Source organism: Lagenorhynchus albirostris, chromosome 17 (genome assembly GCF_949774975.1).
Source record: "Lagenorhynchus albirostris chromosome 17, mLagAlb1.1, whole genome shotgun sequence".
In the NCBI taxonomy this organism is placed as follows: Eukaryota; Metazoa; Chordata; class Mammalia; order Artiodactyla; family Delphinidae; genus Lagenorhynchus; species Lagenorhynchus albirostris.
This window is the reverse complement of record NC_083111.1, coordinates 15,113,730-15,185,818: the sequence shown is the minus strand read 5'-3', so window position 1 is coordinate 15,185,818 and position 72,089 is coordinate 15,113,730. Positions and strand designations below refer to the sequence as shown.

The window sequence follows — 72,089 nt, the reverse complement described above, 5'->3', positions numbered from 1 at the left end:
CAGAAAGAAAACAGTTGGCAAGACAATTCTGGCAGAACAACAAACCCATTTCAACTGAAAATTGGAAAGACTTTTAATTCTAAAGACTTTTGGAAGTCCCTATATAGCCCAAATGTACTAATCATGAAAAGGGAGGGGATGAAATATTTAATGAAAGCAGGCATTTGCATATTATAACCAAGCGTGGGAAATTTTCTTGACGTTTGATTTTCAAATCCCAGTGAAAAATGTAGAAAAATCAGACCTGAGTGATTAGCATAAACCTAAGAATTCTGTCTCTTACCAATATTGCCAAATTTGTTAAAACTATCTCTAACTATTTTAAATTTTTCCTTGTTATATAAGTCCTTAACTGACTCAGTTTTGCTTTCTAGGTAGGCAAAGTATCTTTTCCTTTATAGAGAGAATGATACACATGACTTAAGATATTTGAGTATATTCCGTGACGGAAATAGAAATTTTATGTTTCCCTATACAATACAGTCAAAAAGGGCTTCTGCCCTTTTTGTTTACACATCACTATTTAGCAGTGGAAACTCAGAGATCTCTGCCTGTCACAAACTGCTAGACAGACCTCTACATAATTCATCCCTAACCATCACAAGTAACACAGGCCAGAACATCAGGGATTTGCCTCTTGACTAGCCAGGCAGCTCCATGTGAAGTGCCAGTAGGGTAAGGCCACACATGCAGTGCTCTGCTATTACTCTAACTGCACGGCCCAAGCCTGCTGGCTTGGCTATTGCTGATAATATAAACAAGAGGGTGAGCGACAACTTAAAATGCTAACTGTTGAACTACTCTAATCTCAACCCCAAGAAATTATGTCATCAAGACTGACTGACTTAAAAAGGACACTGTCTAAATACAGCTGTTATTTGTGAAAGACAAAAAATGTTACCATTGTATCACAGAAAAGTGTTTAGAAAGACAGAAAGAACTGAAGTGGGAGCTGGGTCTCCTAGAGCATCCTGGATTCAAGTTATCTGAGCAGCTCCATTATGAAGAAGAGTTATGTTTAAATGGGTGCCTGAAGGGCCCTGAATTCCCATAATGGATCAAGGAACTGTCTTATTGGCTTGAGTTTTATGAATCTTCATAATGTCAGGCTAGTGGACAGTTGTCAAGAACAACACACTGCTGTGAATAGTGGCATGTCGGCATGAAGAGCTCCACCGAATCACTCCCTAGTGAAACTGTGAGAATTATTAAAAAGCAAGCAATTAAAGCCTCTGGAAGTGGTCCTAAGTGTAAACAGCAAATGAAGAAACATCTACTCAAGAAAACCTAAGAAAATTTCTAGAAGAAAGGTGAGAATCTGTGGTATTTGAATCAAGACCACTCTCCCCACTCCACACCCGGCACAATGAAGCAGACACTCCACTCAAGACTCCTGCAGCCAGAAACACAGGGCTCCCTCTTAGCGCTTTCTTCCTGAGAGTTAGCAAGACTTCAGTGTTCCTCATCTTGCACCCAGCTGCCTGTTGCTGGGGATAAGTCTCAGGCAAGCGCAGTCAAGAGGTGGGGTCTCCCTACTTTCACCCCACTCCCACTTATGGAACTGAGGCAGTGGGGCTATCACACAGAGAGAAGCTTGCCATTGTCCCTCCCCACTCAGCTCCAGGGCCCTGGCTCAGAGATTTTACCTGGGGGAGAAGCAGTCATCAACAGATAGCTCCTGATCTCTTCCCATAGAAACTGACTTCATTTGCAACAGAGCTTGGAGAAATTAACCTAAGAGCACTCTCAAGAACAGTGGAGGCTGTGATGAAAGGCACCTGGGAGGAGATTTCTGTGTGTAATAGAGAAAAAGCTTAGAGTAGGCTGGCTAATTTGCAGGAGAGAACTGGGCAATAAGACAGCTAGGAGGAGTCTTTCTGGGGTCAGACAAATATCAAACACTGATCTCAGAAACTTTTCTGTCCAAAAAGTCATAATTTGATTGGATTCATTTGTAGAGCAATTTATGCTCCAGGGCAGTTTTGTAAAAAGTAGAGCAACCAGCCAACACTTAGTAGAGTTTTAACAGCTGAGTGTGGTCAGGGACAGCGAGGAAAAGACCCCTACGAGTGCTGCAGTCGTCCCAAAGTGACTGTGGGCAAACCTAAAGCTGTGCCTAGCAGCATCAGAGGCTTAATACTGCGGGTAGAGGGTGGGGGAAGGATGACGTCACTAAAATGATCCAGCCAATCACTAAACAAATAAGCAAGCCAATAACAAGCCTCAGAATGAAGGGACCAGTGCCCAGAGTTGCTACAACATATTATCTAAAATGTCTAGTTACCAATAAAAATTATGAGGCATGCAAAGAAACAAGAAATTATAACCCCCTACTCCAAAAAAGATAAAAGGCAACAGAAACTTCCTATGAGAGCAACCAAATGCCTGATTCAACGTAAAAACTTTTCAAAGTAACTATTATAAATATGTTCACAGAACTAAAGGAAACCATATTTAGAGAAATAAAGAAAAGAATACTGACAGTGTTGTACCAAATGGAGAATGCCAATAAAGAGAGAAATGTTTTTAAAAAGAATCAAATGGAATTCTGGAGTTAAAAGTACAATAACCGAAATAAAAATTTGCTAGAAGGGATCAACGATAGATTTGAACTACCAGAAGAAAAAAATGGTAAACTTGAAGACAGATTGATAGAGATTATGTAAGCTAAAGAACAGAGAGGAAAGAGAAGGAAGAAAAATAAACAGAGCTTCAGAGAAATGTGAGAAACCACTAAGCACACCAACATACAGATACAGGCAATACCAGAAGGAGAGGTGAAAGAAGATCCATGACCAACTAGGATTTATTCCAAGGATTCAAGGTTGGTTTAGCATTTGAAATCAATTAAGGTACTACATCATATCAATAGAACAAAAAACAAAAATCACATAATCATCTCAACCACATAATCATCTCAAAAGAATTTGAAAATAATATGTCACCCCTTCATGATAAAAACATTAAACAAACCAGGCATAGAAGGGAACTTCTTCAACCTGATAAAGAGCATCTATGAAAAACCCACAGCTAATATCATAATTAATGGTGAAAGACTGAACTCTTACCCCCTAAAATGAGGAGCAAGACAAGGATGTCTGCTCTTACCACTTCTATTCAACACTGTATGGGAAGTTCTAGCCAAGGGAATTAAGCATGAAAAAGAAAAGGCAACCAAACTTGAAGGGAAGGAGTAAAACTATCTCTATTTGTAGCTGACATGCTCTTGTATATAGAAAATCCTAAAAAATCCTACCACTAAAAAGCTATTAGAACTAATAAATGAGTTTAAAAAGGTTGCAGGATTCCAGATCAATACACAAAAATCAGTTGTATTTCCATACATTGGCAATGAACAATCTGAAAATGAAATCAAGAAAACAATTCCATTCACAATAGCGTCAAAAAGAATAAAATACTTAGGAGTTAATTTAACAAACGCGTAAAATTTACACTCTGAAAACTATAAAAAAATTGTTCAAAGAAATTAAAGATCTAAATAAGTGGGAAAACATCCTACATTCAAGGACTGGAAGATTTAACATAGTTAATATGGCAATACTTCCTAAACTAATTTATAGATTCAACACAATCCCTATCAGAATGCCAGCTGACTTCTTTGACAAGTTGATTCTAAAATTCATATGGAATTGCAAAGGACCCAGAATAGCCAAAACAACCCTGAAAAAGAAGAAATAACTAGAAAGACTCACACTTCCCAACTTTAAAACTTACTACAAAGCAAAAGTAATCACAACAGTGTGGTACTAGCACAAGGACAGACATACAGACCAATAGAATAGAATTGAGAGTCCAGAAATAATCCGATACCTCTTTGGCCAACTAATTTTCAACAAGGGTGCCAAGACCAGTCAATGGGGAAAGACTAGTCTTCTTAATAAATGGTGCTGAGACAAGTGGATAGCCACATGCAAAAGAATGGCATTGGATTCTTACTTCACACCATATACAAAAAATAACTCAAATAGATTGAAGACATAAAGGTAAGAACAAAAACTATGAAACTCTTAGGAGAAAACATAATGGCAAATATTCACAACCTTGGATTTGGCAAAGGATTCTTAGGTATGACGCCAAAAATATGAGTAGCCAAAGGAAACATTGATGAATTGCACATTATCAAAATTCAAAACTTTTGTGCTTCAAAAGACACCATCAAGGAATTGGAGCAAATATTTTCAAATCATATATTTGATAAGAGACTTGAATCTAGAACATATAAATAAACCTCACACATCAATAATAAAAGGACAAATAACCCAGTTAAAGATTGAGCAAAGATCTGAATAGACATTTCCCCAAAGAAGATATACAAATGGCCAATAATACCTGTATGAAAAGATGCCTGACATTATTCATCATCAGGGAAATACAAATCAAAACCTCAATGAGATACCATTTCTACCCACTAGGATAGCTAAAATCAAAAAGTCAGATAACAATTGTCGGCAAATACGTGGAGGGACTGGAACCCTCATACACTACTGACAGTAAAATGTAAAATGGTGCAGCTGCTTTGAAAAACAGTCTGGCAATTCTTCAAAGAATCAAACATATGACCCAGCAATTCCACTTCTAGGTATATACCCAAGAGAAATGAAAACATACATTTACACAGAAACTTGTACCAAATGTTTATAGAAGCATTATTCATAATAGCCAAATAGTGGAAACAATCTAAACATCTATTAACGGACAACCAGATAAACAAAATGTGGTATATTCATACAATGGAATATTATTATACATAGAAAGGAATGAAGCACTGATACATGCTGCAACATAAATGACCCTGGAAAATGTTACATTAAATGAAAGAAGCCAATCACAAAAGACCACATATGATTCCATTCACATGGAATTCCAGAATAGGAAAATCTATAGAAAGTAGATTAGTGGTTGCCTAGGGCTGGGAGCAGTGGAAGGGAAGATGGGGAGGCCGGGATTGGGGAGGGTGGGTTATTAGTTAGTGTTCTCCAGAGAAATGAAACCAATAGGATGTGTATATATGGAAAAAGATTTAAGGGATTTACTCATGCAATTGTAGAAGCTGATAAGTCCAAAATCTGAAGGGTGGCCAACAGGCTGGAGAAGCAAGATGAGCTCATGCTGTAGTTCAAGTCCAAAGGCCAGAATTCCCTTTTGCTCCAGAAGAGGTCAGTCCTTTGCTCTATTCGGGCCTTCAACTGGTTGGACAAGGCCCACCCATGTTATGGAGAACAATCTGCTTTACTCAAAGTCTACCTATTTAAATGTTAATCTTATCTAAAAACATCTTCATAGGAAACCCAAAATAATGTTTGACCACATATCAGGGTACTCTGGCGCAGCCAAATCTACACACCAATTAACCATCACAGGTGTGATAAAGGTACTGAAGTTCTTTCTGAGGTGCTGAAAATGTTCTAAAATTGACTGTGGTAATGGTTGAACATGTCTGTAAATATACTAAAAAACACTGAACTGTACACTTTAAGTAGGTGAGTTGTAGGTGACATATCTCAATAAAGCTGTTAAAAAAAAAAAAAAAGAACAGACTACCACAGTAATTTTCCCACAATTTTTTAAAAAGTGCTTTTTATCCATAGACCACCAAAACACACAAATCACTCTCTGGAGTGGTGACCAATCAATTAAGAAACGTATTTACTAAGCCTTATCCTACCACCGTGCTGAACACATAGACAGCGCTCAGAAGTACAAACTGCTGGATTGATTAATTGCTCCGAAGAGGAATAAGATGACTTTCCTAGTAGTCTATTGAATGAGATATATTCACTTTTCCAGGGGTTCACAAAAAGTAACAGTACTTTGTTGCTATTGGAAACTCCTGAAAACTATATGCAAAGACCTCCAAGCGGGCACAGAAATACAATCCCCGATCTATACAAGCTTATAGTCTAGTTAGCAAGCATACTGTTAGACACATAACAAAAACTATAAGTAAAACTAATGTTTAATCGTAAAGCAACCATAACTAAGGGGTTCTGTGGTCCAGAAAAATAAGAGAAATAATACTTACCAACAAATATTTAATGAAATCCTACCATTCATTAAGTGCATGCACACATCTACACCCCACACACACATATTCATGTATACTTCCAAAGGCCAGAAAATGATTTGCAATTTAAGCTTCATCCCGATTTCAGTACTAATTAGTTGTATTTAGCAGTCCCTGTAGATTATATTTTCTACATATCAGGAACAATACTTACCACACAAGAAAAAACTAATGAAAAACTAAGATGTTACATGCAAAAAAATTAAACTTCTTTGCCATATAATTCCAAACTTTTTATATGAGTATTACTATTTTATATGTGTGGAAGCAATTTTACAAAGGTATAACAATGGCATCAAAACCAAGTTCAAAATATACTGCATGCTGGTGGAAGTATGTCAAAAATAGAAAATTTCAGAGATAGTTACAATCTATAAAATACTATCATATATAGTATCTCACTGATTTTTCACAGCAGCCCAGAGAGATAGTTGTATTATATAATTCTCGCTCTACATATATAGAGACTGAGACTTAGAGAGATTAAATCATCAAGGTCATCCAGGTAATAATGTCAAGGCACGGAATAACTCAGGTCTTTGGGCTTTCAAAGCAAAAAGGAAAAAGAAAACATAACAACACCGTGCAAACTACATCTTTTGATTTTTCTCTAGTCCTTTTGTACCATCAAACAATATATCTAGGAGAAAATAATTACAAATTCCCTATACTCTGTGAATCTTTATGTTCTGTGAATTGAGGTTAGTGTATACTAGGTTTAACATTTTTTTAAAAGTACTTAGGTCTCATTTTCACACAATAAAAAGTGCATGTCTTAAAACAATAAATACCACTTAAGTATAGAGTTATCTCCATAACAAACTAAACCTATTATCAAAATGTAGTCTCTTTGGGAAACCACAAATTGTTCATGTTAACCCCCAAAACTACTAGGTATATATGCAAATGCCCACTTAGAAAAGTCCAACTTTTAATTTATTGTGATCACAAAACAGGCATCAGCCAGAGTTAGAATTGCATTATACTTCTATGACCCCCGCAATCATAAAGACAAGCTTTGATTTATATTACAGTTGAGAATGAGCCTCAAGATATTGTACAGGAAATTAATGTTTGGCTTCGGTTTTCTTATGGCTTGCGCCAATACTGTAACTGATAGCATAAACCAGGGAACCTATTAAGCTGCACATCCAATTTGTCTGTGGTTCCATTGCCCCCTAGTGGCTATTTTAGAACTAGTTATTAACAGTGATATATAACTGTTGCCTTCAAAAGTCAGCAACAGTTCTCAAAGCCGGATGGGCAGATAAGCAGCATTAGCAACATCCAGGAACTTCTTGGACATAACAAAGTTCAAGCCCCACCTAAGACCTACTGAAAAGAAACTCTGTGGATGGTGTACAGTAACCTGTTTTAATGGCCCCTCCATGTGATTCTGATGCACACTAACATTTGAGAACCACTAGTCTAAGGGAAGCATTCTATTTGTATTTGAAGTAAATGTGGAAGTATATAGGTGCATGTAATGGTTAATGTTATGGGTTAACTTGACTGGGCTAAGGGATGCCCAGATAGATGGTAAAACATTGTTCCTGGGAGTGTCTGTCAGGGTGTTTCTTGAAGAGATCAGCATTTGATTTGGTGAACTGAGTAAAGCATTTGCCCAGTGTGCGTGGGTGTCATCCAATCTGTTGAGGGCCTAAATAGAACAAAAAGTCAGAAGAAGGGCAAATTCGCTCTCTCTACTCAAACTACATCTATCTTCGCTTGTCCTCAGACATTGGTTCTCCAGGTTCTCAAGCTTTTGGAGTCAGATCATTGTTTACATCATTAGCCCCATGATTCTTAGGCTTTCAGACTTGGACAGAATTACACCACAGGCTTTCATGGTTCTCCAGCTTGCAGAGAGCAGATGGTGGGGCTTTTCAGCCTCCATAACCACGTGAGCTACTTCTTATAATAAATCCCCTCTTACAGGCATCCATATATATCCTATTGTTTCTCTGGAGAACCCTGACTAGGGCAGTGCATATGAGTGCTCATTTATGAGACTATTGCTCATAATTATTCATAATTATTCCTAGGCCCTTCATATGTGCAGAATAATCTAGAAAAAGCTGACACTTAGTTGGTGGGGGATTTAAAAGTGCTATAAATCTATAACTGAATGATATAGAAAATAGGATAAAATGAATAAAGGTAAATTAATTCGATATTAAAAGTTCACTTTAAGAGCTTGCTAACTAGCCAAAACATCTGACCAGGATCCAGGATCGATGTTGGTGTGCTTAACCACTACATTGTTTCTTTGATATAAAATCAATGGAAAAATGTTTGTTGAATGGAATGAATATTCAAGCCAGGTTTGGATGGGGCATTTAATATTCAGACTCTTTAGTAGATGTATATTATTTCTACCCATTTTTCCATTACATAAATTGCTACTTCCCATTACATATATTGTTAGTTGAATTATTCAAACTATCAGTGACACAACCTCAGCCCCATGCTGAACTAAGGCCAAAAAATATTGGGGCCAGACTTTTAAAAAACTGTTTTGTGGGCAAATAAGTAATTTAATAATAGTTTTAAAATCATGTTTAATTTAGTACAGCTCTAGGCTGCTGATGGTCAGTTCATCTATTTATCAGATAAAGAACAGAATGAAAGTAAACTAGACTTGACGTCAAAAGTTATGAGATTTGATCTGTGTGAACTTTGGTAAGTTACTTAAATTCTTTGAGGCTTGCTTTTCCCAGCTAAAGGGTAGTGAAAATAATAATAACTATATTGCCCAGTTTTTTGTGAGGGTCAAATAAGTAAGGATATGAGAGGATTAAATGTTAAACAAAAGGAATTTACACATCATTTTAAGCAAATATCACAGAAAGAATACAAACATTACAGAAAGATTGCTGAAAATGTTACTGATTAATAAAAAAGATGGGTATAACTCCCACTGTTTAAACTCTCTCACAAACAACCATTGTAAACTCTGGACAAAATATGAAAAAAACTACCTGAAAACACTTGACAGCAAAAAAGCAGGCAGACATTGGAAAGCGGTCAACATTGGGGAGAAGGAATGGCACTGAGTGAAGATAGACCCCAGTCAGTACACTGTGTACACAAACCCAGATAGAAAAGCTGCAGTCTTAATGGTTTAAAGTCCCAGAGGACAGAGTATGGAGTGACCACAGCAACTGAAAAGTGATGGTGAAAATCCTAGAAAGGAGACAGCCAACACAGAGACAGCCTCATTCCATATATTAACTCTTCCCCAATCTCTGACTGACTTTGAACTATATATACATGAGGAGTAGGCTCCAAGTAGTACACTGAAGGTTAAACAAATAAAGGTTGTTTAGAGTTTAAAGTTCAAGTTAAATGCCTGCTAAAAAAAAAAAAAATACTCCCCTAAAAAACAATCAAGAGGATTTAAAGTGCACCACTCATAGCATCCAGGACACAATTCAAAATTAGTGGACATAAGAGGGAACAGGAAAATGTAACCCATACTCAAGAGAAAAGGTGATTAATGGAGACCAATCCTGAGATGACCCAGATATTGGAATCAACACACAGGGATTTTAAGCATCTATTATAAGTATTATCAAAGATATAAAGGAAAACATGCTCTTAATAAGGAAAAATATAAAATCTTAGCAGAGAAATAGAAGCCATAAAAAAGAACCAAATGAAAATTCTAGAACATAAAAATATCTGAATTTTTTTTTTAAAAATTCATTGGATGAGCTTAACAGATTAAATTAATGAATGAAAAAGTCAGTGAACTTGAAGACAAATCTAATATGAAGGACTGAGAAAATAAATTGGAAAAAAATGAACAGAGCCTTCGGGGTCTATGGGATAATATCAGTAGGTCTACCACATGTTAGTGAAGTCCAAGAAGAGAGATAAAGTGATAGAAAGAATATGTGAAGAATACCAGAAACATTAAATATGGTAAAATGACAGCTTCAAGAATCTCAGAGAACCCCAAGTAGGATAAATACAAGCTATACCCATAAACATAGTAGTGAAACTACTGCAAACCAAAAACTAAGGTAAAATCTCAAAACAGCCAGAGAAAAATAACAAATTACATATCGAGTGACAATGATTTGAATTATTACTAACTTCTCAACAAAAACAATGAACACTAGAAATTAGTTGAATTATCTTTAAAATGCTTAAAGGAAAAGGGGCTTCCCTGGTGGCACAGGGTTAAGGTGGTTAAGAATCCACCTGCCAACGCAGGGGACACACAGGTTTGAGCCCTGGTCCGGGAAGATCCCACACGCTGCGGAGCAACTAATCCCGTGTGCCACAACTACTGAGCCTGTGCTCTAGAGCCCGCAAGCCACAACTACTGAGCCTGCGTGCCACAACTACTGAAGCCTGCCTAGAGCCTGTGCTCCAGAACAAGAGAAGCCACTGCAATGAGAAGTCCGCACACCACAACAAAGTGTAGCCCCCGCTCACTGCAACCAGAGAAAGCCTGTGTGCAGCAACAAAGACCCAACACAGCCAAAAATAAATAAAATAAATAAATGTATTTTTTAAAATGCTTAAAGGAAAAAAGTACTGTCAACCCAGAACCCTATATCCAGCAAAAATAATCCTGTAAGAATGAAGGAGAAATAAAGACATGTTCAGATAAAGGAAAAAGAAAAAAGAATTCATCATCAACAAACCTAAACAGAAAATGCTAAAAGAATTTCTCGTGGCTGAAGGGAAATAACACATGGACATCTAAATCTTTAGGAAGGAATAAAGAGCACTTTCATTTTATGACTCAAAGTCTTTTGGTCTTTTATGACTCAAAGGTTCTGACTCAAGTGCTGCTAAATGAGCCTAACTTTTCCCATCTTCACTGTCTCAAATATACATGTATACATACACACTAAAACATGCAGAGAGAGGGAGAAATACGGTAAGTGCGGTTCACACATACCAAGATCATGTGCCCAAAGTAAACTCTAGATTCTCTAGCTCCTGCAAGAATAAATGGTTCTTCCACATTGCCTAACTTTCTCAAAGAGTAGTGCAGGGGACATCTGATTGAGTTTTATATACTCTATGTAGGTATATAAATATAACCACTTCTGTTATTCAGTATTTATTTGTTTCATTTACTGTAAAATCAAAATTGAAAACAGTAAACATTCAGAAAGTCAGTTTCTATAAATGCTCAGTACGTAACCTTCTCAAGGAACATAACTCTATTCTACATTTGTTTTGTATCCACAACAGTACCTAACAGAATGCTAGGCACAGAGTTAATGCTTAACATACTTATTATTTTCTAATAGCTTTGGTAGTTGAACCCTCCTTCCCAAAAGCTATACAGCAATTTTATATTAAGTTACAAGACTAAATATAGAAATGGACATTTTTTTATCTTGGTGATAGAGAAGGCTATTGTTTGGGGACTCACTCATTAAGAGCTGACCCAAGGAAAAGAAAGGGTAAAGAACTGAAAAAGAAAGGATAATTCGATGGAAAATGTGTCATTATTTCCAGGAGTTCAACCTAACATAACTGGTTTACATATTACTCCTAGGACCAAAATTTAGTTCTTACTAGAAGGAATAACACATAAAACTATTTAAATATGATTTGGTTACTTCAAGTGGTTTCCCCATTTTTTAGTCAAGTTTTTGGGTGTTTTGTTGTTGAGTTGCAGTTATTTCTATATTCTGGATATTAACCCCTTATCAAATATAGACATTTCCCCAAGGAAGATACACAAATGGCTAACAGGTATATGAAAAGTTGCTCAATATCACTAATAATTAGAGAAATGCAATTCAAAACTACAATGAGGTATCACTTCATACCCATTAGGATAGCCACTATCACCACAAAAACAAAAAACAACAACAGAAAATAAGTGATGGTGAGGATGTGGAGAAATTGTCATCTTTGTGCACTGTTAGTGGGATTGTAAAATGGTGCAGACATTATACTAAAACGGTATGGAGATTCCTCAAAGGATTAAAAATAGGAAAACCATATGATCCACCAATCCCACTTCTGGGTATATATCCCAAAGAGTTGAATGCAGGTTGTTGGAGAAACATTTGCAAATCCATGTTCATTATAGCATTATTCACAAAAGCCAAGAGGTGGAAGCAACCCAATGATGGATAAAGAAAGAAAATGTGGCATATATATATACAATGGAATATTATCCATCCTTTAAAAAGAAGGAGGGCTTCCCTGGTGGCGCAGTGGTTGAGAGTCCGCCTGCCGATGCAGGGGACACGGGTTCGTGCCCCAGTCTGGGAGGATCCCACGTGCCGCGGCGCGGCTGAGCCCATGAGCCATGGCCGCTGAGCCTGCGCGTCCGGAGCCTGTGCTCCGCAGCCAAATGGGCCGCGGCGGTGGGAGGCACGCGTACCGCAAAAAAAAAAAGGTTAAGATGGGTTAAAACGGTCAATTTTCTGTTTTTTCTTCCTCTTCCCTCCTTTCCCTTTTCCTCTACTCCATCTGTCCCCGACTCAAAATATATTCACTGAATCAAGAAAATAGAGGAAAGAAGAATGAGTATCCTGCTCTTCTCTTCCTTTTATTTCCCCACTACGAGTACATCAGTTTTAGCTCAGAAACAATGAGGGAAAAGTTGGAGGGAAGTTCAATTCCAGCCTTCTAATTATGGGAATGAGACCATTTCTTTCAGTTCAGGCTCAAGATGGCAACTCTACCAGGCCATAGGCAAATATATCTAAGTACCCAAGATCTTCAAAACCAAGTGAGAAATTAACTTAGATAATAAGAACATTATTATACTCTCTAACATACATAATTAATGTACTAGAACTGCCCTCAAATTAGAGAAGGCAAAAATAAGACATAACACACATATACACAAACTTTTTCTTTACTAACCAATGAAACAAAAAATAAGAAAACATATCTCTTAAGTGAATACCTTATTCCATTAGGAAATACTTCATTCTACAATCTCTTTGAACTGGTTTTCCATCAGCTTCATCCAGTTTTGTTTCTTCACTTCTGTTTGGGTGTAAAGTCCCGTAATAAACAATAAGAAAAATAATTCCAAGGAGAAGAGTAAGAGCTATAGTGATGCTGACAGGTATAAAATAGTCTGAATTAAAAATAGAGAGTGGGTAAGACCAGAACACAATCAATATCCCCAATGTGGCCAATACCCTTACAATATAATAACAAGACATTGGACATTTGGTATTCTGTCCCTTAATATTAAAAAATGTAAAGACAAGAATGAATCCAACGACAATCCTGTATATGAATTCCATACCTATGGAAGCACAAAAATCAGTTTGTTCTTTAAATGCCCACAATATACCTAAAAACCAAAGAAATAACAACAGGAATAAAGCAATCTTAACATTTAAGAACAAAAGAAGCACAACACTCAACATCCAAGATAATAATGTAAACAACTTGTAAAAGAGATATACGAGTTTAGGACAGGGTCCATTAAGGAGGTTTTTATCAGGTAAGGATTTTCTTAAAGCTACTTGATAATCAACAGTCGACCAAGAAATAGCACAGCAAGAGACCATGATGGCTGCATCTACAAAACAAAAATTTTTTTAAGATATAGTTATAGGAATAATAATAGCAATATTAAATTACTATATGCCATACATGCTTCATCTGTATATACACACCCATAAACACATCAGGTACTTTATATACTCATCTCATTTAATCCTTTGAAATAGATATTAATATTCCTATATTACATATGAGGGAATTAATGCTTAGAGAATATATATACATTTCTTGACCCAAGTCACACAGCCACCAAGTTTCAGAGAGATGAGATTTGAACTGAAATTTGCCTGATTCCAAAGTTGGTGTGCTTAACCACTACATTAGACTGCTTTATAACATGGTGAATAAATTCACTGGACAAATTTTATTGAGCAACTGGTACAATGGAAACTGCATACTCTGGAAGTTCTCTAAGAGACTACAGTTATAGTCCTAGCTTTTCCAGTCTTTTTGGCTTTGACCTTGGGCATATACCTAATTCACTAGGAAATGACATCATGAGAGAGAAGAGGGCAGGAAGAAAGGAAGGGAGAGAGGTTAAACAGAAAATTTAATGTAAGTATGAGGTATCAACAGCTCAATTTCCCATATCTTTAAGATGATGGATCAAATGAACAAACATGATCTAAAACTTACAAATTTCTGTAGGCTTGGCACCTTTATCCCATTTTTTCCCCAACAAGTAACAGAAAAGTAAGTTCATTACTACTTTGGAAAGGCATGTCATTAGCCCCACTCTCAAAGCTGGAGACTGAGATTAGCTCAAGATGGTAGAGTAGAAGGATGTGAACTCAAAGCTGGGGACTTATAAAACTGAAAGCAAAGATATTAGAGAATTAGAAGGAAATAATTTGGAGTAAAATAGAGAATGCTCATCATTCCCATTCAGCCTCACTGGAGGGCTATATATTAGGATAGGAAGGCAGACTTAAGATAGATCCTCTAGTGAAGACGATTATAAATGTCTTTGTCAACTCTCCTGGTTTTAGCATATACCACTCTGAACTGCACAATTAGTTGGGCTTCTTTTCTTTCTTCTTTAATTCAAAAATATTTGAATTAAAACATCACTTTCCCCTAAATTTCCCTGTGATATCTTTTTTATAATTGGTTTTAATTTCTACCAAACCAGTACATATACATTGTTTTTAAAAGTTGATAAGTGCTAAAGAACTTATAAGAAAATAGCAGTAGACTGCTCTACCCCTTCTGACCTCTTAGCCATGACCCTCAGAAAAAATTACTATCAACTCTTCTACCTTTACTTCTGCCATGTATTGCCATATTTCTAAATAAAACACATACTGTGCTATTTCTTATCTACTTTAGACTCTGATTATTAATTTCCTACGTGGGAAGGGGAAATTTTTGCACATGCACACATATATACACACCCTCCTTCCATTTTCCTCTCTCTCCTTCTACCCAAAAGAGTAACATCACAATTTTTGGTAAAATCAATATCCAGTGTTTACCTTATTATGACTACATAAGTACAGCCTCTTTGACTGCTCAGCCAAGTACTACATTCTGATCATATTTCCTTTCTTTTAAAACTTTTCATTGTTACTTACTTTGCTTAGTTTTTCATGACTCATCAGTATTTCTCAGCAAATTCTTCAAATTAATTAATTAAACTCCCCTATATACATCTATTAGGGGTTTTTTGTTTGTTTTTTGTTTTGTAATAATATGATCCTTCTGCTTAAAGGTGGCTGCTGTCAAGGTTTGCTTCCTGTCTTCCCAAAACTTCCCTTCACCTCTCTTCAGTGCTGACTTCCTGTTTCCTGTTCCAATATTTCCTTCTTGCTTCGTTCTCATGGTTTGATCAAGCATTCTCCAGACATTCCTGAGAAAAGTTGTACCTAAGCTAAACTTTTGAGACCATGTATGTCTCAAAATGTCTTTATTCTACCCTCATGTTTGATACACAGTTTCAACAGAAATTCAAAGTTTAAAAATGTTTTCCATTGAAACTTTGAAGTCATTGATCTATTAAATTCTAATCTCAAGTGTTATGGTTAAGAATTTCAAAGCCATTCAATTTCCCTATCCTTAAATGATCTTTATTTTCTCTCAAATCTTCTAGAATCTTATCTTCATCTTTGCGTCTCTGAAATGTTATAATGATGGGCTTGGTATGGGCCGTTTTTATCAACCTTTCAATCTAGTAACCCACATCTTTCAGAGATATGCTGTTTTTATTCTTTGATGGCTTCCCTAGAAATCACAACATGCATATTAAACATATCATAGTTTAAAGTTAATCAGTATTTTTACCTCACAGGTAGATTTATCATGAAGGTAGTGAAGCTTAAATTTCAGGGACCTACACTTGCCCAGACTCCTTCCAAGCCTGGCAAAGCCCTGGCAAGGTGTTCACTTTGTCATATATATTTTATAAAAGTTGGAAAAATAAGGTATTTTCATTGCAGTTGCTAAAATTCCCTGTCTCTTACTTTTCCTCTCTCACATTTTCCCTAGGTGCATTGAAGCAAGCTGTGGTCATTTTGGGGATCTGGCTAAAGGGAAATTGAGTTGAGAATAGTTTAGGTTTAGGGGGATATGTTTACAAGATTTGCTTGAATAATTCTGATTAGTAAGTAACAGATCTAGGATTCTCAAGTAGTTTGCCTGATCTTAACACTTCACTATCTTGCTGTCAACAGGCCTTTGATTCCTTAATATTAAGGCATGACGGTCTATCCTCATCCAGTTGGCACTATTAGTTTGACGTTATTTCCCATTTCCCACTTACCTACCTGTTTCCAATATTTTTTCTCCTCATTTTGCTAATCTAATCTGTACATTATACTCTATCCAAAAGGAATTCCTTGTCTTTGCCAAACCACGCCTTTGCTTATGCGTTTCTCCCGATATGAAATGACCTTGCCCAATCACATCTATACAGATTCTTATTAATTTCTTCTGATTTGACATTATTGACACCAGTAAAGAAAACAAGACTCCCACTATTCACTAAAGGAGACATTGACAATAAACAAGTGTTGTCAATTCAAACAGTATTTAAAATTAGTTACTTCATCAAAAAAAATCTTGATATACTCTGATCTTATAGCACATTATTGAAGACATTGGTAGAGTTGTCCCCAAATGTGACAACAATCAAAAAATATACTTATAATATTATCAATACTTTGTGAAGTTGAAACTTCTCTAAATTAAAAATAAACAAAAACCTAATTTCTATTAACTATGCTAGAAAAAAAGATTGAATTTTTCTTTTCTCTCTGTGGAAATTATATAATAAAATCATTATCAAATCAAAACCCGATCAGAGTACACAGCCAAAAAAATTAGATAAAAGAGTATTAAAATAATAAAAATATATTACGTTTCTTTCTCGTGAAATTTGTGGTATTGGTCAACTTTCTTATCCCTGTAATTTACTGTTCTTTATTTTATTTTTTAAAAAATGCTTACTTTCATGTCTTTTATGAATTGAACTGTATTCTTCCAAAATTCATATGTTAAAGCCCTAACCCCCAATGTGACTATACTTTGAGATAGGGCCTTTAGGGAGACAATTAAGGTTAAGCAAGTTCGTAAAGGTGGGGCCCAAATCTAATAGGACCGGTATCCTTGTAAGAATAGAAAGAGATACCAGAGATCTCTCTTTCTCTCCATACACAGAGGAAAGACATGTGAGGACACAGCAAGAAGGTGGCCATCTGCAACCCAAAGAGAGTCCTCACGAGAAACCAACCCTACTGGTACCTTGATTTTGGATTTCTAGTCTCCAGAACTGTAAGAAAATATATTTCTGTTGGTTAAGCTGCCCAGTCTATAGTATTCTGTTACGGCAGCCCAAGCACACTAACATAATTCTGTTTTCCTAGTATTACATTCTTCTTTTCAAAAATCGGGTCTCTCTAATTGTTTTTGTTTTACACGTGGATCCACTTTTGCTTTACCTTTCTCCTGAACTATACAAGGAATTTAAAACAGTTTAACTCCATCCATCTTCCACCTGACTTTCATGCTACTGCTTGTCTTCATTCTATCTTTTTCTTAGCCACATAGTATTATTTCTGTTTATGCAGTCAAGTTTCATTTAGAGGTAGGTAACTTCACTTTTACCCTGAGGAGGGTGACTTTTGGAGTGCCAGTTTTACGGATTAGAATTTTCTACCAGATGTCCCTCCCTTGTGAAGACCCTGAGTTTTGTCTCCAGTCCTCCACACCCTGCGAAGCCATCAAAACTGAATCTGCTTGTTTATAAGGTTCAGTAAAAACCCTCAGGGTATAAAGCCTTCACAGTCCTACTCAACCCTGCTGCATTCCCACTTTCATGCATATTTTTGCCTGTTGTATCAGATTGTTTTAAGCTTTTATGAAGACTTTTGAAAATACTTAACCAATTGTTTTAGATAATTTCAGGGGGAGAGTTGATTCAAATAATCTAGCCTTTTAGTGGTGGTGGAACTGATTTGAATAACCCAAGTTTTCTAACTGCTTTCCATCTCCTAAATATTTGTTGACATTTCTAATCTGCTATTCTACTCTGCATTCTCTTTGTCCTTATGGGTTTATACTGTTTTTACTTGTTACTCTCCTCTTTAGCATGATTTCAGAAGGAACAAAGATAAAAGAATTTGTTCAGTCTTCTGAAGTAGTTCTGTATATAAACTGATTTTTTTTTACATTTTGAATTATTCTTCCTGATTATCAAAACAATACATGGTTACTGTAGAAAATTTGGAAATTCAGAAAAGTATAAGGAAGATGAAATAGATAAAATCATTCACAATCCCCCCACACAGAAAGCAGCCACAGTTAACATCAGTAGATCTACCATAATACAGGTTGTAAACCCTATATGCTGAACTTTAGCTTCAGGGACTAATAAATCCCAACCCACAAATTCTTTGCATCACAAGGAAAAAGAGGTCTCATACACAGTAGGTTCATTTCAGTGGTGCACTAACAATCAAAGTAAAGGTAAAAATATTAGAAGGGACTACAATCTAGAGGTTTGTGGGAAACTGGGACCAAGAAGACTGTTTGGGAAAATGAAGTGTTCTCACAGGTGAGTCTAGCATAGAGGGAACTCCAGGGGAGAGGACAATCTGTTACTCTGAGGTGAATCCAAGTCTGCATGGAATCCTAGTCACTAATGAAAACTGGGACTATTTTTAGCAAATAAATAGTTCTTTTAACATCTCAAATTAAACACCTATTAAAAGATTTTCTTAATGGAAATACCAAATTGTCCTTTAAAAATGTACATTTAACCCTAATGAGGAAATCTGCTATAAAAGAGCAACATATCAACCGATTTGCAAAACTTTCATTAGTTTTGTAGCACTTGCACTTTCACCCAATGATTGTGATTCTGGGAATTCACCCTATGGCTAAACTTCACACATGCAAAAGAATGCATGCATAAGACTATTCACTGCAGCTTTTTTTGCAACAGTAAAATATTAGAAACAACCTAAATTAACATAAAGAGGGAGCCTGTTAAATAATTCATGATACATCCGTAATTTGTAATACTATGCTGATAAGAAAAATAAATGAGGGCGCTTTTTCTGTACTGATATGTTTAGATCTCCAAGATATGTTAAGTGCAAAAAACAAAGATGGCTTTTATGCTACCATTTCTATAAAAAAAAGAGAAAGAGAGAGAGAAGGAAAGAGAAAGATAGGCTTTTACATTTTTTTTTCTGAAAGAATCATCAGAAAGCTGACAATAATAGTTTGTTTTACTACTGAACGTAAAGTAGTTGGCTGGTGGGAAGCAGCAGCATAGCACAGGGAGATCGGCTGGGTGCTTTGCGATGACCTACAGGGGGTGGGATAGGGAGGATGGGAGGGAGGCTCAAGAGGGAGGGGATATGGGGACATGTGTATGCATATGGCTGATTCACTTTGTTGTGCAACAGAAACTAACACAGTATTGTGAAGCAATTATACTCCAATAAAGATCTATTAAAAAATAAAAATAAATAAAATGTTCAAAAAAAATAGTTTGTTTTCTGGGCAGACAAAGGGAAAGGAAGAAGGGGGAGGGAGACAGTATACCTTTATATACCTCAAAGTACCTTTGAACCATGTACTTCTTTTTCAAAAAAAAATACATAATTCTAAAAAGAAAAACAATAAAAATAATTCTAAAACCTGCCAAAGAGTTACACAGTTGACATAAAATATCAGTGGCATCCATCTAACACAGGCTATTAAGAAAGACCTACACTGAGTGAAATTTTCTTGACCATGTTCCAGAAGGATGTAGAGCTGAAGAGCAAGTTGTGGGCAGCCTTCCAGGTAGGTCTCAAATAGCCTGAGCATGCTCAAATCTGTCACCCTATCTATAACTTCTTTATGAGGATCGATTTGTTCTTCCACGAAGTTATCCGTTTTGCTGGTGTACTTGAAAGCCACATGATAACCCTTTTTCAAGGCAAACCAATACCTGTAAAGTAAACATGAATATTTATCTTCAGTAATAGATTCTTTATAACGTGTATTAATTTACATAATAATTTTGGAAAAAAAGCAACATGTGTTTAAGAATAGAATTTTCCCACAAACTTTCTCTACTACAAATTTCTCTCAACTATGTAAATATTTCATTGTAGCTTTATTGAGGTTTAAGACTGCACAATTTTTATTGCATGTCTGATGTGCCAGTGTGTGCTAGCACTATTAAGCATACATGATCTTCTTTCATCTTCACAGTTATTATGAGAGACGAGTAGGTATTATTCCCAAATCACAGACAGGAAAAGTTAGGCTGAGAACAGTAGAGTGATTTGCTGAAAGTTACACAGAGAGTAAGGGGCAGACCTAAAGTCCAAACCTATATCTTATCATTCCTAGTCTTAACCACTATTTTCTGAAAGACAAACTGCAATTTGCACTTCATGCAATTTATCTTAACTAAAAGACAAATACATGCCCTTATGATAATGTCAAGGTTGAAGATGAGATTGAATCTTCTTTCAGTTTAATCTAGCAAATAATTACTGTTGACCCTTGAACATGTGGAGTTAGGGATGCCAACCCTCTGTGCAGTCAAAAAATCCACACATAATTGATAGCTGGCCCTTTGTATCCTCAGTTCCACATCCGTGGATTCAACCAACCTCAGATCGTGTAGTACTGTAGTCTTTACTACTGAAAAAAATCTGCATATAAGTGGACCCACACAGCTCAAACCCATGTTGTTCAAGGGTCAGCTGTACTCCATAATCTACAAGGGGCTAGGCTCTGTGACCATTATCACCCTGGAAAACATAAAATTTCAAAGACTCCTAAAACATCCTTGCTCAGGCTCTTCTTTACAAAGAATTTTTAAATGAACATGACTTATCATCATCCAAGTAAAATTAATAACAAAAATAACTGAAACACTTATTTCAAAAATATCTGAGGCTAGCAATAAGACAACCAGGATTCTAGCCCAAAGCTTATCAAAACTCTTTATCAAAAAAAAAAAAAAAAAAAAAACAACTCTTTATCTACACCTCAGTTTCCCCATATATAAAATGAGGGCAGTGATATATATCAAGTTTCAACTTGCTCCTTCTGTCAATGTTTCCCATTTCAGTAAATGGCACTAACATGCACCATGTTGCTCAGACCAAAAATGTGGGAATAATTCCCAACTTCTTTCTTTTTCTCATACCCTATAAAACTTCCTCAGCAGGTTCTGTTGGTTCTTAGCTCTAACTTCAAATATATCCAGATCTAAACACATCTTATCACTTCCACTGCCTCCATCCTAGTTTCAGCAGCCAACATCTCTGGCCTGGATTACTTTGATAGCCTCATAATTGGTCTCTCTGATTCTACTCCTGCTTCCTATACATCTTATTCTCTACACACATCTAGATTGAACCTGTTAACCATAATTTAGATGTTACCCCTCTACTCGAAATGTTCCAATGATTTCCATCATACTTAGAATAAAACACAAAGTCTTTACCCCATCTTACAAGGCCCTCCATAATCTGCCTTTCCCTCTCATTTCTCCCACAATTTCAGTGTACCTTTCTTACTGCTTTTCCCAAGTTAAAGGCCTTTGTCTTTGCTACTCCCTCTTCCTGGAACTCTCCTAAACCCCAGAGATTTTGCAAGTTTACTCCTTAACTTCATTCAGGTCTCTATTCAAATACCAGTTCCTCACAGAGGTCTTTCCAGATCACACCATCCATCGCATTCTATCTCTTTATCCTACCTCATTTTTCTTTATCATCACTTGACACATTTTTGCTTATCTGTACCTTCTCACAAGAATGAAATCTGCATGAAAGCCGGGACTTTGTTTTGTTCACTGCTATATCCTGAGAAACTAAAATAGTACCAGTACATAGCCGCTCTAAGAAAATATTTACTGAATGAATGAATAAATGAGAGCTCATGACAATCTTTCCATTAAGAGACAGTAGATATGAAAGGACTTTGGAAAGTTGAAATAAAACACAAATATAAGATATTCTCATTTTAAACAAGATGTATACATATATGGATATGCAAAGATTCTTCACCTAGCAAATAAAAGTATATTTTTACCATCACAGTTCTAGAATAACATGGTCCATTATATTCAATGTGGACTAGATGCCAGGGTAGAGTGTCTACAAAAATGATGAAGACATGACCTCCACTTTCAATGACCTTACAACCTAATAGGAAGGTCAAGCCTGTAAACTGCTAGCTGCAATACAAGGCAGAAGAAATAACCACTCAACAGAAATGTAAATACTATGTTGTAAAAGTATAGGAAAACAATGATTAACACTGTCCAGGATTTATAGGTGAGATTTATAAGTGAATTTATGTTTGAGCCTTTTCTGGGTATCTGGCACAATAGGGAGTTCCTGTATGTATATTATGTAAGACTGATATGTAATACAGTATGTTCTTAAAGGTATCTATCCTCTTAAAGCAGACGGATAGATACTGCTAATTGAAAAACTTGAAAAATTCACAAACATTAACAAGTACATACCTAGAACAAAATCAGTACAGACAGCATAGAGTGAGAAAGCCAGCAGAGCACAGTGATTAAGTGTACAGACTCTAAAAAAGCCAGGACGCTTGGATTCAAATCCTTGCTCCATCACTTCCTAGTGATGCCTCAGTTTCCTCATCTGAAAAAGGGGGTAATCATCATATCTACCTCATTGGGTTGATATGAGGCTTAAAGGAGTTAATACATGCAGAATGTTTAGACCAGTAACTGGCACATGTTAAGCGGTGTATCAGTGCCTGTTAAACAACAACAACAACAACAACAACAAAAGATGGAGCTGTTTACAGATGAGCACATTAATATTTCCAGTGACTTTAGAGAGGAATATTTTCCAATTTTGTAGCAATTAATAGCAAACCTATGCAAAGTTCTGCTTATCTGAGGATAATTTCATGAGAAGGGGAGTATGAATATAATTTTTTAATCAATAGGATATTGTTTCAGTTTTATGGAAGAAATGATGAAGAGGCCAAAGAAAAAGAAACAGAAGGAGCTTTCTTAGCATATTTTATCACAATGTATTCTTTTATTTGAGATAAAGAGGAAACAGCTTCCAGTGATGAGAGATTCCCTTGTATCAAGCTCACCTTCCTACTGATGACAATGATAAATTACAGACAAAATATTAAAGAAAACAAGGCACTAAAGAGCAACCAAAAGTAGGAAGAAGGATGAGGGCACTTAACCCTTGAAAGAAGGGAACCATACTGCATGAGATGCATTTATCTGGCTTTTCCTCTACCAGCATCCCACAGTCCAAATGGCAAAAAGTAGATACAGCTCAAGCAGAAAGTCGAATTTTACTGGCTCAAAGAGTGAGAGAACTAAGGTTGAATCTGCCAGAGTGGTTAGAAATTAAGAGGGATCCTAGAAAAGAGGGAGCCACAGAGTAAAAAACCTCCCAAATCTGCATATACCCTCCTTAAATCCTTGGCCAACCCCTTACTATGTATATCTAGGGTGAGGCTCCAAGAACTGAGGAAAAATGGCAAGAATGAGCAGAGATTTTGGCAGCTGTCTACCACAGGGAAGAGTCTGGAGTTTAAGTTCCACCAAACTGGAGGGGCTTGGTAAATACTTCAAGCATCCCATTGAAACGCTAAAAGGGTGATATGTTAGGAGTAAAGACCATACTTCAGGTCTGTAAGACTTCCCCTAGGACTAAGAACAAAAGCAAAATAGACCTTCCCTAGCAAAGCCTAAACCAAGCCTCTGTATCACGTCAAGGTAATTTGCCAATAATTTAACTATCTCCTTTCTCTTCAATGGAAGATAACAGAAACCAGAGTCTCTACAAGGTATCAATCACAATGTCCACTACACAATAAAAAATTAAATGATATGCAAATTTAGAGGAAAATGTAACTTATGCTAAAGAGCATAATCAGTTAATAGAAACATATCAGTTAATAGGAACATACCCACAGATGACCCAGATATTGAAATTAGCAAACAAAACACAGAGAGAAAAAATTCGTGAAAAAAATTAACAGAACCTCAATAACAAAGGTGTAATTGAAGTCCCAAAAGAAACAGAGAGAGAGAATGGGGCAGGAAAAAAAAAAACTTGACAACATACTGGCGAAAAATATTTTCCAAATCTGATGAAAAACAACATAAAGCTCAACGAACCCAAACAGAAAAAATAAAAACAAAACAATATGCAGGCCCAGAAGACAACTATATCAATAATTACAGTAATATATGAAATGTAAATGGATTGAAAGTTTCAATAAAAGATTGTCAAACTGGATAAAAAAATCAAGATTCAACTCTATATGATTTGGAAGAGACTCTATTTAAACATAAAGACACGGATAGTTTGAGGGACTTCCTTGGTGGCGCAGTAGTTAAGAACCTGCCTGACAATGCAAGGGCCACGGGTTCAAGGCCTGGTAGGGGAAGATCCCACATGCCGCGGAGCAACTAAGCCCATGTGCCACAACTACTGAGACTACACTTTAGAGCCTGCGAGCTGCAACTACTGAGCCCACATGCCACAACTACTGAAGCTCACGCACCTAGAGCCCATGCTCCACAACAAAGACAAGCCACAGCAATGAGGAGCCCACGCACTGCAACAAAGAGTAGCCCCCACTTACCACAACTAGAGAAAGCCTGCGCGCAGCAACGAAGATCCAACGCAGCCAAAAATAAATAATAAAATAAAATTAAAAAACAAAAAAGACACAAATAGTTTGAAAGGAAATCACACAAAAATAGTATGGCTATATTACTATCCCAGACAAAATAGATTTCAAATCAAGGAGTATTAACAGAGATAAAGAGTCATGTCATAATGATATAAGAATCAATTTTTTAAGAAGACATCTGAATGTACCTGATAATAGCATTTGAAGATACACAAAGCAAAAATTTTCAAAGTACAAGGAGAAAAAGATAAGTCCACAATATTAGAGTGTTTTAACACTCATCTCTCAGTAATGGAAAGAAAAGGTAGGCCAAAAGAAAAAAATCAGTAAGAATATAGCAGATTTTAATAATATGTTTAATAATATGTTTAATAATAATGTTTTATAATAATATGTTTAATAATATGTTGATACATATTGCCCTAATTTATACATTTATAGAACACTACACTCAACAAGAGCAATTTACAAATTCTTTTCAAATGCACATGGAATATTCACCAAGTTAGACTATATGTTGGGCCATAAAACAAGCCAATAAATGTAAAAAGACTATAATCACACAAATTATGTTGTCTGATCAAAACAATATTTAATGAGAAATCAACAACAATAAGATACCTCGGAAAATCCTCAAATATTTAGAGATTTAAGTAAAGGGCCCAGATCCTCAAGTTTCATAAATATTGCACCCTAGGAAATTTGAACATTACCAGATGACCTCTCTCTAAAGCATTTTAAATAGAAGAATAGGTAAGAAAAAATGTTCAACTATTTAATGCCCATTTAAGAAACTCCATAAAGAAGGGCCCAGGGAACTGCGGAAGGAAGGAGACTCATCTCCATTGTACTTTCTTTCACACGATTTGAACTTTTTTTACCAGTTATTTTAAAAGAGCAACAATAACTTCCATATTTTAAATAATACAAATGCCTTTCATATACCCATCAAAGGAAAAGTCTCCTTTGGCAAGGAGAAAGGTTTTATCACAAATAGTACATAAAATGGAAATACAGAAGTGTCATCTAATTTATATTCTGGAAAATGAAATGTTCTACCCCACAGACACCTGAGCAGTGAGAACATACTTAGTAGCAACAGGCACTTACACCTAATAAATAATTCATGTTGACATTCCTTGTCTTTCATCTACCAACACAAACTCAATTTATCTATTCTGTAGGGAAGTGAATCTGTAGTTCAGTAAATCTCAGGTTTTTCCTTACTTAGTTTAGACAGACCCTTGGATAATTTCCCATTTTTATGAACTTATGTTTTAAATTAATTATGTTTTAATTTTTGCTCATTCCTCACTATTCATCTCAGTATTCTGCCACTTCCTGCACTAAGAAAATACAAAGAAAAAGAAAAACAAAAAGAGGGAAGTGTCTGTTTATCAAGTATCTGTTTATCACTAATAGCAAACCTAATTCAATTTTTCCTTTTCTTCTTTTTTTGTTTGAATAGGCAAAATATTTAAATAATTCAAACATTTTTTAAAAGTTATTCGCTGAAAAAACTCCATGCCACTCCTAGGACCTAACTACCCAGTTTTCACCCTCCCCTATGACCATGAGAATTCACGGTTACTACTTTCATGTGTACCCTTCTAGAGTTTCTTTATGCATATACAAGCAAGCATAAGTATATATGGCTTTTCACCACTTTGTTTTACACAGACTGTAGCATATCATATCTGCTGTATGCACCTTGTCTTTTCACTTAAAAGTACATATTGGAGATCTTTCCATTTCAGTACATAAAGTACTTTATCATTCTTTGTAATAGCTATGTAGTGTGCCATTGCATAGGTATACCATAAACTCTACCAACAGACATTTCAATTGTTTCTAATATTTTGCTGTTACAAAGAATACTACAGTTGAAAAGCTGTGCATATGTCATTTTACATGTCTGCAAGTACGATAAATTCCCAGAAGAGGAACCTCTGGCCTAAAGGTATGTATGTGTATTTGAAATATGGTCAAACTGCCCTCCACAGGGATGGTGGGCAATCCATACTCCCATAACCAATCCATACTCCCATCAACAAAGTATGAGAATACCTGTTTTCCCATGCCTTACCAAGAGAGCGTATTATCATTTGGATTTTTGCAAGTCTGGTAGGTGAAGAATATCTCAGCGAAGTTTTAATTGGCAATTTTAAAATTATGAACAAGGCTTAGCATCCTTCAGACAACTTAAGAGCCATTTGCATTTCCTCTTCTCTGAACTATCCTCACTGTTTTCCCATGTTTCAATTGGGTGGATGACCTTTTTCTTTTTGACTTCAGAAGCTCTTTAAATACTAAAAGACTAGCCCTTTTTCTATTCAAAATTGCAAATATTTTCTCCTGTTAAAGCTGTTTTCCTTTTTGCTTTGCTTTTGTTTGTTTGGGAGATTTTTGCTTTTTTTAATTAGCATGCATTTTTTATTATCAAATCTATAATTTTTATAGCTTAGGGATTTTAAGTTATGGTTAGAAAGGCTTTCCCCATTTCAAGGCTATAAAGGAATTTTCCCATGTTTTCTTATAATATAAGTATTTTTACATTAAATATTTGATTCATTTGAAATTTATCCTGGTGTCTGGTAGTTTACCTAGATGTATAGTCCATAACATGCAATCTGAAATTATCCCAACTCTAAAGTGAATCAAAACCGTTACTGTTCTTATGCTGCATATACTGGCTATTGCTTCCTCTTACTTCCATTCTGGTCAATTTCTACAATCTGTGGTCTGTCCATTTGAATGGCAAACAGGGGGAAAAACTATTTTCTTGTCCTTGTGGTTTGGGATTTAGTGTTGGGGGTTGGGGAGGGGTGGGGTGCCTAGTGCTACTCCAGAAACAAAACTCTGCCAGTTTATCCTTTCAGATTTTCTTCTGGTTAGGAGGAGTTAGAGCACATGTTCTGTCATATCAAAGACTGGGAAGCTGAAGACATAAACTACAACCTTTTAAATCTCTCCCAATATGGTACTCATCTCTATGTTTCTATCAATATACTTCTAAAGATTTCACCTTCATCACAGAACAGACTAAACTCTTTTCAAGATCACGTGCCATGTTAGAGCATGGGCTAACCCTGAACTTTGTGTGAAGGTCCAGTTATAATTCATATATTTTTTTCCAAATGGCTACCTACTTGTCCCCACATCCCTAACTACTAAGCAAAGAAATCAGTAAGAATGAAGAATCTCTGTATGTACAAGGGAACTCCCATAAGACTATCAGCTGACTTTTCCATAGAAATTTTACAGGCCAGAGGGAGTGGCACCATACAGTCAAAGTGATGAAAGGAAAAAACCTACAAGCAAGAATACTCTACCCAGCAAGGATATCATTCAGATTTGAAGGAGAAATATAAAGTTTTACAGACAAGCAAAAGCTAAAAGAGTTCAGAACCACTAAACCAGCTTTACAAGAAACGTTAAAGGAACTTCTCTAAGGAAAAGAGACCACAACTAGAAATATGAAAATTATGAAAGGAAAAATCTCATTGGTAAAGGCAAATATACAGTAAAGGTAGTAGATCAATCACTCATAAAGCTAGTAGGAAGCTTAAAAGACAAAAGTAGTAAAATCATCTATATTCACAATAAGTAGTTAAGGGATACACAAAACAGAAAGATGTAAAATATGATGTCAAAACAGTAAACATGGCTGGTAGGAAGCAAAAATGCATGGTTGTTAGAAAGTGTTTGAATTTAAACCATCATCACCTTAAAATAATCACTTATCAGTATAATGATCAGATTGTTATACATGAACCTCATGGTAATAACTAACCAAATATCTATAATAGACATACACACAAAAGAAGAGAAAGAAACCCAAACGTAACACTAAAGATAGTCATCAAATCACAAGGGAAGAGAGCAAAAGAAGAAGAAAGAAGCCAAAAAGAACTACAAAACAACCCCAAAACAGTTAACAAAATGGCAATAAGACATATCTAACAATAATTACTTTAACTGTAAATGGACTGAATGCTCCAGTCAAAAGACATAGACTGGCTGAAAGGACACAAAAACAAGACCTGTATATATGCTGCCTACACGACACTCACTTCAGATCTAAAGACATACAGACTGAAAGAGAGAGTATAGGAAAAGGTATTCCATGCAAATGTAAATCATAAGAAAGCTGGGGTAGCAATACTTATATCAGACAAGATAGACTTTAAAACAAAGACTGTAACAAGAGGCAAAAAAGGACTTACATAATGATATGGGGATCAATCAAAGAAGAAGATATAACAATATGGGTATACATATGTACCCAACATAGGAGCACCTAAATACATAAAGCAAATATTAACAAACATAAAGAGAGAAATTGACAGTAACACAACAATAGTAGGAGACTTTAACAACCCACTTACATCGGTGGAGAGACATAAGATCCAGACAGAAAATCAGTAAGGAAACACTGGGCTTAAATGACATTAAACCTGATGGACTTAACAGATTATATATAGAACATGCCATCCAAAAGCAGCAAGATATACATTCTTTTCAAGTGCACATGGAACATTCTCCAGGAAAGATCACATGACAAGCCACAAAACAAGTCTCAATAAATTTACGAATATTGAAATTATATCAAGCATCTGTTCTGACCACAATGGCATGAGACTAGAAATCAACTATGAGAAAAGAATGCAAAAAACAAAAACAATATGCTACTAAACAATCAATGGACCACTGACAAAATCAAAGAGGAACAAAAAATACCTGGAGACAAATAAACATGAGAACACAATGATCTGTGGAACACAGCAAAAGCAGTTCTATGAGGTAAGTTTATAGTGATACAAGCTTACCTCAGGAAACAAGAAAAATCTCAAATCAACAATCTAACATGTAACAGTCATGTTAGATACAGCAAGAAGGTCTACCTTAAATTTGTTTGGAGTCCCAGAAGGAAAAGAGACAGAAATATGGTAAAGAAAATGTTACAAAAGATAATGGCTGAGAATTCTGCAGAATTCATGGAAGATAATAATCTATAGTATCAAGAGAACCAGCAAATCCCCAGCAGGAGAAATAAAAGTAAATATATACCTGGATATATCATAAACTTTAGAAACCCAAAGATAAAGAGAAAAATCATAAGAGTAGCCAGAGGGAAAAAAAGAAGACAAAATACTTTTAAAGAGCAACAGTAAGATTGACATTTAACTCTTCAATAGTGACAATGGAAACAAAAAGATGAGAGAATATAATATACAGAGAGAAAATAACTATTCGCCTAGAATTCTACTGCCACTAAAATCTTTCTCAGGAAAGATGGCTATTAAAATGGCCCAACTTCAGGGCTTCCCTGGTGGCACAGTGGTTGAGAGTCCGCCTGCCGATGCAGGGGACACGGGTTTGTGCCCTGGTCTGGGAAGATCCCACATGCCGCAGAGCGGCTGGGCCCATGAGCCATGGCCACTGAGCTGCGCGTCCGGAGCCTGTGCTCCGCAACGGGAGAGGCCACAACAGTGAGAGGCCCGCGTACCTCAAAAAAAAAAAAAAAAAATGGCCCAACTTCAAAACCTAACTGTAGCAAAATAATACGTCATCCTCTTAATATGTCTTTATTTTTTTTTACACCAGTGTTTAAACTTTTATTTCACACCATGCAAGGTCAATTATAACATTAAAAAGTGACAACAGCTATAAGCTGCCATTTTACATTTATACATTGTAAATGTCCATTTTCAAAAGCTGAATTACCATGTTGCCATAACAGCTAGGCTTCAATTCAACTGTTTATACAGATAAAATTTACTATGAAAAACAATGATTTTATATCTGTCTTTAATTCTTCTCTTTACCTTTAATATATATATATCGCTTTGAACAGAATTAAATCTCTTAAGATAATGAAGAAAAGGTCATATGAAATTAGGTATATGGAAAATCACAGAATTCTCAGGGCTTATTTAGATTCTATTTTCTTTAACCAGAAAACAGGCTTTAAACAACATGATTCTTAAGGTTGTTTTTAGTTCTGTGAATGATTCTGTACCAAGCTAACCACATGGTTACTGTGTTATTGCAGTAAAAATTTCACTTCATTAAATCAATGGTACAATTAACTTAAAAAATTAAGTGCTCTATCAGAGTTGCAAGTGAAAGGCTATATTTACATAATCAGTCTTAAAATATAAAATAGATGAGAAAAGATTCACAAGACATAGAAATGAGTCCTTTTCCTTCTCATAAAAAAGTGATAACATATTAGAAAAAGTAACTTAATTAGGTAAATTAAAACATTATGTTAATGAACCTGGAAAATTCTGAGAGTTCAATGACTCACACAAGCACTGCTAGTGAGAAGCAAGTAACCCTTGTGCTACATGCAAATAGAGAACCTTTGTACATCTGACTACCCAGATACAGAAAGGTAGCTTCTGTCTGAAAAAAAGAATAATAGTGTTAATGATCAAAAGTATATGCTCACCTTGTAAAAACTCCTCCTTGCAAGCAATGAAGTAGAAGAAAACAATGCTGACTTTCTTGGCCTGATTCCTTTAAATCGTCCTTGAACCAAGAATAACTAAAACACTGGACCACAAGTGTTCCAAAGAGCATAAAGCTTACTGTTAAAATACCGAAAACATACTGTCCCTCACAGAAAAACCTGACAGACACCCAGATATCCACAATTAAATCAGTTACATAGATTATAATGCCAAGAACCGACATCATAAAATTTAACTTAGTATATTTCATTATGAATCACTATATCTCTTGGTTATCTACCTCCTTCTCTCATACAAAAAGAAAAAAAAAGAACAAATATTAGTGCATCCTTTCGTGTAGCACTGAATTTTAATTTCTACTCCCTAAATCTATTTAAAAGAAAGAATAAATATTATGAAATTGGAACATTAAAACCAAAGTGACTAATTTTAACTTTCTTTTCTAAACCTCTAATCCAGTTGTTACAAGGCTTTATTCAATCTTCTGTCTCACAGTGTTCTTCATTACAGCTGACAACACCTAAAATGAAACATCATAAAAGATGCTAAAAATCTTGAGTATAGTATTAAAAACCCTAGGCCATGACTTTATCAAAGTCCTACTTTTTCTAAAAATAATATATTACCACTAAATATACTTTTTATAATATATAGCTTTGGGAAAGTAAAGTGTCAGAGATATACTTAATAGTTGACAACTTCCTCTCAGACTACTTACCTTTTAAAACACATAACCTGCTCACAAAGACATTTACCACAGCACCATTTATAGTGGCAAAAACCTGGAAATCATCTAAATGTGTCAACAAAAGGAGTTAATAAATAATGGTAGAGTCATAAAATGGAATATTACAAAGCTACTAAAAATATATTTAACAAAAAATATATATATATATATTTAACAAAGGTACAGTAGCTGTGAAAATTCTTAATATGCTTTTTTTAAAGCATTTTTAAAAATTTATTTATTTAGTTAGTTTTGGCTGCATTGGGTCTTCATTGCTGCGCGGGGCTTTCTCTAGTTGCAGCGAGCGGGGGCTACTCTCCGTTGCAGTGCACGGGCTTCTCATTGCGGTGGCTTCTCTTGTTGTGGAGCACGGGCTCTAGGCACATGGGCTTCAGTAGTTGTGGCACGCGGGCTCTAGGGCACAGGCTCAGTAGTTGTGACACACGGGCTTAGTTGCTCCGCGGCATGTGGGATCTTCCTGGACCAGGGCTCAAAGCCATATCCCCTGCATTGGCAGCCGGATTCTTAACCACTGCGCCACCAGGGAAGTCCCGAAAATTCTTAATATGCTTTGATACAGCAATTCCATCTAAGAATCAAGCATAGAGAAATGCTTGCAGATGTGCACAAAGATATATGCTCTTCGCAGAACCTTTTTTAAAATAGCAAAAAATTGAAAACAACCCAAATGACAATTGAGAAGCCTAATTCAATAAATTATGGTATATCCGTACTAAAGAATACACCATGCAACCTTTAAAAAGAATGAAGTAGCTTTGTATAACCTACTTTGGAAGATCTAAAGACACATTAAGTGAAAAAAGCAAGTACCAAAAGGATAAATATAGCATATTGTAATATATGCTTCCTAATTATACACGGAGAGGAGAAAGGAGTTGGGAGTAGGAAGCAAATGCAATTTTAATCCTTTAAATATTCTTTCATATTGTTTGAGTTTTTTACAACAGACATGTACTAAGGTATTATATAATTTCTTAAAATAAAAACAATAGTAAATGATATTTATAAAGAATTTTGATGACTGGAGAAAGTATTTATTCTACTAATAATAGCTAACGTTTACTTACCACTATGTGCCAGGCATTGAGCTAAATGCTGTACATAAAATGTCCTCATTTAATTCTTACATCAAACTTAGGAGGTAGATATTACTATTGTGAACCCTATTTTATAAACGTAAGCTGAAAGCAATCTGCAGATGAGATTTGTGTGACTCAACAGTGGTGTCTTTTTTTTTTTTTTTTTTTTGGCCATGCTGTGTAGCCAGGGATCGAACCCATGCCCCCTGCAGTGGAATTGCAGAGTCCTAACCACTGGACCGCCAGGGAAGTCCCTAATTAATTGCTAACATTTCATACAAAAATCTAGAATTCTCCCTGCTACTGAAAAACTCAAAGATCTGCTACAGTAGACTATCATTCCTTCATCAGCAGTGGGCACCCCCCTAATGGCATAGGCTCTCTCAAGTTCACCACAGTAGCCAGCCACCACACTTCAGTCATTTCAACAGCTGGGTCTCAATGCCAATTCACCTACCTAATAGCTGTGTGGCCTTAAATATGCTCCTTTACCTCCCTTTGTCTTATTTTCTTCCTCTGAAATATGGAGATAATAATGGTATATACCACAGAGGATTACTGTGAAGGTTAAGAAAGATAATATATATAATACATACAAACCTCTAGAAAAGTACCTGGCATAGTCAGGGCTTAATAAATGTTAGTTATCATTATTATCTTGCCTGTCTACCTGACATCTGTAAGCATCTGCATTTGCAATCTTTGACTTCATTTTAAAGAATGTTAAGTGAAAAAATACTATGTTATAATCCCAAAGCTTTGAAAATGCAAAGGAAATATGACTGGAGAAATACAAAACATGTTAGCAGTGATTTTATCTGGGGAATTAATGGTATTATAGATGATTTTTTTCTTCTTCATTCTTTTCTATATTTATGGGCTGAATAGTTTCCCCCCCAAAACTCATATGTTGAAGTGCTAACCCTCAATGTGACTCTATCTAGAGATAGGTCTTTACGGAGGTAAAAAGGTTGAAAGAAGTCACAAGAATGGGTCCCTAATCCAATAGGACTGGTGTCCTTATAAGAAAGGACACAGCAAGAAAGGAGCCATCTGCAACCCAAAGAAAGAGGCCTCACCAGAAACCAGTCTTGCTGGCACCTCGAGGCTGGACTTCCAGTCTCCAGAACTGTGAGAAAAATTAATTTCTGTCATGTAAGCAACCCAGTCTGGTGTATTCTCTTAAGGCAGCCTGAGTAGACTAACACCCTGTGTTCTATAAAGAACATTTATTACTTTAAAAACTAGGAGGAGAAAGTGTTACTTAAAAAAAACACACAACCTAATACTTAACAGTGTTCTTGTCATTTTAGCACTTTTAAGTATTTTGTTTACAAGTCTTCAGAATAATATTAAAAGATATTTCACTCTTCTTACAGAAAAAAACGAAAGCTCATTATCACTACTTTTCCTGTCAAGAATGTCGTGGCCAAACAGGATGGAAAAATAATTTTAAAATCTGAGTATTTCCAATCTAGCAGGCCACGAATTTCCCTGCAATAAGTTTCTAATCTTAAAATGAAAGACATCATGCCCAGTATAAGCATGGAGCTTAGGAGAATGAGATTTAATCAAAAGGTTCTGTTTAATTGAATATTTACTTAAACCTGCCATGTGCTATTTTAAGCTCTTGAGATAGATCATGTGACAAAAGAGACAAAAATCCCTGCCATTATGGAACTTACATCCTAGCAGAGAAAGACAGTCAATCAACGATAAAAATAATAAGTAAATTAGGTATCATATTAGAAGGTGATAAGCACTATAGAAAGAACAGAGCAATGTTAAGGGAAATCAGGAGTTGGAGTAGAGGCAGGTGCACCACAGGTTGCAATTTTAATTAGAATGGTCAGAGCAGGCCTCACTAAGAAGGTGGCATTTGAGTAATGAAATTAGCCATGTGGCTGTCATATGAAAAAGATTGCCAGGTGGAAGGAATAGTGAGTTCGGAAGTCTAATGTACTAGATTTTGAGCATGTGGAACAAAATTCCACAGAATATTGGCAGATGCCTTAACATGGTTATACTGGATGTGTTTAATGTGTACCCAGGTCCTGTTTTAACATCATTTAAAAAAACGTACTTTCCTAAGCTTTACTATCTAGGAAAAAAAATATTGCCATATATAGTGGAAGAATAGATAGTAAGACTAGTAGCTACCACTGCTGAGTATTTACTATGTGTGAAGTGTTTTACAAACTTTATTTTATTTAATTCTCACAAATTTCTATAAGAAGGGTATCATTGGTCCCATTTTACAGATCATGGAACTGAGGCTTAGAGATGTTGGTATTTAGGTGAGTTATCTCTAATGAGTAAACTGATTTCAATATACAGGCACACCTTGGAGATACTGCGGGTTTGATTCCAGACCACCACAATATAGCAAATACCGCGATAAGTGAGCCACACACATTTTTTGGTTGCATATAAAAGTTATGTTTACACTATACTGCAGTCTATTAAGTGTGCAATTCTGTCTAAAAGCCTGTGCATTAAGTGTGCACTGTGTCTAAAAAAATGTGTATACATTAATTTAAAAAGACTTTATTGCTAAAAAATGATAACCATGATCTGAGCCTTCAGCGAGTCAAAATCTTTTTGCAAGAGTAAAAGTTCACTGGGACTTCCCTGGTGGTCCAGTGGGTGAAACCCCGTGCTCCCAATGCAGGGACCTGGGTTCAATCCCTGGTCGGGGAACTGGATCCCACATGCCACAACTAAGAGTTTGCACGCTGCGACTGAAAGATCCCACGCGCCGCAACTAAGACCCAGCGCAGCCAAATAAATAAATAAATATTTTTAAAAAAAAAAGAAGAGTAAAAGATCCCTAATCACAGAACACCATAACAATATATAACAAATATAACAATAATGAAAAAGTTTGAAATATTGCGGGAATTACCAAAATGTGACAGTGACACAAAGGGAGCAAATGCTGTTCGAAAAATGGTGCTGGTCGACTTGCTCAATGCAGGGTTGCCAAAATCTCCAATTTGTAAAAACCACAATATCTGAGAAGCACAATAAAGCAAAGGGCAATAAAACGAGGTAGACCTCCATGTGTGCGTTTCTTAATCACTCTCCCCACAAAGAGAGCTTCCTTTACCTGGCATGCATGAGGAAAACACTAGCCATTTTGAGACAAGATTTACAAGATGGGAAAAAATAATTTCTAAGAAACTTAGAAATTGCATTACTGGCAGAACATCAGACTCAATAAACTAATCTGATCTGGCAACTTCTAAATTCCTAATTTAGTGAAACAGAACATAACGCCAACTAGAAGGAAAACTACACAGCAAAGTACATAATAAACATAGCAGCTCTCATAAAAAAGGGCCTGCAGCTCCCTCAGTAACCACATAGTTGTATAACTTGCATGAAGGATAGCTCATCTTTATCCCTACACTTGATCACTGTTCCAATACCACCTTAGCAGAAATAATGCCACCTACAAAATTTGACTTCAGTTAGAGAATCCAGGACACTTACTGACGTAATAGGACAGTTTCAATACAATTTCATTCAGAGGTCAACCCAGCTATGTGGCTACCTGGCTGCCAGCCAAAATACATAACCTTTGCCCACTGTAGATGATCTCTTCACAATAAAGAAGATACCTGAAAGAAATACAAACGAGCAGACTTTCATTTATCAATCAAACTTAACATGTAAAATACGGGCTTACTTGTTACATATAAGAAGCCTTCTTTAACTCAAAGTCCCTTCTGGAAAATCTTCATCCTGGGAATCTTTCATTTCTTCTTCTCTGAAAATAAGCATAATTAAGGGATGTGTAAACCTTGAACATCGAAACTAAAATGAAACTGAAATCACCTGTTAGTCATATGTGGGATTTTCTAATCCAGTGATAACAGAGTCTGTATCATTGTGACCACAGTACACTCCTTTTTAACCATCACATTGGGGGAAGGAATTACATGGCTCCTTTTACAGGTTGACTAGGTTACAAGCCTTTACTGTATTATCAGTTAAGTTTTAAGAAGACACAATTTGCCTCACAGTATATCTAAGTGGACAATTCATGTTTGAAAGGGAGAGAGAGATTCTTGAATCTGAAATACTCTAATAAAGAATTTATCATTAACAGAGCCTACTTATTTTTTCAAACTGTATATACCTTCTCAAACCCTATGCCCTAAGAATATATGATTGTTGGTTTCTATTTCGAAAATAAACACTACAGTTCTTCTATTTCCAAGCCTTTGCTCAAGTTATTTACTATTTACTTCTACCTCCATCTTCCTGAAGTTCTATCAGTCTTTAAGAATCAGCTCAAAACCCACCCCCTCTAAGTTTTCCGAGATCTTCCCAATCAATTTGATTCTCTCCTTCCTCCTTGCAATCCCATCACTTCAGCTATACTTCTCTAGGATTTACCCACATATGCTTTAAAATAAGATCATATACATCTCCTTCCTGGTAATACACCTCTAGAAAGCTAACTATCTTATTCATTTTAACACACACCCACACGTCCACAACAATACTTTACATGTTATAGGTAGAGGATAAATTATTGTAAATGTAACTGAACAGAATGTAAAAATCATTGGTCTTATTTGTTGGGGAGGAACTTAAACTTCAAGTCTCACTGCTAAACATATTCACAAAGACTCAATTTTCTCTCTGTAGCCTATATCTTTCTTCTGAGCTCAACCCATATATCTGTCTGTAGATTTCTTTATGAGGATATCCCACAACCGCCTCAATTTAAACTAGTCTAAACCAATTTCATTACCTACCCTCTGTTCCTCCTCTTCTGCTAGTGTCTAATGTCTCCTTCTATGACTCTACTCAAGTCACTTAACTTTTAAATTATTTGTTGGGCCCATTTCTTCATCTACCCAGTGAAGAGCTTGACAATGAATTCAATGAAATCTTGATGGAAGGCACAAGGGAAATTTTAATTTAAAAAAAAAAAAGCTAAGGGACAAGAGAATGGAGCTGCCCATGTAATCAGTTCCACCCTCTTTTCAAAGGTTTGCTGACTTTCCAGCAGAGAATTTTTAGAAAGGGAAAATAGCTTCTTGCCTGAAGAGCTATTAACAGATAGCAGACAAATAACTAAATATTGGTAAGCTGAAAATACCTGATGTAGGGAATTTTGATGGTTATTCCAAGCAATTTTTAATTGCTTGCCTTCCCGTTGCAAAGGGGATAATTTACATGATTATTTCAATGAAGGTTTTTGAAACACATGAACAATAGACCTTTGAGACACAGGCAAAGAAATCTGTCACACATAATCCAGGTGTGTTTTCAAGAAATCTGGAGTATTAAACTGATGATTTGTAAAATAAATACTGTATAAATAGCAAGAGTTCTTTCTTCAGGAATTCCTGACCAAAAAGGATGTTAAAAATGCATGTCCATGTTTATTGCTAGTAAATAAAAACAAAATTAATCTTTGTATATTAAAAAAAATGCACGTCCAAATTGTAGAACCACAGGCATCTCATGTGTCAAGTTCTCACTTGTTTTGAAAAAGGGGTCTGGGGTGCCGGTTACATAATTGCCATAACTGGATACAAGTGATCATGGGATCCGTGCATTTCCTTTTAAGTACACTGTAACTCGATTTTTTTTTTTTTAATGGGGAGGGTTAGTTAACACTGGGGTAGTTAACGCTCAACGGATTAGAAAAGGACTCCTTACAAAGATAAGTACTTCACGTCCTGGACCCAAGCCCCCAACACGCAGGCCACCCTGCTTCTCTGGGTAGGCGAGCGGCACGAGGCAGGAGAGGAGCTCCCTGAATCCGCGGGCCCGGGGCAGGTGCTGGCGCAAGGCAGCGAGACGAACAAGGCTTCAGACGCAGGGCTGGGCTCACAGAACGCTCACCTGGGCAAGTCCCCAAGTCTCCGTCTTGAGTTTGTAAAGTGGGCATAAAAATAGTGCCTTCCCTCTTCACGTTGGGAAGCTTAAATGAGAGAGTGGCACTCAGCACAGCAGTAAGCGCTAAATAAACCTTCGTTACTGCTGTTTATTGTAAAAGGACACACACACACAGGACACACAGAACACAGGACACACACAGGACACACCACACACACACAGGACACACACAAGACACACAACACACACACACGACACAGGACACACACACAGGACAGCGCACATAGGACACACACACGACACACAGGACACACACACGACACAGGACACACACAGGACACACACACGATACACATGACACACACGACACAGGACACACACAGGACACACAACACACAGGACACACACAGGACACACGACATACACACACAGGACACACACAAGACACAGGACACACACATGACACACACACACAGGACACACACAGGACACACACCACACAGGACACACAGGACACAGCACACACAGGACACACGACACACAGGACACACACAACAGACACACAGGACACACAAACGACACACACAGCACACACAGGACACACACACGACACAGGACACACACACACACACACACACACACACACACACACACACCCCTCACCCTCGCCTGAGAACCCGACGAGCGATCCTTCCCGGGATTTCGTCCTCAGTAACTAACCCCAAACCCCTCGCTCCATCACAAAACTTCCCCGGTTAAAAGGTCTCTCGTGCACTTGAATGAACTCGCCTGCCTGGACACAAACTACTGCGAAGGCACCGCTTTCTACGACAGGCGGCAGCGCCCACAGGCCGGGAACCCAGCCTAGCCTCGGGGCGCCTCACACCACACGCCCACGAACTCCCTCGCGCTGCGGCCCGCGAAACCTGGACAGCGTCACGTGGCCGCTGGCCCCGCCCCTCGCGCAGCAACGGACTCCCCTCCCTTCCCGCGCCGCTCGCGCGTCGTCACGTGCTCGCGGGCCCCGCCCGCGGCACAGCGGCTGATTTCCCCCTGCCCTTCCCTGCGCCTCACGTGACCTCTGCCCCTGGCCCAGTAGCCGAGCCACACCCCGCTCCGCACGCGCGGCGTCACGTGACAGCTGGCCCTCCACCCACCACCCACCCCCGCCAACGGCCTGGTTGCTTGTTCCGCGCTCCGGCGGCTCTTCTAGTTCAGCGCGGGCGAGCGGCAGAGGGGGAGATGGCAGCCGCCCTGCAGCGCGTGGAACGGCTGTCCAGTCGGGTGATTCGCGTCCTGGGCTGTAACCCGGGCCCCATGACCTTGCAGGGCACCAACACCTACCTGGTGGGGACGGGCCCCAGGTAAACGTTTCCCCCCCAACCTCGCATCCTACACACCGACCCGCGGGACGCACGGAGCTGGGGCTGCGATGGCTGCGATGGCTGCTCGCCGTGGGGGCTGTGCGCCCGCAGCCGGCACCACGGCGTCCCGCCCCAAGCGGGCGGGACCACCCCCAGATCACGACCACCCTGGGTGGTCAACTCTCTAGCTTACAGCTGGCTAATGAAAAAAACCACTTCGTGGTTTTGAGACCTAATTTACTTTGCATGATATTAAATGCCAGGATGAGCGTGTTTAAGCTGTTGAGAAACTAGAAATCGCCTGGAGTTAATCCAGGAAAGCGTTTACTTTCCACACCTGACTTTCACTGGTGTTTGGCCCGGAGTTTAACTTCGCTTCGCAAAAGCGATTCGTTGTGCTGAGGCCTTTTTCTTAACTCGGCAGCAGAGGGCAGGATTTTCTTGCTTCAAATTGCTCGAGTCTGTTGAAGAGCCCCCTAGCTCTTGGGAAAGAGAAGCTAACTTTGTTTTTGTTGCTGTTGTGTGGCCTTATGTAAATTACTCTGCGGAGGGAATAGCCTGTCTGTATTTCTAAGATTTTTCTCTTGTTCAGATGCATTCTATTTTAGTGGAATTATGCAGACATGGGAACATGTGATTTACTGCACAGTAAGTGCACTGAGCAATTTTTGTATGGTACTTAGTCTTTAGTATACTCTAGATAATAGAAAATGAAAATAAGATATAGTTCCGCTTGAGCCCAGAATTTAATTGTTCAGCCCGGACGTGTTACAATTAGTAAAATATAGTTGATTACGAAAAACGGTTTAATAAGTATAGTTTATTGGGCTTTCATTTGAAGTATCCACTGTATTTGCCTTTTTCCAGTAAATCACCATTTTAGAAGCAACAGGATGGAGGGTCTGGAAGTACTGCACATCAAGCAGAAAGCAACAAGTTGAGTCCAGGGTAAACAAGGCAGGGTCAGAGCTTTGAGCTGCTTCCGGAATCGAGGAGAACAGAAAATTAAGCAGCAAAAATACCTGATATCTGGCGTAGAGTCTGGGTTAGCTGAGACTCCCTCACCCTAGGAAGTACATAGATATGCTCTTCACTTTTCAGTGTGTCATCTTAAACGAACTCTAAAAGACAGTACCTAACATGCAAATTGCATGTAGTCAAAATTATCCTAGAAAGTCTCTCAGGAAAACACTATGTTGGAGATCGGTGTACTCTCTGTAAGTTCAACACAGCCTGCTTTTCTTCCAGCGGTGAAACAGGTGGCTGGTTCTGTTTGAAAACCAGATGAAGAAGTTGGCTTAGGTTTAGGGGCCGTGTTGTATGAAAAATCCATACTGTGTCTTTAAACACTAGAATCACACTCTGCGTGGCAAGGTGCTGGTGCTAAAAGACATGAGGAATCTGAAACTGATTGAGGGAAGAGCAGATTCATGGCCTTCCATCTTACACTGCTTAGACTTCTACCCACATAAGCTTAGGGAGTGGAATGGCCAGTGGAATCACTGATAGATGAGAGAGAGGTGATGGTGAACCCATGCAGTTGAACTAGAATACGTTGATGTACAGATGCTGCTGCTCTGCTGTATAAAGTAGATGTTAGGTGGCTAGGAATGAATATTAGTTGGGTCCAAGTAAGTGGTTCTGATAATGGTATCCATCTGTTCCACTAAGATCACAGGTGTCTCCTGTATCACTAAACCCAATGGCATTTTTCCATTCCCATCTTACTTGAACTTCAATATCTTTTAATGCTATTGACCACTCCCTCCTTGATTTGCTTAACACCGCATTCTCCTGGTTTCCTCTCACCTCTCTAGCTACTCTTATACAATTTCCTTTCTAGAATCATCCTCTTCACCAAGTATTTTAAGTGTATGAGCCCTTCACAAGGCAATCCTACTCTTTCTTCTGTTCCCATTGTTATGTTCTTTACCTAGGGGATCTTGTCTACTTCCTTGGCTTCACCTGTTTTATTCATTAGTAACTCCAAATTTATAGCTCCAGTATAGACAAATCCACGCTTCGTCGTCAGACTAGGATAGCCAACTGGTTTCTTAAATCTCTAGTTGGAGCCTCACAGCCACTTGAAACTCATTGTTTCCCACTGGTCTTCTTCTAGTCATCCAAATCTTGGTAAAGAGAACCATCCCCACATTTGATCAAGGCAAATACTTACGTACCCTCCTTGACATTTTTCTTTGCTTCCTGCATGCTCGTATCCAAGCCATTAAGAAGACCTCAGCATTTTCACTGCTGTCACCCAGTCCAAGCCAGTACAACTCTTGCTTACACTTTTAAAATAGGCTTCTCTGCATCTACTTTTGTCCCTGTTCAATCCATTCTCCCCCACGTAGCCAAAGGAGTATTGTGGGGTTCTTGTGTTTTGTGTTCTGGTCTCTTATCCTGCAGCAGGGTAGCCTAGCTTATTCACTGGCTAGTTTCAGGGTTCCAGTGGAGTGAGGGGAAGCGCTGAAAGACCTGGAGGCTGAGGCTTACGAATGGCAAGCCATCACTTTCATGTCACTCTGTTTTCAGTAGGAAAACCCAGTGTAAGTCCATACTCAAAGGATGCGGAAACAGACTGCCATCCTTGATGGGAGGAGCTTCCAAGTGACATTTCAAGGGACATTATTATACATAGGTGAAACGTGAAACTTTTTTCCTTGCCGTATGCTTAAAATGAGGTCTGTTTGTAAAGTAGTAATACAACTTGGTCTTGATTAAGTTGCCCTTTAATAAAACACCTCTGGTATTTTTTTAAAGTTTTGGGAGACATAATATTTCTTACAGACTCTTTTAAATGTTATTTGATAAAAAAGAAAACCTTCATTCATAGTAGAAACATTTCTAAGTGCCTACTGTGTCTCAGGCAATATACTAGGAGTCTCCTATGGACTTGGTAGAAAAAATACACACATAACAGTAGTTTTGCTTTCACTTGGCTTGGCGAATTGTAGATACCATAAATCAAATAGCCCCCAGGGAATTCCCTGGTGGTCCAGTGGTTAGGACTTCGTGCTCTCACTCCTGAGGGTCTGGGTTCAATCCCCGGTTGGGGAACTAAGATCCCACTAGCCTCAGTGTGGCCCAAAAAAAACCCAAAAAAACATATAGCCCCCAAAATGGATATATAATTTACCATTTAACGAGGCTGATGAAGAGTCAGTCTGGAGTTCTGGAACCGTATAATTAAAGATTTTAATCTAGTCACTGTGGAGAGGTTTCGTAAGGGTGTGGCAATTCAGTTGACATCAGAAGTCACAGAAGAGATGTGTCTGGCTGCATTTAAAACTTTGTGATTCACCAACATAACAGAGTTGGATTTTTTGGAAGATGGAAACTAGAAGGCCTTGTGATATTCTGATCTCTGACCTGTCATCACCCTGAGTCAAGCTTCTCTCCCATCCCGGCCACATGGGCTCTATCCACTTCGCCTCAGAGCTTTCATGGCTACTTTCCTCTCTGTCTCCCATTTATCCTTCTCTTCACCCAGCCAACCTCACTCATCCTTTAGAGCTCTGTTAAAATAACATTTCCTCAATAAAGCCTTCCCTGACGCCTTACACTGTGATAGGTTAATGTAGTACACTGCCTTAGCATTCCATTCTTGTCATGGCCCTTATGTCAATAATGAAATGATTTTTTGTGTGTAGGAAGAAGCTTAATGTATTTCCCCAACTCCACTCCCCACTAGCATATAAATTCAATGAAGGCTTATTTATTACTGTATCTCTGGCACCTAGCACAGAGCCTTGTACATAGTACAGTAAATATTTGCTGAATGAATGAGCATTCTCTTTTTCCCTTCATTTGCTCTGTTAGGATTCTATTACTGCTGGATAACTGCAGTTTTAACCAGTCTTCCTTCCTCTTTCTGATCAGCCCATAGATGCCAAATGAATTTCCCTAAAGCACTCAGACTTACTGTGATGCCTAGTACAGAGGTATTCAGTAAACATTTGAATGGACCAATAATAGCTAGGTCTTCCAAAGAGTATTTCCACATTCCTCCTCTGCCTAGAACCTCTAAAAGATGGAGTTTTAATCTTTACTATTAAAATTGTAAATACCTTGAGGGTGAGTATACTATTTCTTCTTAATAGGAAAAGGCAGTCTAGTGGACTAGTTGGGGTTAAGACACTGGGCTCTGATTATCAGGTCCCAGTACCTGGCTCATGGCTGTGGACAAGACAGTTGATTCGCTAAGCGTCAGATTCCTTATCTATACAGTGAGAGTTGTATCGTACCCACCTCAGACGGATGTTATGAGGATTCAGTGAAATTTAAGTGAAAATTCATACCTGAAGTACTTAAATTCTAGAACGAGGAAGGCACGTCTGCTATTACTTTACTCACTTTTTCCTCCCTTATAACATCCAGACAATACTGGGTTTATAGTAGGTGCTCAGAAAGTACTTAATGATTTTGTAAGGGGGACAGCAAATTGACAGAGACCATTTAATAGCTATCTCAGTGTTGATAGAAAATACCTAATTGAGGAAGTTGATGACACTAACTCCCGTTAGTTGAGGAATTTTTTTCTTCGTTCACGTAGCAGATTGTTACTGCATGCCAGGCCCTGTGCTCTGGTGAATAAATTGGTCACAGACCTGTACAGGTTCTTCTGCACTCTTCTCTTGTCCCCTGGATTAGCATAACTCACATTTGCAAAATGACATCCTAAGATAGGGTATTGTCTGGGCTGTGAAGGACACAGCCCACCTAGAGATGACAGTGTCTGATCCTCTGCACTAATTCTTCACAGACATCATTGATAGACTTGCTGTTTGTTAAGAAGGGAACAACCTTTTTTTTTCCAGTTTACAGCTGAGGTTGTACTTACGCCACATGAAGAATGATTCTAGGTGCTTCCCATGTAGTCCACTTCCTCCAGAGACCCACAGTGTGTCTTGAATGGACAAGTGACTGTGAAACCGAGTCCCCCTAAAGCCACGTTTCCTTACTGAGTTTATGACTAATCTCTCTATCCGAAACTTTAGTCCCTTTCTTGTCCCCTCTGCCCTCAGTCCTGTGCTACCTAAATATTCATCCACCAGAGTCAGATGACTAAAATTGCTGTAGTCAACGACATCGTTCATGTACTAAAATTGCTGTTACAGATGTCATCATTAACATACAAAGGTTGTTTCTCCAGGGCAAGATGGGTTTTTGTCTTGCAAGAAAGGCATGGCACATAGCAGATCATTCATAAACAGTTATTGATGAATTAATACACAAATAGAATGACTGAAACTTTGCATCAAGATGAATCATCTCTCCCCCAGCCTGAATTCGGGAGGGATTCCTGTGAAACAGCGTGAATTTAAGAAGTCAGTGAATTGGTTCTGGAGGAGGAAAATGTCACCCTGATTTCTTCCAGAAAACTTCAGAGAAAGACCATCATCCCATAAAATAGTGAGAAAGGGCAAACAAAGTAGAAGGTGGGTTCAGAACCACAAGCAGAAAAAGATAACTAATGAAGTGGTCTGAGTAGAGAAAGGAAGCAGCTCAGACACTCCCCGAAACTTCCCTGCTGCCTGCACTTTCACGTAAGGCAGCCCGTGTAAAACTTCGGGGATCGGTTTTGTGTATAGTGCAGAAGACTGGGTTTCCTTAGGGATACCATTGAATCAGATTCTTTCATATCTCCGAGATATTTGAGGATGTTGTAAAAGATCTCAAAGGCAGCGTGGATAAAAGCGCCTCTTCTGGCGCCAGAATACCTGGGTGCAAATGCTGCTTCTGCCCTATCTTTGCAGAGTAACCTTGGGCAAGTTACTTAATTTCTGGATATAATAATGAAATGCCTACTTCAAAACGGTGTTACGAGAAATACAATTGTTAAAATATGTCAGGTCCTTGGAACAGTGCCTTATTTCTTTTAAGTGCTATGTAAGTGTTGAATACCATTGCTATTATTCCTTGTTCAGACTCACATTTATAAGTTTTTTTCAGAGAACTTTCTGAAGGTGAGATGATTATAGTTAAGCTGAAATAACATGCAGCTGCTTTTCGAGCATGTTGGAAGCAAGGCAATTTGTGCAGTTTCTTAAATGTAATGTAAATTATCTGTGTGAGAAACATGCTGATACAAACTCTGTGTTCCGACTGTATGATTGTTTTCCGTTTAATTTTCAGGAGAATCCTCATTGACACTGGAGAACCAGCAATCCCAGAATATATCATCTGTTTAAAGCAGGCTCTGACAGAATTTAACACAGCCATCCAGGAAATCATAGTGACCCATTGGCACCGTGATCATACCGGAGGCATAGGAGATATTTGTAAAAACATCAATAATGGTAAACAGAAAACATTCATTAAGCTCATTGAAGAAAACTGTGTCTTCGGAATAATTTACTTCGGTTAACAGAGCTAAGTAAGCTAGTAAACCATTTACTAGCTTACTTACATATTTTACAGAAATTACTGTAACTTGAACACTATCCCTGGTTTTAACAGAGGAGGCAAGGAAAGGTCCTATTTTCTATTTCAGATCTCTTTGCCCTCTTATTTTTCCCCTTTGCCCAGTGATGAAGATCACTTTTAATTTAGTTTGCATGACAATTACTATTTCAGATTTAATAACTAACTACTGTTGAGCACTTACTGTGTGCCAGGCACTGTGCTGAACGTTTGGCCTGAGTACTGTGAGGTGGTATGTTCTTGTCCACATTCTAAATGTGACCTCACGTCTTCCATAACATAAGGCAATTACCACAGTAAACTGAAATACTGGGGAAAGATCATTGTACTGATAATTCTCTGTCTCTGAAACCTATTCAGTACTGACACCTTATCATCTCCCTTATTCCCTCATCCCACCGTCACACACATAGATTCATCCATACATACATACATTCATCCATTCGTTCATCCATCCATCCATCCATCCATCCATTCTTTCCTTTAGTGAATACTGGAGGCACTGCTAAATCCAGGTGCCGTTCTTGGCACACGGGACCTAGCAGTGAGCAAAACAAAGACCGCCTTCATGGAGCTTCGTTCTAGTTGGGAAGGTAAATGGTAAATGAATCTTAGGTCAGATGGTGACAGGTGCTATGAAGAAAAGTGAAGCTACATGAAGGCAAGGAGGGAGAGAGTAGAGCGGAGGAGGGTGGTAGCAGTGGTGTCTGGGGTGGAGGGAGAGGGGGTGAGCTGTACAGTGTCTGAGAGGAGGGCACACCCAGCAGAGGGCGTTGCCGGGGCAGAGACACTGGAGTGGGACTTTGTGTGTGTCCAAGGCACAGGAAAGACAAGGAGGTCAAGAACGTTCATTCACAAAAGGGATGCATGTAGACATTCGACTAGTATTTTTTAATGTTTGTAATTATCTTTTTTGGCCTTGAGACTATAATTGGGACACCAAGATATTCTCAGGCGCAGCTCCCAATATCACCAGGCGGCCCATTGTAAAGACCTGTCTCCCCTCAGTCTCTTACCCTCTAACCTCCTTTCTTCCAATCCGAAGGGACTGCCCTCCGTAGGAAGTCACTCTGTCTTAGTCTGACCTGTCCTCACCTTTCTTTCTCTTGTCCATCATTAAATTTTGTGCATTAAAAAACTATGCTGAGGATCCTTAATTAGCTTTGGGCAGCTCTTTTAGCATGCAGGTCAGCTTGAAAAATTGAAATGTTTATGACCCCCTTTCTCTCCTTCATAAATCAGCTTTATTGAGCTTGAATTTACATACATAAAATGTACCCATAAAATGTATAGTTTGGCAAACACCTATGTGACCACTCCAATCAAGATAAAGAACGCTCCCACTACCCCAAAGAGAGGTCCCCTCATGCCGCTCTGCCGTGATTCCCCCTCCAGCTCCAGCAACCACTCATCTGCTTTATAGCACCATAGATTAGTTTTGCCTGTGTTCTAAAGTTTTCTAGAATGGAAGGATACGACATCACTCTTTGGCTTCTTGCACATTAGCATCTTGTTTTTGAGATTCATCCATTTCATGCATCAGTAGTTTGTTCCTTTCTTATTGCCAAGTAGTAATCCATGGTAGGAATATACCACCATTTGTGTATCCATTCACCTGTTACTGGACATCTGACCCACTTTCTTTAAATTAAAAATTAAAATAGTTTGGGGTTCCCTACAAATAATGAATATTTATGTGATAGATTACCTATTATGTTGATTTAAAGAAAATCAAAAAGAAATTTGGCACTGCTTTATAGCCATGAAAACTTTAATACTTGTTTGAGAAGTGGCTTGTTGTGTTTCGTTCTGAACTTTATTGAAGCTAGACCAGCTACATGCAGACCTTGAGTTCCTCAGCACTGAAATTGTTCGGGTGTACCTTTCAGGATCTCTCCCCAAAAGTTCCATGTATTTCTTCATTCTCTAAATCTTTAATCACTAGCATTCTTGTTCCATTTTGCTTTATAATTTCTTTTTATTCCATATTTTAATAGTTTAAATTTTTTATAATTTTGTTTAACTATTAGTGTGGCAGAATTTTTCAAGTACTTCACAATGCTAACTTCCTGTGTTTTGTTTTGTTTTGTTTTTTGCGGTACACGGGCCTCTCACTGTTGTGGCCTCTCCCATTGCGGAGCACAGGCTCCGGACGCGCAGGCTCAGCGGCCATGGCTCACGGGCCCAGCCGCTCCGCGGCATGTGGGATCTTCCCGGACCGGGGCTTGAACCTGCGTCCCCTGCATCGGCAGGTGGACCCTCGACCACTGCGCCACGAGGGAAGCCCACTTTCTATGTTTTTACAGGCCACACCAAAATTATGAATGCCATTTATAAGATTTCTATGAATGCCATTTCTATGTAACTTCTATGGGAAGTTACAGTAACAAGTAATCTGCCTGCAAAAATTTAAAATGTGATCAGTGTGTGATTTGGGAACTCCTAGTGGCTTACAGGGAGCCAGAATTTTACCAGACATGAGAACTGTATAGCCCCAGGGTGCTCAAGTTTTTTGTTTTGCTTGGTTTGGGGTAAATCTTGTAAAATATATTTTGTTATCTAATTATTATTATTTTGCAGCTGAAGTTGGGCCTTTGCCATGTATTTAACATCCGAGTCCTAGGAGTCAAATGTTTGCTTCTTGCTATTCAATTAGAATGTTAGAAAGTATTATACATGAGCAATATCACATGTTTGTATCAGCTTAAATAATTAGCATTGGCAATGATATTATAATCCATAAACTTTAACAAATGACTGAGGGTTTCCTCCTGTTAAAATAATTACATGATAGAGACAGAAAGTAGATAAGTGGTTGCCAAGGGCTGGGTGAAGGAGAGAATAGGGAGTGAGTACCATTGGGTAAAGGGTTTCGGAATGTTCTAAAATTTTATAGTGGTTATGGTTGTACAATTCTTTGAATACGCTAAAAAAAAAACCAACAACAACAGGGAATTGTACATTTCAAAAGGGTGAATTTTATAGTACGCGAATTACATCTCAATAAGCTTTTATTTGAAATAATAATTACTATCATATGATTGATTTCAGCATGCCCTTCTCCATCTTGCCTGTGTAGATTGCTATTGTGAATAAGGTGTGTTTTCAATTGGCACATGATTTTAAAAACTGGCACGGAGTTATTTTATAGTGTGACATTTGTTTTGTAATTTTGAGGTAGTTGTGAGTTTTTTGGAAGGATCATCTGCCTCACAACTAGAGATGTAGTATCTCCACTTCTTTACTGAAAAACAAAAGTATGCAGATCACAAATAAAAACAAACAAAAACACCTTGCTGTCTCGCTCTAAATGGAAGACAGCCTTACTGTGTAACGTCAGCTCCCAGAATAGCATATTACTTTTTGCTTCAGCCTCTCAAGATACAAAGCAATGGAATTTGGCGCTGGAGAGGGAAGGTCTAGTTGCTGTTGTTTTATTTTTATTATTTTTGCGATATTTCTATCCTTTATCCTTCCTACTAGCCAGATTTCTATGCCTTGTCAGTTTCCCTTTGCATGTGTTTTTCTCCCTCCGCATTTCCACTGACACCACTGTAGCCCTAATGCTCATTACCTTCCAGCACGGTTATTGCAGTCACCCCGTCCTGGTCTTTCTGATCTCTCCCTCTCCAGTCTCCCCACCTACAGCTGCCATACTAATCCACCTATTAACACTATTTCAGTTTCTTACTAAAGAGTGTATGGTAGCCACATACTGTAAAGTTTAAATCCCCCTGTTCTCTGAAAGGCACTTTAAGGCCCTCCATGATCTGAGCTCGCCTTACTGTCCCACTCTTTCCAGCCAGGGTTTTGCTTTAGGCAAGTTGGTAGCATTGTTTGGCACACATGCCACGCTCATCCTCCTTTCTGTGCCTTTACTAACGCTGTTTCCCTTACCTACAGGTCTTTCTCTGAACCCTTTGCCATCTTTCTAATTGTTTCTCCTTTCTCTAAACACCTGCTGCTTTTATTAGCTGAATTGTCCATTTAGTATCCCTTAAGTGGGACTGAGTATAGTTCTCTAATTATTGCCTGTTTGTGTTTTATTTCCCCCAGCTATGACAGTTTTTAAGCATTTTGGTGTCATGGTCCTTGTATTCACTGTACATAGTATATTGGTTAGATGACTGCCATTCAGCTATTGGTTGGTTAAGTAATTGATTTTCTTTGTGTCAGTGAGGGTACTATGGGTTACATTTATTTTAATGGTTTCCTACCTTAGCCCCGGGTTTGGGACTTCCTTTCAGCTTTCACAGAAAGAACTTTCTACTATTATCCTTTTATTATTAAGTACTGCTGTGATGCCATAATCTCTTTTATTCTGTGTTAGGCACCTAGATAGGGAAAAGTTCCCAGTTTTGGTATTACTGCCTCTTCAACACCCATCTTTTTTTTTTTTTAATCTGTATTTTTTACTGGAGTCTAGTTGATTTACAATGTTGTATTAGTTTCAGGTGTACAGCAAAGTGATTCACTTATAGATATACGTGTATCTGTTCTTTTTCAGATTCTTTTCCTATATAGGTTATTACAGAGTATTGAGTAAAGTTCCCAGTGCTATACAGTATTCAACACCCATCTTGATCTCAAATCTAGCTGAGACTGTGAAGTGCTACTTCCAAATTTTTATATGAAAGAGGAGTGACGGGCTTCCCTGGTGGCGCAGTGGTTGGGAGTCCGCCTGCCTATGCAGGGGACACGGGTTCGTGCCCCGGTCCGGGAGGATCCCACATGCTGCGGAGCGGCTGGGCTCGTGAGCCATGGCTGCTGGGCCTGCGCGTCCGGAGCCTGTTGCTCTGCAATGGGAGAGGCCACGGCAGTGAGAGGCCCGCGTACCGGGGGGAAAAAAAAAAAAAAGAGGAGTGACTACAAAAAAACAAAGGCTTTTATGTAGACCTGGAAGGACATGAGAGAATAAAAAACTCTTTTGTTAAGGTGGAGGAAATAGTTACCATCCCAGAGATATGCTGCTACAATTCATCCCATTTTCTGTTGCCTCTTACCGTTAAGATTTTTTGCAGCCAATCTCAAGTGTTCGCCGTATGGAAGTTGATCTCTTAAAAGGCTAAATTATCATTTAAAGTGTGACTTAATATATTTTACGTGTTTTGTGACTAGACAGTACATACTGCATTAAAAAACTCCCACGGAATCCCGAGAGAAAAGAAACTGTAGGAGATGGAGAGCAGCAGTATGTTTATGTGAAAGATGGAGATGTGATTAAGACTGAAGGCGCCACGCTAAGGTACGTGAACGTCCTTGAGACAGGGAAGGCGGGGCTGGGGGGAGGGGTCTGTGTATATGTGTTGTAAAAAGACAAGACGTATTTGCTTATCTGAGTGAAAATACCTCAGCAGATCCAGAAGATCTGCTAACGTTGGTTTCTCCGGGAAGAGAAATTGGGTTGCTTGAGAAATGGGAAAAGAGAAGTTTTCACTCCATCTGCCTTTTTAAAATTATTTGTTTGAATTAGTTGATTACCTTCTTTTAATAAATAAAATTTAAATTAAAAAAAATAGATTAGCATTTCCTGCTAGGGTGATTTAGGGATTTCTACCCATCAGTTAAATTCAAGGTTCTCTCCTGCTCTCACTCCCAAAAGGTGACCCATCCCTAAAGTAAACACGTTGCCGGCCAGACCCATAATCGGCCAGACCCATAATCCCCCGTGACCTATCTGAGGGATTCAAAAGGGTGTTTCAAACTCGTCAACTTTGAAGCTGAACTAATTCTGGTTCTCTCTCCCCCACAATCTGTACTTGTGTTTTGACTTCAGAACATCTACTCTCTCCGTACTTAAGATTTTTTTTTCCTTCTAAGATAGAAGCTGACTCCTCTTCACCCGCGTACTCCCCTGCATCCCTCCCCGCCGCCCTCCCCATCTAATCAGGTTAGTTCTTAACCTCAGAAATATTTGGCAATGGCGCCTCTCTTTCTGCATGTCCACGACCACTTCTTCTTGCTCAGTCTTCCTGTCTGCAGGCTCCCCCCTTTCCAATCTGACCTTCATTCCCCGTCTCAGTTGAAACCTGGAACAGCCCTCACTGCACACAAGGTAATGTTTGTTCTCCTGACCGTGTCACAGTCTGGCCCCAGACTTCTCTGGTCTTCGCTCCCATCACTCCCCTCACAGGCATAGTTAGCAATGACGCTCTGTGCGGCCGTGCCTTTGCTCGTGCCTTCCCCTGTACTAGGCATTGCCCCTTCCCCGCAACTCGTCTCCCTGACAGACTCTTATCTGTTCATGTTTCAGACCTAATCCACATGTTACTTCAAGAACCCTTTCCAGGCATAATTCACTATTCCCTCCACTAACTTTCCTATAACCTTTATTATTTTGTATTGAATTGTATTGTAAGTTTTTTCGGTATGTAAATACCTGAAAAGGTAATCAACTCCTTAGCTTCACAATATTAGTTAATTCTAGTCGCTATGGTCAACCAACCCAGAAATGCATAATGGCTCAAACATGAAAGAAGTTTACTTCTCAGTCACATAAAGTCCAAAACGGGGTGCTGACTAGTGAGTGACCCTCCTGTAAGTGAGGTTTCAGGCTCCGTGCGTCTTGTGATTCCATTAACCTCACTCCTTGGCTTCCGAGGTCGCCATGCTCACCTCCATCAACCCAGCGGGTGGAGAAAGAGCATGAAAGGGATCTTACCTGGAAGGTTTTCACAGACCCGGCCATCTCTTGCATTGGCTATAAATTCAGTCATGCGCCACTCCTGACTGTGCAGAGACAGGGAAATAGAGCTTAACTTCGTGCCCAGGAAAAAGGGGGAATGGGTTTGATGACAAGCTAGCCACTCTGACACAGGCAGGTCCCAGATTCATCTTTAGATCCTCAGTCCCTGGCACTTAGGAGGTAATGGGTACTTATCCTACACATAGTAAATTTACTAGCTCCCAAGAGGTGAGTAAATGAACAGAAGAATGAGAAAGAGAAAATGAAGTCATGGGTATCCAGGCCACCTTTCAAACCAGCGTTCCCTTTTCTTCAGTATGCAGTGATTGACAGAATTTAATTTATAAACCAACTAATTTCTGGGAATGTTCTTTAAATGCTCTTGTTGAAAATATGATAGTATCTCGTATAATTTGCTCATGGTACCAAAGGAAAACAAACATCATATAGCTGCTACTTCAAAAAGTATTTGGTATTCTCGGACAATACAGAATTTCGCCCATCACACACCAGACCTAGTGAAAATGAAAGGGGTCGAGACAGTAGGTGGTTCCTTGAGTCTTCTGTCTCAAAGGCGTGGGTATCACAGTACTGGTTTATCGGTTATCACAGAATTATGGATATTAGATCTATACCTAATTGCAGATTAAGAATATTCAGTGCTTGGAAGTTACTGCCACCCATCTGCCATGAACAGGCCACATACTTTAAGCTTTTTATTAGAGTATTCAAACAGAAAAGCGTACCTATCATCCGTGTGCAACGGTGAGTTGTTACAAACTGAACAAACCCTATGAGCAGCACGGAGGTCAAGAAACAACAATATGGTGTAGATGCAGAGAACAGAGTAGTGGCTACCAGAGGGGAGGTGGGGGCGTGAAATGGGTAAAGGCGATCAACCGTACCGTGACGATGGAAAATAAATTGGTGGTGGGGAGCATATTGTAGGGTATATTGAAGTACAAATATAACGTTGTACACACGAAACATATGTAATGTTATAAATCAATGTTACCTCAATTAAAGAAAAAAAGATTTTTTTAACCTAAAAAAAATGTAGGAAACAGTATCAGTGCCCCAAAGCCTCCCACATCTTGCTTCCCGTCACCACCCCCCTCTCAGTGGAATACTGTCTCAGATTCATGGAGTGAATTGATGCCAAGGAGCTCCATATTATCTGAATTCTATTAAGTTTTGTTTTACTGCCTTCTGATTAAGATAAAGTATGAGAACCTATCTACTTTAAGATTTGGGAGGAAAACTAATACAGAGAATCAAAAAAGTAAACTCAGTTTTTTAAGAAGACTTTGTAAATATTTTCCCAGAATATGAATTCTTTTTTTTTTTTTTTTTTTTTTTTTTTTTGGCGGTACCCGGGCCTCTCACTGTTGTGGCCTCTCCCGTTGCGGAGCACAGGCTCCGGACGCGCAGGCTTAGCGGCCGTGGCTCACGGGCCCAGCCGCTCCACGGCATGTGGGTTCCCCCCGGACCGGGGCACGAACCCGCGTCCCCTGCATCGGCAGGCGGACTCTCAACCACTGCACCACCAGGGAAGCCCCAAAATATGAATTCTAATTACGCTAAAATCTGAATAAAATATTTAATTTACTGATGACCGTGGCTTCCAATTTCCATTTTTATCAAGTCAGTAAAACCCAATTATTTTAAATATTAACAAGAAGATTCATTGTTAAGCAAAAGTTCTATAAGAAGAAGGTTAAAATTTACTAAGTCTCCAAGTATTTGATGACCAGTTGATCTTTTCTGCTCGCCAGTTTTGAAAAAAAAAAAATACAACAGAGAGATAATATCCACCAAGAACCCTTTAGTAAATAGTAGAAAGTTAGCAAGGTTTTTCAGTAAGGATTTGATTCTGGATGTAACTTTCAGGAATTTTCTAGTGAACTAAGTTTAATTTCTCAGAGAAAAATCAGTCCAACAGCTTTTGTTGACTGCTCTACATTTTCTAAGACAGCCATCGTTACAAAGTCTGTCTGTCACAGAAGTGGCAGAACTAGATCAGTGCTCTACCTGATGCATGGGAAGGCCACCGCTGCAGTTCCTCGGATCTTTCTTAAAGCACCTCTGATGTCATTTCCTTTTCCCCTCCTGCCTATGTGAAGAGAATTTTAACACAGTTTTTATGCAAGTTAAAGCATTAGCCACGCAGGTGACTGAAGAATTGGAATTTCTGATCCCCTGATTTAAGAAATTTTAATTGCCTTCAGCCTGGAAAATATCAAAGAAAGCCATAACTGAGCTCTGGCGTGGAGAGTGGGAGGGGAATAATAAAGGAGGCGTTACAGGCACATTGACGGATAAGGCAATTTGCAGACCCTGAAAAAGAATGGTTCTCCAAATGAGTTTTTGTAGATTATATAAAAAAAAAAAAAAGATTGGGTTCTGCCCATAAATGCGTTCTATGTATGATGGTTCATAGGACTGGCTATAAGATAGGATACACACCCACACCTACATATTTTTTTCCATGATGGTTTGATTTACGTGTAATATGATTCAGCTAATATCTGTCATATCATATAGATACAATAAAAAGAAAGAAGAAGAAAAGAAAAATTTTCTCCTTGTGATGAGAACTCAGGATTTATTCTCTTAACTTTTTTACGTATCATACAGCAGTGTTAATTATAGTCATCATGTTGTACATTAAATGCCTGGTACTTACATTATAATTGGAAATTTGTACCTCCTTTTGAGTACTTTTGAGTACTTTCCTCCAGTTCCTTCTCCCCTCACCAAGAACTTTATTGAACAACGTATTCACCATTTTGTTCCACTACCTTCTGCCACTTTTCAGGCAACTTCATAATTCCATCTTCCCAAAACTTTTTATTTTTTTGAGCAAAGAACTGTACCAGGTGCCGTTTATAGTCTTCCAGGGAATTGAAATTTTTTCCATTAAGAGAATTTTATAAAGACTGAAATAAATGGAAATCTGAAGGTGCAATGTCTGGTGAATACAGCAGATGAATCAGAACTTCCCAGCCAATCTGTAACAGTTTTTGCCTGGTCATCAAAGAAACATGCAGTCTTGCGTCATCCTGATGGAAGATTATGTGTTTTCTCTTGACTAATTCCGGATGCTTTTTATCGAGTGCTGCTTTCAGTTGGTCTAATTGGGAGCAGTACTTGTTGGAATTAATCGTTTGGTTTTCCAGAAGGAGCTCATAACAGAGGACTCCTTTCCAATCCCACCACATACACAACATCACCTTCTTTGGATGAAGACCTGCCTTTGGTGTGATTCGTGGTGGTTAATTTCACTTGCCCCACAGTCTCTTCCATTCCACATTATTGTACAGTATCCGCTTTTCATTGCCCGTCACAATTTGTTTTAAAAACAGAACGTTTTCGTTACATTTCAGTAGAGAATCGTGTGCAGAAATACGGTCAAGAAATTTTTTTCGCTTCATGTATGTGGAACCCAAACATCAAAGTGATGAACATAACCAAGCTGGTGCAAATGATTTTCAGTGATTGATTTGGATATTTTGAGGATGTCGGCTATCTTCCGCGTGGTATAATGTTGATTGTTCTCAATTAATGTCTCTATTTGATCGCTATCAACTTCAACTGGTCTACCCGACTGTGGAGCATCGTCCAGTGAGAAATCTCCAGCACGAAACTTCGCAAGCCACTTTTGACACATTCGATCAGTCACGGCACCTTCTCCATACACTGCACAAATCTTTATTTGCATTTCAGTTGCGTTTTTACCTTTCTTGAAAGGGTAAAGCGTAATATGCCGAAAATGTTGCTTTTTTTCTTCCATCTTCAATAATAAAATGGCTACACAAAAATTCAATTTTGATGTTTTTTCTTCATGCACGCTGATATGACAGCTATCACAATACAATCTAACAAAACTCTTTTGAATGAAGTTAAAGACAACAAGTGCTATCTTATGGAAAAAACTAACGAACTTTTTGCCCAACCCAGTAATTTGCATTTGCCTGGTGGCTAGTAATCTTGAGCATCTTTTCATGTCCCTGTTGGTCTTTCATGTATCTTCGTCGGAAAAATGTTCAGGTCTTTGGTCATTTTTTAAATTGGGGGTTTTTTTTGCTATTGAGTTGTATGAGTTCTTTATATATTTTGGATCTTAACTCCTTATCAGAGACATGGTTTGCAAAATTTTTTCCCATTCTGTAGATTGCCTTCACATATTTTTATAGTTGCTGGAAATATACTTCCTGGAATCATTTTCGTATAACATCAAATACTTTCATTAACAGGTTGCAGCAGGTTAAATCAGACAAGAGATGATTTCTAACATCTCTTTAATATTTGCCCTTGGAGCAACTATAAAATCGTAATTGTTTGCAATATATAAAGCATACACTTAGAAACCACAAAAGCATAATATTTCTTAATGTCAGTTCTTAATGCCTTTCAAAAATAATTGCTCCCATTACACTAGTGTCTCATGTTTTTGTACCTTATATCTGTTACATTTTTAGCAGATTTTTTAAAGACTTTACATGTCAATATTTAATATTAAAGGATTTGATTTTTTTTGGCAAAGGAGAAACTCTTCTAAGTTACAGTCATTTCAATTTTTTTAATAGATTTTTTAAATTTTATTTCTGGCTGTGTTGGGTCTTCATTGCTGCGCACAGGCTTTTCACTAGTTGCGGCGAGCGGGGGCTACTCTTCGTTGTGGTATGTGGGCTCCTCATCGTGGTGGCTTCTCTTGCTGCGGAGCATAGGCTCTAGGCGCTTGGGCTTCAGTACTTGTGGCACGTGGGCTCACTAGTTGTAGCGCACGGGCTTAGTTGATCTGCGGCATGTGGGATCTTCCCGGACCAGGGCTCAAACCCATGTCCCCTGCATTGGCAGGCGGATTCTTAACCACTGCACCACCAGGGAAGCCCTCAGTTTTCTTACATGCTGTTATTTCAAGAGTTGAATTTTGTCATATGTCTTTGCAATGTCTAGGAAGATGATCTTACCAGCTTTCTCCATAGCTTTATTATTATTTTCAGGGATCTTATAATATTGAAACACCCTTGCATTTTTTGAATAAACTTTATTTGGTCATGATGTTATTTTTAAATTTGCTTTTGAATTCTATTTGTTAATATTTTAGTTAATATTTTTATAACAATATTCATTAGTGAGATTGGGTGGTAGTTTTTTTGTGCAGCCTTTATCAGGTTTGGGAGTCATAAATTTTCCTTCTTTTTCTATGCTCTGGGATAGATTGTAGTGAAATTATCTGACTTTTAAATGTTTGTTAGAGTTAGCCTGTGAAAATACTGAGCCTTTAGTTGCTAATGATAATTACACATCTTTTTAGTGACGCTTTATTGTCACTTACTAGTAATATGGTCCTGTGAGTTAAGCTTAATGCATATAATTTAAGCTTCTTTGTGTACTTTTTATGGATTCTCTTTTTAATACAAGAGTAGGCTTTAAAAATTGATGTAATCTAACTTACTTTGTTAAAGGTTTACTTATCATTATGACTTCCAGAATCTAAAAACCAAATTTGAGGGACTTCCCTGGCGGTCCAGTGGTTAACACTCTTCACTGCCAGTGCAGGGGACACAGGTTCAATCCCTGGTCGGGGAACTAGGATCCCACATGCCACATGGCACAGCCAAAAAAAATTTTTTTAATTTTTTTAAATAAAAACCAAACTTGAAAATACATTTGGATCATTAGGTAGGCTTCTCAAGGTCTTGAGGAAGAGAGGCACACAGAATTACCTTTGATGGTATGGCTTTGTTGGGCAGAAAAATACAGTTGCTCGTTGATATCTTCTCTCACCAGTTTTGTTCTGTTTCATTTACTAAAACCCCTATTATTCTGTTAGAACTCTTAGACTCGTCCTTTAACTTTTTTTTCTCCTATTTTCTATCTTTTTGCCTGTTTGCTGTACTTTCTGGGAGGTTTTTATCAGCTTTATCTCTTAATCCTATTTTTTTCATTCCTCTTCTCACATTTTTAACTTTTAGGAGCTCTTTTTGCCCCTAAAGGCTCCTTTCATATCCTTTCTTGTTCCATAGTTGCAACTTCTTATCTCTCTGAGGACATTGCAGTTTTTTGTGGGGCAGTTTTTCTTGGGGCTATGGAGGGGAGGTTTGTGGGAGGGTTTGGAAATTTCCTTCTTCATAATGTGTGGCCAACAAACTAGTTTGTTTTGATTTTCTCTCCTCAGTGTGAAAGGCTTTCTTCAGATGCATAGTGATGTGGTATTTACTGATGTCTTCTAAGGGAGACCTCAGAGCTATTGGGAGCCCTGTAGGTTGTGAGCCTCACTGTAGGGTCATCTGGATGAATTGTTTAGTTGGGGAACCTCCAACATTGGAATCTTAGAGTCTTTCTTCCTGAGCTGGTAAAATTCCCAGAAGAGACTCTTCTAAGCTTCATGTTGGATAAAGGCCTGGCTGCCAGCATTACAGGAGCTGAGTGTGGAAAGAAGGCTTGGGGAAGTGCATATATTCACACAGTCTTCCTGTTTTCAGGATTATGTCACTACCTCTATCTGTGCCTGTGTTTTACCCTCTTCAAAAATTAAATCTCCCGTTTTTTCCCTTAGCGGGGTTGGGGTGCTTGTCAAACTGCTCAAAACAGGAAGAGAATCTGAAGATCTGAATGTTTGTTACATACACTCTCAGCAAATCCTTGTTTGGCCTCCGCTCCCCACTTCACCCTCTGCTTCTGCTTTCCTGGTGCCCCACGTCCTGAGACTGGAGAATTCTGCAGTGTAAATCTGGTTGGGTCTCAGCTTTCACCACTGCCAGTGTAGACTTCAGTATTTTCATGTCTGATAAGTCACTTCTCACTCATCTGTCTTCTTTCTAGCTTCTAAAATTTTATTGATATGGTCCATTCTCCTCACCCCTGTGGATTTATGCCATTTTTCAAATATCCCTTTATGGTAATTTTATTGATGTTTTAGGAGGAAACAAAAGATGCAGGTGTTCAATCCAGTCTTTAACCAGAAACACATTTTCAGTTCCTAAATAGTAAATCCAAACATGCAATTATATTTGCCCTGTCTTCCCCCCAAAAAACCCATCACTGAGAAAATTTATTTAAAGTATTCCAAGCACATAAAAATCCGATACTATTTAGAATAGGCAAAGAGAAGGATAATTAACCTCTCAAGCTAAATAAAATATAATTTAAACCTTATTCCATCAGACATTTATTGCTATCTCCTGTGACTCGATTATCTAGAATGTAAAAAGAATGTGAAATGGAGAGATTAATGCTACCCACCCCATACTAGGAGAAGGATTAAGTGTGTAATGCCTGTAAATCCCTGAAGTCAATGCTTGGCACGTGGAAAGCAATATATTAATATTAGCTACCACTAAGTACTAAGCACTGGGAATATAAAGATGAGAATACGACAGGAGTCCTGCCTTTTAGGAGTTCATAGCCTTATGAGGTAGAATGGTAAACAAACAAGAAAACAATGTGAAAACTGCCATAATAGAAGTAAAATTCAAAGTATAGGAGTAATAACAGAAAAAAATGACCAGTACAGAGGGTTGTCTGTATGTGGCTGAGAAATCAAGAGCTCTGCAGAACAAATTACTTAGACTTAGTTTTGTTTTGTTTGTTTGTTTGTTTGTTTTTTGGCTGTGTTGGGTCCTCGTTGCTGCGCGCCGGCTTTCTCTAGTTGCGGAGAGCAGGGGCTACTCTTCGTTGCGGTGCGTCGACTTGTCATTGCAGTGGCTTCTCTTGTTTCAGAGTACGGGCTCTAGGCACGAGGGCTTCAGTAGTTGTGGCACGCGGGCTCAGTAGTTGTGGCACATGGGCTTAGTTGCTCCGTGGCATGTGGGATCTTCCCAGACCAAGGCTTGAACCCGTGTCCCCTGCATTGGCAGGCAGATTCTTAACCACTGCGCCACCAGGGAAGCCCCCTAGACTTAGTTGTTTATCTGGCTTATTATTGGTATAGTCATAAACCTTCATGTAGGAAATTCCCTGGCGGTCCAGTAGTTAAGACTCTGGGCTTCCACTGCAGCGGCACAGGTTCGATCCCTGCTTGGGGGACTTAGATCCCACATGCTGCACGGCGTGGGCGAAGGAAAAAAAGCAAAAAAAAAACTTCATGTAAATATAAATAGGAATTATTGAAATAAAAATATTTGTCATGCTTTAAAAGTATTATCATAGTTTTATTTATCAACAAAAACAAAGTTGGAGAAGAGGACAAAGGAAATAAAAGTATGTTCATTTTTTTATCTTATATAGGGTGAAATCAATGAAAACTGCTTTGTTCTTTTTTTATATATAAATTTATTTCATTTATTTATTTTTGGCTGCATTGGGTCTTCATTGCTGTGCACAGGCTTTCTCTAGTTGTGGCGAGCCGGGGCTACTCTTCGTTGCGGTGCGCGGGCTTCTCATTGCGGTGGCTTCTCTTGTTGCGGAGCACGGGCTCTAGGCGCACAGGCTTCAGTTGTTGTGGCTCGCGGGCTCTAGAGTACAGGCTCATTAGTTGTGGTGCACGGGCTTAGTTGCTCCGCGGCATGTGGGATCTTCCCGGACCAGGGCTCAAACCCATGTCCCGTGCATTGGCAGGTGGATTCTTAACCACTGTGCCCCCAGGGAAGCCCCTGCTTTGTTCTTAAAATTTTTAACAAGAAAGAAAATATAATGTTTCTTTTAAACTTTTAGATTACCACTACTAAAATAAAATATTTACCATTTATTAAGCATGTAACTTTGTGCCGTATACTATGCTAAGCACTTAAATGCTCATCTTGAATCTCCCAGCAGTCCTTTAAGACACATGCTATTCACATTTCAATGAAAAACTGACATTAAGAGAAGTTAATTTGCCCAGTTTTCTTACATCTACTTAAGTGTATGTAGCTTACAAATCACTAGGAAAAAAAAAAAGACAAAAGAAAATGCAGTCCATATAACCTAAAGTGACAGCAAGGAAGTCGAAAAACCAGAAATCTTGAAAGTTAATGACTGAAGTGAGTAAGACATATTCATTATGGGGGAAGGAGGAGAGAAGGGCAATGTAAATAGGAAAACTATTCTGTTAAAAAAAAAAACTCTGAGACCAAATCAAAAAATAACAAAAGCACCATTTTTAAGGATGCTCATTCAGTGTTATTGTTGGAGGAAAACTGCCCACAATAGGAAACTAAATGAATTGTGATTCACGCATATAGTAAAATACTATGTAAGCATTAAAAATCATGTTTTAGAAAAATATTTAATGATGTAGGAAAATACAGTATAGTAAGCAAAAAATTCAAAAATCAGGTATTAAAGCAACATGACAGTTTTGTTTTTAAGATATAAATATGCAAAGAATCCAAAAATATATATCCTTAAAAGCATATGATCCAGCAACTCCACTTCAGGGTACATATCCAAAGGAAACGAAATCATTATGTTGAAGGGATATCTGTACCCCGTGTTCATCACAGTACTATTTATAATAGCCAAGACATGGAAACAACCTCAGTGTCTATTGACAGATGAATGGTGGTCCAGTGGGTAAGACTCTGTGCTCCCAGTGTAGGGGGCCCAGGTTTGATCCCTGGGCCAAACTATTAAATTTGCACTTCAGAGTGAGGAATTTGATTTAGCTAAAGGAGAGAATTTTCTGATGATAATTTGCAGTGGGCCACAAGAGAAAAAGGAGCTATTTAAAAATCTTACTGACATCATTTATTCGTGTCTTGTCCAGAGATAAAGACAGAAAATAATTTACTTCTCAAAATTTCTTCTAAGCCTAAGAGTTCATAACTGTTACTATTTCCTCTTTCTTCTTTCAACCAGAGTTATATACACACCTGGCCACACTGATGATCATATGACCCTACTTTTAGAAGAGGAAAATGCTCTCTTTTCTGGAGATTGCATCCTAGGGGAAGGAACAACCGTATTTGAAGACCTCTATGATTATATGCGCTCCCTAAAAGAGTTATTAAAAATCAAAGCTAAAGTTATATATCCAGGTGGGTAATATTATTAATCTAGCAAACCATTTGTGTCAAATGATGAGGAAGATTCGTTTTGGTTTGTCTGTGCGTGTTCTTTGTGGTTTCAGCCTTGAAGAGATACATATAAATTGCTTCTTTCTAAATTACACCCCTAAGCCTTGTCTAGCAATACAATTTAAAAGACCGAGAGTTGTATTAATAACTTTTTTAAAATATATGAGGGTTATTTTTTAACATCTGCACAGCTATTAATAGAACTGTTAAACAAATGAAATAAACTTACTGGAACAAGAAAATTTTTTTCATTCCGTAAGCTATCTTCAGTTTTGTTAACTTGATTTCTGTTGTGGACTACATTTTAGCCATGTAACCAACCTTGGGTAACATTTGATGTCTGAGCTTTAGTTTTTTAACTCACTATATGGAAATATCAATAGCTTCTATATCAACTGTAAGATTGTGTATTTATTTCCTTTCTCCAGAAAAAGAAACCTGTTTTTAGTATATTAGCTATCACTGCCCTGCTTTACAATACGAATCTCTCCTCCATCCTGAAAGCTAAGAAAGATACAGTACCCAACAAAGGCCCCCAGAAGGAAAAAGAGACTCGATTACTTAATTTTTTAAGTCCTTCCAACTTGTTCCTAACCAAAGGGCCATGGAAAGATCTGTAAATACAGTGTCTTCAGTACCTTCATATTCTCTCATGAGTTCCCACTGCTGAGGGGTTAGGAAACATACAGTGAGGCTGGGCATTTGGATTAATATTGTGACATAAAAGGAGTGGAGGATGACAGCTACTTTGAAAGAGAAGACAGTAGACATTTGATGCACCCACATTGGAGCAAAGCTAATGAGAGCCTGCCCGGTGCAGGTTCTTGGAGTGTTGGCTTTAGTAAATCCAGTGAACTGGCTTATTGGCACAGCAGGACCTCATATGTCAATGACGGTCTGTAGCCATAGCTACCATATATTAAAGCCTGCTACCCTACCCGCCAGGTACTGTGCAGGGACCTTCACAGAGCTGTCCTCACAAAAACCCAGAGAAGCAGGTAGCTGAAGAAATAAACTCGGAGATTCATAGACTATCCCAGCCACACAGCTAGTAAATGATAGTCGGTATCCTAAAGCCCATGCTCTTTACCTAACAGGTTTGTCTGCTTCTGGTATTTTGTTCTCAGCCCTCTTGCAGATTTGTGTAATATATTCATTTTCACTGTCTTAAAGAGTGAGTAAATTCCAATATAACTTTATCCGGGTTATCAACATTTCTGAATTGCTAGCCTATACATAAGATTCTTACAGTTCTCCTGTGGTTCTTGTGAATTTTTAATAGCTCTTGGTCACTTACATGAAGCTACCTTTTACATTCCCCTTTTCAATCTTTGATAAGCATAGTGGTTAAGAGCACAGAGTGGTTAGAAGCTCCTGAATCAGAATCCCAGCTCCACCCCTTCTTAGCTGTGTAACTGTAGGCAGATTATTGACCCTCCCTATGCCTCAGTTTCTGCTGTACAAAGAGAATAATTAAAGTATCAGTACCTACTTCATGGGATTCTTGTAAGGCTAATGTATATTAAGCATTTAGAGTAATGTCTGGCAAATAATGAACACTCTGTAAATGTTACCTATTGATACTGTTGTGGTTACTATTTTCATTGTTAAATTTTTATTTTCTAACTTTTAATGAACACAATAATATCTTATGTAGATTTTGATATAATTCTCTAATGTTTTTTGGCATTATATGTAATTTTTAAATCTCTTATTACCTGTATAGTTTTCCAGATAATTCTTATTTGTCGTGTATTTGGTATGCCTTTTCAATATACTATATGAAATATTTTTAAATAGAGTAAATTAACTTCAGTTGTACTTAAAATTTTTTATCTGGTTGAAATCATTTTTGTAATTATTCTGATGCAGGACATGGCCCAGTAATCCATAATGCCGAAGCTAAAATTCTACAATACATTTCTCACAGAAATATCCGAGAACAGCAAATTCTTAGGTTATTTCATGAGAACTTTGAAAAGTCCTTCACAGCAATGGATCTTGTAAAAGTTATTTACAAGGTAATTTTCATTTATTTGTTCAAAGCCACAATTTTAATAGAATAATCTATTCAGTAGACTACAGATGTAGTAAATTCATCACATCCCAGAGCAGAATGAGTCTGTTAATTTTTTAAGTAATGTCACTCGTATGGATTTGAGACCATCAATCTCAACTTTCTAGAACACAGAAGTTAGACAAACACTGGCCCGCAGAGCAAAAATAACCATCCTGAGCCATTATTAAGCCTTTTATACTCCACTCTGTAGGGGAGACCATTGCCAACAGCCTGGCGGTTAATCTTTGTTATGATTTGTGTATTATTCTAGCCATCTTGATGATCTGGTGTCCTGACCGGCAGCAAGTAAGGGGTGATCTGCTAGAGACAGCTACTGGGATAATAGCAGTGAGAAGTAGTAGCAATGCTAACAATAGATTAAAAGGAGGAAGACCATGAAGAAGAGCATGAGTAGAGTCACTTAGTGTAGAGAGAAAGGGCCCCTCACTCAGTGGCCTCTGAGCACATCACTGCATGACAGCACTGTGTGGCAATCCATCAGTATAATTCAGTTTTTCAGCAAATGTTTATTAGATACCTGCTTCGGGGTTAAGAATGGAATAAGATTATCTGGGTTTTAAAACTCCCACTACCATAACCTGTATGGCCATAAGATACCTGAGAGGATAACTAAAGATGAGCTTGAAAAGGAACCTGGGCCCGTTTCAATTAGTAAAGGACCATAATGTCCCATGGGCCTAATTTATCAAAAACCAGGTATCTCAGTGTGCTTTGTTTTAAAAGGGAGGAAGGCATGATTAAAAGGGCTGACAGTAATAAGTGCCAGGAGCCAAAGGGCAATGTAAACGTTTAAATTCTGCAAAAGAGCTCATTTCCTCACAATACTAAAGTTTAGCCACTCTAGACTATACACTGAAACATGGGTAGTTTTTTCTAACCCAAGTACAGACAGCAGAACTCTCTGATAACCCTCACAGATGGGTCATCCAGTGACTATACAGGCCTCAGAAATGCTTGTTCTGCATTCAGAGATGTGTTCACTGCACACATGTGTGAAGCACCTGTCACATATAGCACAGCATTAGGTATTGCAGAGACATTTATTCATTCCACAGATGTTTACTGAATGCCTTCATGTGCCACACACTGGACTAGGTGCAGAGGCACAAAGATGACGACAGATCCCTGCCCTCAAAGGACTCATGGTTTAGCGAAGACAGGCATGTTAAACAGATTCTTGTAGTTCTGGCTGTATCATAATAGCTCCCATTTCTGAGCACATGACTATGTGTTAGACACTGTACTAAATGCTTCACATTTACAATTGTAATTTGAAGTACTTAATTTCAAGTACCTTGAATTGTCACTGCATAAAGATACTGTTATTCCAACTTAACAGATTAAAAACAAACTCAAAAAGTGTGAGTTAAGTAAGTTTTCCAAGGGCACAAAACTAGCAGATGTCACACACTCAAATGTCAGAAGTCAGATACTCAAATCTTTTGTTTTTCTATCACACCAAGCTTCCTGCAAGGCCCATACACAGTACGTCAGGGCATAAAGGAAAGGGGAGTCATTTCTGCCTGGTGAAGATGCAGGGTGATGAGGCTTGTCCAGAAAAGCTTCAGAAACTTAATTATTGAATCGGATCTTGAAGAAGGAGTGAGGTCAGAGTACAGGAGAAGAGAAGTCATTCTAGACAGAAGGAAAGATGTGTTCAAACACTGGGAGTCATAAAAGCATCGTGTGTGTTTGAAAACCCACAAAGAAAATGCATCTGACTGGAGCCCAGAATGTATATTGTAGATGGGCAGGGAGGGGGTCCCAGGAAATGAGGCAAGAAAGGCAGGCATGGCAGGTCAGGGGAAGCCCTTGGTTGCCATGCTAAAAAAATCTGGGCTTCAGCCAATAAGCTGGGAATGACCACCCAAGGATCTTAGGCAGGGAGTCACATAATTAGACCTAGAAAATCACACTGGTGGGTATAATATATGGTACTGGAGCGTCAGGGGGTTTGGGGTTGGAGGTTTCTGCTTGGGAATCATTAACACATGATGTTGCGGTGACAAGTTGATCAAGTAAAAAGAGAAGAGAGTCAATGATACAATTCATCATGAACATCAGTATTGAAGAGAAATTGGGGAAGAATATCCAGGATGAAGATGAAATCATAAGAGGTAGAATAACCAAGGGAAAAGAGAGGAGTTCTTCCAAACAGAGAGACTAGCCAGTTGATTTCAGGTAAAATGAGGACTGAAAAGAATTCTTTGAATTTTGATTAAAATATAATTCAATGATTTTTGCAAAACATTTTCAGGGAGCTGAGAAATGGACATAGTAAATTTAGTCAAGAAGCTTGACTTCAGGAAAATTCTTACTTAAAGAATATAAGGGGGCTTCCCTGGTGGCACAGTGGTTGAGAGTCCGCCTGCCGATGCAGACGACACAGGTTCGTGCCCCGGTCCGGGAAGATCCCACATGCCGCGGAGCGGCTGGGCCCGTGAGCCATGGCCGCTGAGCCTGCATGTCCGGAGCCTGTGCTCCGCAACGGGAGAGGCCACAACAGTGAGAGGCCCGCGTATCGCAAAAACAAACAAACAAAAAGAATATAAGGACACAGATACTGTATGTTACCACTTGTAATGCGGAACCTAAAAAATACAACAAACTAGTGAATATAACAAAAAAAGAAACAGATTCACAGCTATAGAAAACAAATTAGTGGTTACTGGTGGGGAGAGGGAAGGGGGAGGGGCAATAAAAGGGTAGGGGAGTATAAACTGTTATGTATAAAATAAGCTACAAAGATAAATATATTGTACAGCACAGGGAATAAAGCCAATATTTTATAATAACTAAATGGAATATAACCTTTAAGAATTGTGAAGCACCATATTGTACTTAACATTAATATTGTATATCAGGTATACTCCAATAAAATTAAAAATATATATTTAGAAAAAAGAATAAAAGGAATATTTATTTTGTTTACCATTCAGATAATAGTTGTCAGTATTACATTACTAGCTTGGCAAAAATAAAGGAAAAATTGTAAGTTTTAAGGTGGAAACATACATACTTTTAATAAAAATGTGCAAAGACATTATCATGTAACCTAATAAATAGACCATAGGGCCAACTGTCTGTAGAATCATCAAAACTACCTAGAATAATTTTTATGTTTACTTATTCATTCATTTATAAAATACTGAGTTCCCACTATGTGCCATTTTGCTAAGCACTGGGTATTCAGTAGTGAACAGATGCTGCCACTGTACTGTCTTTATGGCGCTTACAGTCTGTTTGCCTATAAGTATATTTCTAATAATAAAGTGACTCAAAGCAAGACATACATAAGATGAAACAGTGTTGATTATTACTCTATAAAACTGTATTTGAATTAAGACTATTATTTTGCCTTTTTTCTTTAAAAGTTTCAAAAAGATTAACTCTGTTCTTTTTTAAAGAAGAAATGCTTTACTTTCACTCTCATTTTTCTTTTAGGATACTCCTGAGCATTTACATAAAATGGCCGAACATAACCTCTTACTTCATTTGAAAAAATTAGAAAAGGAAGGAAAGATATGTAAGTATTCTTCCAAATTTTAGTTCTTTTATTACCAGCACTTAAAATATTTGTTAACAAATGAACTAGTTTCCTTTGAGGAAAAACACCACCCACCAGAGTTCTCCCTTGAATGTCACTGTAAGTTGGAGAGACAGTCACTAGGAAGGGTCAGTAGCAAAAGGCCAGGGGATCACAAGTTAGAACAAAAGCTTCCACAGGAATGAGAATCTCGCATGGGGGTTTCAGTCCTCACCCACCAGAATGACAGTCACGGGCATGTAGCAGGAAGAGAGCTTCTCCTCTCCCAGACCACACGACCACGAAGGATTTTACATGTATCGATTAGAAGATTTGGGAACATCCAAAGGTCTAGCAGCAGTAAAGGTAGCAAACGCAAAGATATTAAAGCAGTAATTCTATAATTGTTCCCTAGTGTTAAGTTAATTTGTCAGGTTAATAATCTTAGAAGTTTGATCCTTAAAAAGCAAGAGGTGGGCTTCCCTGGTGGCGCAGTGGTTGAGAGTCCGCCTGCCGATGCAGGGGACACGGGTTCGTGCCCCGGTCTGTGCTCCGCAACGGGAGAGGCCACAACAGTGAGAGGCCCGTGTACCGCAAAAAAAAAAAAGCAAGAGGTGCAAAGTTGGACTTTGTGTAGAAGCTTCAGCAACATCTTTATATGTACCCCCCCAATAAAAACCCCAGCTTTATATTGAGCAACAAAATTATTTTAGGAATTAATGGTTTTTCTAGTTACAAGCTAACTTAAAATCTAGTGATTTGCTCATCTTTTGTTAAATGTTTACTCTGTAATTTTCCTTCCACAGTTAGCAGCATGGATCCTGAGGAGAAATGGAAAGCTCATCTTTAGTTTCAGCTTAAAGAAAGATTTTGTTGTTTTGTTTTTAGAGAATGGTATGTTTTGTTAACTATTAATTATTTACAGAGAATATAGCATGTGGAACATTGAAAATAATCCTAAATATACTTTAACATCATACTTATTCTGAAGTATGTAAATTACATTTTACACCTATAATATTAGCTATTTGTCTCACCTAGGTCTTATAACATTTTACCAAAAATTCAAAATCCAATAGTTTATCCATTTTCAATACATAAAATAAGTTTCTTTTAAAATAATTTATGTCATTTAAACTGGATATTATTCTTAGAGGTTATTTATCTATTACCAGTGGTCAGTAATACTGTTTTTTTCTAGCTGCTTCAATTAACAGCACAGATTTCAGTGTAATCCTTCCTTTTCTGCAACCTTTGTCTATATCTGTAGATTACAGGCTTGTTTTCATGTTTCTATCAATTATATCATGTTTATATATCAGTTCTATACCTCTGTATCACGTATACTTTCTCATAGTGGCATCCTACAAATGATTCATGTAAATCAACTTCTGGTAATAGAAAAATATTAAATTCCCAATTAAAGTCATTGTATATAAATAATTATTTCTGTAATCCATTAGTACAACCAACTTACTTTCCAAATTTAGGTTTTCATATATAGTCATCAACATATATATGAATTATATACCAAAGTTTTTAAAATTAGAATATTATAAGACAGAATTTTTTATAAGAAGTGTTTATAAATAGTGGTTAGGGGACTTCCCTGGTGGCGCAGTGGTTGAGTCCACCTGCCAGTGCAGGGGACATGAGTTCGAGCTCTGGTCCAGGAAGATCCTACATGCCGCGGAGCAACTAAGCCCGTGCGCCATGACTACTGAGCCTGCACTCTTAGAGCCCATGAGCCACAACTGCTGAGCCCGTGTGCCTAGAGCCCGTGCTCTGCAACAAGAGAAGCCACCACGATGAGAAAACCACGCACCACAACGAAGAGCAGTCCCCGCTCGCCACAACTAGAGAAAACACGTGCACAGCAACGAAGACCCAGTGCAGCCAAAAATAAATAATTTTTTAAAAAATAGATAAGCAACAAGCATATCTATTTAAAGTAAATAGTAGTTAGGGGGACTTCCCTGGTGGCACAGTGGTTGAGAATCCTCCTGCCAATGCAGGGGACACGGGTTCGATCCCTGGTCCGGGAAGATTGCACATGCCGCGGAGCAACTAAGCCCATGTGCCACAACTACTGAGCCCGTGCTCTAGAGCCCATGAACCACAACTACTGAGCCCGCGTGCTGCAACTATTGAAGCCTGCACACCTAGAGCCCACGCTCCACAGCGAGAGAAGCCACCGCAATGAGAAGCCCATGCACTGCAGCGAAGAGTAGCCCCCGCTCGCTGCAACTAGAGAAAGCCCGCACGCAGCAGTGAAGACCCAACACAGCCAAAAGTAAATAAATAAAATAGATAAATTTAAAATAAAAATATATAATGAGATGTCTTTAAAAAAAAATAGTAGTTAGGTTCTAAGGCAGCCCACCAATGCTTATTTAACCCATAATGTTGCCAAATGACAATACAAAAATGAGCTCAGAATCCTGAAAGTATACTTTCTTTTCTCTTTTCTAAAGACTTTTTAAAAATTCTTTAAAAACTTTAACATCCTTACCTCTTCCTGCCCCTTTTCCAAAGGCCCCTAGGATTTTCATACCATTCTAAACTCTGGAGACCTGTTGTGTTCCTGAAACCATTCCATAATACAAAATGACTGTGAACTCAACAACAAAAAACAAACAACCCAGTTCAAAAATGGGCAAAGGACTTGATAAGACATTTGTCCCAAGAAGATATGCAAATGGCCAATAAGCACATGAAAAGATGTTCACCATCTCTAATCATGAGGGAAATGCAAATTAAAACCACAACGAATTAGGACACAGGGATGAGAAGGGCATTCTGAACTGGGGGAATCGCATACACAAAGCTGTAGAATCGCTGTCTTTCTAAGGTACCATGGCACACTTTAAGCTGCAAGTGGATCTGTTGAAAGAGGGGTGATGAGGGAAAGTTATGAAACTTGGTTCTTGAATGAGTCTAGGCAACTGAGCTTTATCAAAAACAATGGCTTCCACTAAGTATCTGCCTTGTGTGGGTGCTGGGCCAGATGCTGGGGATACAGAGGGGAACAAAGTAGCATCTCTGCTCTCAAAATAAGCTCATCTGGTTGTGGAGACACACA

At 38.2% G+C, this 72,089-nt stretch overlaps 2 protein-coding genes across 2 annotated transcripts; one reads left to right on the top strand and one right to left on the bottom strand.

Annotated features, from left to right (window-relative positions):
* Nucleotides 1-12,984: 12,984 nt before the first annotated feature.
* Nucleotides 12,985-31,483, bottom strand: XKR9 (XK related 9). The gene is made up of 3 exons (XM_060128446.1): nucleotides 31,212-31,483; nucleotides 19,816-20,036; nucleotides 12,985-13,613 (listed from the first exon to the last, which is right to left on the bottom strand). Exons 1-3 carry the CDS (start codon nucleotides 31,481-31,483, stop codon nucleotides 12,985-12,987), a joined length of 1,122 nt encoding a protein of 373 aa, XP_059984429.1.
* Nucleotides 31,484-40,021: 8,538 nt separating this feature from the next.
* LACTB2 (lactamase beta 2) lies at nucleotides 40,022-70,769 on the top strand. The gene is made up of 7 exons (XM_060127603.1): nucleotides 40,022-40,286; nucleotides 46,425-46,588; nucleotides 51,831-51,957; nucleotides 63,184-63,362; nucleotides 65,274-65,422; nucleotides 68,926-69,007; nucleotides 69,814-70,769. Exons 1-7 carry the CDS (start codon nucleotides 40,165-40,167, stop codon nucleotides 69,855-69,857), a joined length of 867 nt encoding a protein of 288 aa, XP_059983586.1. The 5' UTR covers nucleotides 40,022-40,164; the 3' UTR covers nucleotides 69,858-70,769.
* Nucleotides 70,770-72,089: the final 1,320 nt, after the last annotated feature.

Coding starts and splice junctions, on each gene's coding strand:
- XKR9 (XM_060128446.1), bottom strand. CDS start 31,483: ATGAAATATACTAAGTTAAATTTTATGATGTCGGTTCTTGGCATTATA. Junction 20,037..31,211: donor CAAGGAGGAGTTTTTACAAG/GTGAGCATATAC, acceptor TTTACTTTACAG/GTATTGGTTTGCCTTGAAAA. Junction 13,614..19,815: donor TCAAGAAAATTTCACTCAGT/GTAGGTCTTTCT, acceptor TTTGTTTTGTAG/ATGCAGCCATCATGGTCTCT.
- LACTB2 (XM_060127603.1), top strand. CDS start 40,165: ATGGCAGCCGCCCTGCAGCGCGTGGAACGGCTGTCCAGTCGGGTGATT. Junction 46,589..51,830: donor TTGTAAAAACATCAATAATG/GTAAACAGAAAA, acceptor TTTTGTGACTAG/ACAGTACATACTGCATTAAA. Junction 69,008..69,813: donor AGAAAAGGAAGGAAAGATAT/GTAAGTATTCTT, acceptor TTCCTTCCACAG/TTAGCAGCATGGATCCTGAG.